At 39.4% G+C, this 72,089-nt stretch overlaps 3 protein-coding genes across 3 annotated transcripts in view; 1 reads left to right on the top strand and 2 right to left on the bottom strand.

Annotated features, from left to right (window-relative positions):
* LOC110915901 (single-stranded DNA-binding protein WHY2, mitochondrial) overlaps nt 1-590 on the bottom strand; it is a 6,734-nt gene extending 6,144 nt beyond the window's left edge. Inside the window, exon 1 of the mRNA XM_022160652.2 lies at nt 438-590. Within this exon, the coding sequence (XP_022016344.1) occupies nt 438-484 (47 nt within the window). The 5' untranslated portion in view covers nt 485-590. The remainder of the gene's footprint in view (nt 1-437) is intronic.
* A 39,130-nt stretch (nt 591-39,720) lies between these two features.
* LOC110915007 (phytochrome-associated serine/threonine-protein phosphatase) lies at nt 39,721-44,379 on the top strand. The gene is made up of 10 exons (XM_022159628.2): nt 39,721-40,025; nt 41,145-41,291; nt 41,401-41,468; nt 42,098-42,155; nt 42,281-42,391; nt 42,516-42,566; nt 42,696-42,839; nt 43,505-43,600; nt 43,863-43,934; nt 44,020-44,379. The coding sequence occupies exons 1-10, from the start codon at nt 39,945-39,947 to the stop codon at nt 44,101-44,103; spliced, it is 912 nt and encodes a 303-aa protein (XP_022015320.1). The 5' UTR covers nt 39,721-39,944; the 3' UTR covers nt 44,104-44,379.
* A 2,555-nt stretch (nt 44,380-46,934) lies between these two features.
* Nucleotides 46,935-51,545, bottom strand: LOC118488367 (glutamine synthetase nodule isozyme-like). Its single transcript, XM_035985830.1, has 11 exons — nt 51,142-51,545; nt 50,760-50,802; nt 50,390-50,493; nt 50,179-50,227; nt 49,978-50,084; nt 49,795-49,882; nt 49,575-49,703; nt 49,421-49,495; nt 48,324-48,415; nt 48,081-48,240; nt 46,935-47,878 (listed from the first exon to the last, which is right to left on the bottom strand). Exons 1-11 carry the CDS (start codon nt 51,207-51,209, stop codon nt 47,726-47,728), a joined length of 1,068 nt encoding a protein of 355 aa, XP_035841723.1. The 5' UTR covers nt 51,210-51,545; the 3' UTR covers nt 46,935-47,725.
* Between the last annotated feature and the right edge of the window lie 20,544 nt (nt 51,546-72,089).

Here is a 72,089-nt window from a genome sequence, read left to right as displayed (position 1 = left end):
CTACATGTTACCCTCCTCCTCAGACCCTACATTAGCTTTGCTATTGGTGGGATATACTGAGTATGATGATGATCAGGATCTCAAAATTCGATTTTTCCTCTCAAGATTTGTAATTTTATACTCAAACTTTAATTACTAAAACCTTAATTCTACTTATGGTCACTAACTCTTTACTATATCATTTAGGTTTAACAATTGAAAACCAACATAAACAATGATATTATATTCAAGAACTGAATACACACAACACAACTGCAAGTAAATCTATAGGTATAACAAGTTGGTGTAAGCACACAGTATATGGACAATGAATCGTCGATTAGACACAAGATTATAATTGTAGGGATAAAGATAAAGGGAAAAGGGGGTACCGATAATCGTTTTTCTAGCATTTCAAACAAGCAAGAAAGTAAAGAAAGAAAGGTTAGTGGTGGTACCCGGAATTGAGGAAGTGAGAAAGCTTGAGCATAGGTCTAGGGTTCATGGTGGAGTGTGTGATTTTAGTGAGAAAATGCCAACTATAAAGGGTTTAAGGCGCCATTGTTTTTTGCAATTTCGGAGGTGTGTGAAATATTGAAAAGAAAAAAGATAAGAAGGTAAAGAAAATATTTACAAGAGTAAACTGCATTTTTACCCTTGAGCTTTTCTTTAGAGGCAAAATCAGGATTACTCTCTAAAAATGAAAAATTTTCAGTTTCACACCAAGCAATCTTGGACCTTGCTCCTAAATGATATCACATTTCTATTAGTTGGGATGCGAAATGACATTTATACCCTTTCTTTTTACACTATGTACTTTGTAACAACTGAACGTTTTAGTCCTTGACGTGAGATAACATTTATACTCTTTCTTTTCACAGCATGTACTTTGTAACAACTATTCGTTTTCGCCCTTGCATAACTGTTAAACATTCTCGCCTAAATTGTTTGACCTTGCAAAGTCAAATTACCCTTTAAGGCTGACCCTGCAAAGTCAAGTGGGTAATCCATCTTTTCAAAAAAAAAAAGTGGGTAATCCATGCCTTGTTGATCGGAGTGTCGCGCTCCGGTCAAAGATAATATTTATAAGCCCGATATACATTTAACTTTGAGTTAGCGGTAGTACGGAGTCGATCCACGAAGATTTTGTGGTTTGTATACGGACGTGATTGATTATTATTGGTTGTCACAAATAATGAAGTTTGTTATATGGTTATTTGTATATTTGTTTATTTGAAAAAAGGAGGTCGGAATTAACAGGCAAGTTTGTTACTAAATTACTTAACTAATAAAAATTTGTTTGCTTGGAATTTCACAAAACACAATTTCGATTGTAAACAATAATTGTAGAACAAGGTTCACACCCGGTTCGACAATTGCAAGGCCTAGGGTTTCTGCACGTTTTTAACTTGATTTAGTTGAATTCGGTTATTAACGGTTTTAGTGTCGCAAGGCTTAGGTGCCAATTGCTATCAACGCTTCAAGAACAGACCACAATGCATATCTTTACCTAGGACATGTAAATCCTATCGATTGATAAGGCATAAGTGCACAAACTTGTTTTGCAAAGTCAAATTTTATAATCACTCGACAATTCACAAATATAATTCAAATGCAAGACAATTACCAATCAATTCAAATATTAAATTCAACTTTCACATAATCAAATACTAAAACATATGTCAAAACCCTAGAAATCCTTACAAAAGTCTACACTAGGTGAAACCGAGAGGATTAGCTTCTCATGGCCAACGAAACGCAATCAACGGATGATTGAAGCTTGCATAGGAACATCTTGAGCCTTGATGGTGGTATTGGATGATGGTTAGGGTTTAGGGTTGATGGTGATAGTGGATTAAATTGTGAAATGCTGGTGATGATGGTGATTAGGATTAGGATTGTGATAGTGGATGATGATTGCGGATGATTAAATGGATTGGAGATTTTGTGGTGAGGTATCTTGGCTCCAAGAATGGTGTATTCAAGTTCAAGATACGTAACTCCTTGATAATGATCAAAAATTGGGTTTTTAATTCGTCCAAAACAACAATCAACAACTTTTGCTTTTCTATTTTGTCCGTTTCGTGTACCCGGTTGATCCCATCGCTCCCCAATGCTCCGTAAAGCTCCCAAATAGCTCCTTAAACTCTATTAGACCTGCAAAACACAATTATAATCAAAGTAGGCCATTTGAAACCAAAATTTACTTAAAAACATAAACTTAATACGATAAAGCAACGGGTTTTCAACCACGCATCACATCCCCACACAAGTCAAAAGGTCTTTTAGGGTTGTAATGGGGCTAGGCTAAGGGTATGGAATAGGATATTTTAAAACTGGCTAAGGTGATGAAAACTCGATTTTTTACATCAACTACCAAAACAAACTAATCTACAAAACATCAAATTACAAGGCAACAGTTTGCCTTTTATTCATTAAACTACTAACACTTGTTTTTGTGTTTTTTCACAACAATTTCCAACTATTTTCATGGTATTTTCTGATTTTTTTATTGCAACACTGAAATAAATTACAAACTTACAAAACAAAATAATCCTAAAATCGAATTTTCATCACCCGGGTTAAATTTAAAAAGGCTTAACGGGTCATTGGCTAAATGGGTTGGTCAAACGAAAGGTTTAGGCTCAAAGTTGATGACTAAGGGATTAATTTCAGGTAAGTGAAGAAACACGGAACTAACTAGGCAACTAATCAGTTTGGTTTATGCTTCTACCATAGTGGTTAATCTTCTATTGAAATATCTGAGCTCCGACTTGATGTTTAATCCTGCAAAACAAAACACCGTTACTCGTCAAGAGGGGAATGTGGGGGTTTCCCTCTTAACCGGGCTCCGGCGTGAGAATAAGCGACTGCTTTGAGAGGATAATTAAGTGTTAAGAGTGAGAGTAGATGGAATAGAATGTTTAACTTGTGTAGTGAGGTCTCTATTTATAGCCGGAGGATTGTAAGAGGGTATGGGCTGATGGGCCTTGGGCCGGTAATTGACAACATAATGGATATGCTCTTTGTCTCACTGGTGTCGACCGTTAATGGCTTCTAGAAGCTCTCCGGCGCTGGCGCGCCTTGATTGGAGCCACGTGTCATTGTTGTCGGCCCTGTCGCCCTTCTGCCATCAGCAGACAAGTGGAGATCGTGGGACAGATGTCTCCGTCCTCTGAGTGGTGCCACGTAGGCGTCCTTAAGTACTTCTCGTCAGACGATCGTGGCGCACGATTGAACAGAGCTTGCTGGATGTTCATTGGCTCTTTTTCTCTGCCACGTGTACCTTGTGTACTACCTGGAGCAGCTTTGCGCTGCTTCCTTGTGTGATTCTTGCTGAGCACGTAACTGACCCGCGCGGGGTTTGGGTGACTGGGTGCTCCTTCAGTATGCTAAGTGCTGCTATCGGAGCTCCTTGTCGGCTAACCCTCGCGCGACTAGAGCAGGAAAATAGTGTAACCCGCGCAAGGCTCGTGGTAGGAAGTTTATTGAATAAGGAGTATGGTTCCTCGCGCAACCTTGACGGAGGTTTGCGCGTCGTTTTTGGGACCATACCCCTCCAAGTCCCCCCAGTCCAGTGCTGCACCATGCGCGAGGCAAGTGGTTGGAGCTCTGGACTTAGAAAATAAAAGTTGAAGAAAATGCTTCCTTGATTCTGGTGGACGTGGCGCATGTAGGCTTTATTGGTTACAACGGCGCGACTACCAGGCTTGGTTCCAAGTGGGTTATTGCTTTTCTGAGTAGGCGCGAAGGGTTGTTAAGGCATTGCTACATTGCACGGCCTTAGTAGCTTTTTCATGAAGCTAGCTTTAATTTATGGCGGGAAAAACTTCGAAATTTGAACTCTGACAAGTTGGTGAGAAACGTCGTTGATAACGTTTGAGTTGACCTGTTACACGGCTGTCGTCAGTCTGTCTCTGACGGTTGGTCATTCCGTCAGGAGAGTGAGTCCCACGCGCGCGTGATAACTGTCATTCCGGGATTCCCGCCTTACGTGTCATCTTCTGATTGGTCACGTGCGCGGCGATTTCGGCACGTTTACCCATCGCATTAAATGCGATGGGTATATATATCCGAAGAGATGTGAGGGGTCATCACTTTTCTCTTCTACTATTGATATCTTTCTCTCGTTTCGTATCTTTTATCTCTTCGAATCTTCAAACTTTGTAGCAGATCTTCAAGATCTTTCTTCGTATCTTCAAGTTCTTCAAGAAAAACTTGAATCTTTATTTACTATGGCTGAAGAACATCAAGAGGGTGTTCCTGGGGAGGAAGGCCCTGTTCCCGTTCTCCGGTGGGATCTAGGTCTTTTTGAGCAGATCACGAGGAGTTTCCAGTTTCCACCGGAATGGGACGCTAAGTACCCCGGCCAAAACCAGACGGCTGCTGATGCACCACCGGGGTATATCACGTTATTCGAAGACTTCTTTCATCAAGGTAATTTCCGGCTACCGGCGACGAATTTTATGGCCCATATTCTGCAGTTCTATGGGTTTCATATATCGCAGATGAGCCCTCCCGGGATGGTCCGGGTTCGTCACTTTGAGTTCTTGTGTTGGTCACATGGTATTGAGCCGACGGTTGAGAAATTTAGGGTATTCTATTAGTTAATAAAAAACATGGGCTTCTACTCATTCGCCAGTCGAGGTGCTGCAAAAAAGATACTTCTGAACCCCCCCAAGAGTTTTCATGATTGGAAACCGAAGTTCTTTTATATTCATGAGGAGGTGATACCGATAGCCATGACTTTCCGCGCGTGGTTAGAACCAATTTTGAAGGAGGATTTGGCGATCCCTAAGAATGACGCTTGGTACAAGAAGCTTACTTCTACTCCAAACCGGGTGTTCGGAGAAAATGTCTTGGTGGCGGCGCGCATGAGTGACCAATGGCCGGCTGATAGTAAAGACGTTCCGGTTCTGATGTTCAACGATAGAGGTTATTAATTTACTTAGCCTTTTTGACTTCTTGTTTCTTAACTTTTGTTTATTTACGTACTTTGTTGTGTAGAGGTGCAACTGTTTCAAGCTACATTCCCCACCTTTGATGGTTCTATGAGTGTGCGCCCCCTCCAGGCTGGGGAGGAGTATTGGTACCACCAGATTAGGGGTAATTTCATGTACCCGGTTGCTGATGCATTTGCCTCGCCGCCTACTGCAACCGAAGGTGCGCAAATACCTAAACCTCGTCCTTTGCGCTCTGTGACTTCTGCTGGGAAAGAGGTTGTCTATCTTTCCAGCAAGGAGTCTGTAGGGTCTTCGAACGGAGAGCTAAGTCCATGGTCTAACATCTTTGCAGGTGTGTTGCGCGACTTGGGGATTGTCCCTGAAGATAAGAAGAAAAAACCTTTGAGGAAGAAGAAGGTAGTCAACTTGAATCCTGAGGTGACCAGTAAGGGGGCTGGGAGTAGTCGCGCAACCACTGGTGCTGCTGGTAAAGGTACTCTTCGCCTTCGACAGAGTGACTTAAAAGATTATGTGATAATTAGTGATTCACTTGAAGGCTTGTCGCGCGCAGCCGAGAAGAAGACTGGAGCAGGTGGTTCGAAAAGCTCTGGTAGCGCGGGTTCTCGTAACCCTGATGCTGGTGCTACTCCTTCTACTGCTGCGCATGAGGAAGAGGAAGAAGAGGAAGAGGAAGAAGAAGAGGAGGTTACTGAAAAGCTGATCAGCAGAAAGAGAACTAGAAGCGAGACCACAACTGGTGTGGCTTCTGCGTCGGTAGCTGGTGCGATTCCCTTGATTGGGAAAACGAGCAACTTGTGTTCTCTCTATAAATTCTCTCCTGGTAAGTTCTTAACTTCTCTTCCTTTTATTACTTTCTTTTCTTAATCACTTGGTTTCTGCAGAGACCAAGAAGACCACCCCTGAGAAGGGTGTTAAGTTTACCGAGCCAGAGCCAAAGAGGCCAAAGATTACCATTAAATCTTCCAAGACTGTTGGGGCAGAGTCTGCCAAGGAGAAAAATGTTGCTGAGGGGGATGAGGTGAAGGCTGCTGAAGAGAAGAGAAAGGTTGAGGAGCGTCGGAAGAAGGTTGAGGAAGAGAAAAAGAGGAAAGCTGAGGAAGATAAAAAGGCTGAAGAGGCGAAGAGGAAGAAAACCTCTGATATGGAGAAGGAGGAGGAGAGGAAGAAGGCTGTGGAAAAGCCTAACGATGATCTGGAGTTTGTGATCACCACGAGGCCTGAGAAGCCTCATCAAGAGAGGAGAAAAGAGCCCGAGTTTGAGAAACCTATCCACCCCGCGCATACTGAGGTCCCTGATCACACTAAGGTAACTTCTACCAGGGGATCGGGCCGGTATGTTTCTAGCGGCGCGAGCTCTGGTGGCGCTGGGGGTTATAACCCACAAGTTATCGGGGCAAAGGATACCCTTGGTGATATTTATTATAAAAGTTATACTGAAGAGGAACGTGGTAATGCCCCTCACCAAGCTCCCTGGGGTTTGAAGCAAAGGGACACCTTTCAAGAGTTCGGGCCTTGCCGTGATTGGTTCCTAAATTCCTTCACTCCTGGTGAGGTTAATCGGCAGAGGGCGAAGACTCATGAAGGGCTGTATCGCACTTATGTGATCGGGGAGGCCAACACGCTCGCTGCTAATCATCAAATAGTTCGTGAGTGGCGAACAATGGTTAGGGAGCGGTCGGATTGGGAGAGCTACCGCGAGCGAATGTTGAAGCGTATTAGCGAGTTCGAGAAGTCAAAAGTCGCTTTTGATGAAGAGAAGACAAAGTTCGATGCTGACAAGAAAGCGGAGGAATGGGGGCGTGAGGGCCTGAAAAACAAACTTCAAGCTGCTGAACAACAACTAGCTAAGGAGAATGCCGAGTTTCAGCGCATATGTGAGAAAGACAATGAATGCGCGTTCGCGGCTCGTAACAAGATTGTCGATCTTGAAGCCAAGATTGTTGAGCTGACTGCGAAGGTCGAGGATGCGCAAGCTGCACAGGCTGCTAAGGAGCAGATTGAGGTTTGTAAAACTTATACCCTTTCCTTCTATGCTCTGTTTGCAAAATAGCCTAAGTCCTTTGTCGCTTTTTAGGTTGAGTTGGCGGATGTGAAGTTGCAGCTGTCGAGCAAAGACAAGGATCTGCAGGCCAAGGATGTCGAGATCGCTGAACTGAAACGCCGCCTGAATGATCAGGTTGATAAATGCGAATCCTTGGAAATCGATCTTGCAGCGGAGAAAGTTAAGGTTGCCACTGCTGAGGAAGCGCGTGATGTTAGTACTGCCGCCCTCAATGTAGCGCAGATTAACTATTCTGAAGCCCAAGGCATCGTTGATACGCTTGTCTCTGAGGCCGAGTGGATGCGAAACCGCGGAGTAGTGCTGGTATGCTATTCTTTTGTCCTTTAGAAGTTTTGTGTTAGGAGTTGTTTTTAATGCGCATTTTTCGTTGTAGGTTACCAATCTGTCCTTAATGCTGGAGAGCTAGATCACGCTGTTGCTGCTTTGACAGATGCCGCGCGCGCAGTTGCTCATCGAGGAGGGTATCTGGAATGTGCGCAACATGTTGAAGAGGTGTTTGGACAGGAGTTTGACGTGACTCATTGCTCGGTGACTAACCAGGCTAGTGCCGAGTTGACACGTGCTGAAAATGCTTATAATAACCTATCACTGCCTGTGATGGACTTAGTCGCGAAGGCTCTAGAGCATGACGACTGGTGTCAGCGCCTCAAGGTCATTCTCGACCCACCGATAACTGTTGAACTGTCAGATGAAGAGGAGCCAGCTGGTGATGATGGTGGAGACGATGGTGATGACGGTGGGAATGATGGTGATGACCGTGATGAAGGCGATCAGCGTGATGATAGTGGGAATGATGAATTTGAATAGGCTTTGTCGACAGGCTTTCTGCCTTGTAATTTTTTGTTTGTTTTGAATGTAAACTTATGCGCAGTCGCGCTTGTTTTAGACTGAATGAATGTTATTTGTTCTTTCCCGTTACAATTATTGCACTGTTGTTAGAAACTTTGGTTAAGTTAGCTCGAATAAATGGAAGTGTCTCTCATGTGAGTGCAATTGCCCGGTCTCGCGCTCTGTTTGCGGAGGACCTTGGAGGCATTCCTATTTGAGAGTTTGTAAGTTACTGGAGTGTTTTCGTGCTAATCAGAAGTTTAACATGCATTTGTAACAAAAGAAGTAATGGAAAACATGTCGTATGCTTTCATTGACTTGGAAACAGGCGCTTAGGCCAACATACAGTAATTGTAAAGGGCGTGTAGCCAACATAGGAAAGTAAAGGCGCAAGGCCGAGATTAATTACATATAGCATTTGCGTAGTTGTTGCGCATTCCACGTTCGCGGTATGATGTGACCATCTAGGGTGCGTAACTTGTAAGCCCCTTTGCCTAGCACTTCGTGAACCAAGTATGGGCCTTCCCATTTGGGTGCTAGTTTCCCTGGGCGTTCAGCATTTGACGCTTCGTTGTCTCGGAAGACGTATTCTCCTGGAGTGAAGGTATAGATGCGGACTCTTGCGTTGTAGTACCTTTCCAGTTGTGTTTTGTACTTGGCTTCTCTGATTCGCGCGATTTCGCGCCTTTCTTCTAGCAAATCCAAGTCAAGACGTCGCTCTGCCTCGTTGTCGATTGCGTTGACTGCTGTCAAGCGCGGGGAGGGCAGGCCAACTTCCGCCGGGATAACCGCCTCTGAGCCATAGACTAGGCTAAAAGGGGTTTCCCCGGTACTTGTCTTTGGCATGGTTCGGTGAGCCCACAAGATACTCGGGAGCTCATCCACCCAGCCTCTTCGCTTTGTGCCCAGTCGAGCCTTTATCCCATCGACGATACACTTGTTCACGCTTTCCACCTGCCCATTGCCTTGAGGATGTGCAACGGAGGAGAAAGTGTGTTCGATTTTCATTTCTTTCATCCACTTCTGGAGGTCTTCAGACGCAAAGTTGGTGTCGTTGTCGGTTACAATCTTGAGTGGTAGGCCAAATCTGCAGATGATGTGTTCCCAAATGAACTTGCGCACCATCATAGCTGTAGTTGAAGCGAGAGCTTTGGCCTCCACCCACTTCGTGAAGTAATCGACGGCCACTATTATAAATTTGACGACGCCAGGAGCCTCTGGGAAGGGTCCCACCATGTCAATTCCCCACTGCTGAAAAGGCCAAGCAGTGGATACAGGGATAAGATCGTTTTTAGGGCGCAGGGTTTTTGGAGAGTGTCGCTGACAGGAATCGCACTTGCGCAGCTCCTTCAGGGCATCGACATGCATCCCTGGCCAGTAATATCCGGCGTTCATAATCTTCGCGACAACCATGCGTGGACCTGCATGGATGCCGCAGATCCCTTCGTGGATCTCCCTGATCAGGTAATTCGCATCTTGGGGGTCCACACAGCGCAGCAATGGTCCCAAGAAGGATTTTCGGTATAGAATACCACCATTCATCTCGTAATGCAGGGCCTTGTTTTGAATTTTTCTCGCCTCTGCTTTGTTCTCAGGGAGTATCCCCTCTTGCAAATATTGAATTATAGGGGTCATCCAGGACGGTTGCCCTACCTCGATCACGTTGACTTGTCGTAGCAGGACTGATGGATTCTTGAGTATTTCGATTCTTACATCTTTAGCAAGATGTTGAAAGGAAGTTGAAGCAAGCTTGCTCAACGCGTCAGCTGGTTTGTTTTCAGAGCGGTTGATGTGGACTACCTTGTGAGACTGGAACTGTTGAAGCAACTCTTTCGCCTGCTCTAGATATAGGGCCATAACCTCACCCTTTGCATCGTATATACCGTTAACTTGGTTGGCTATCAGTAGTGAATCAACGTGTGCTCGTAAATTTTTAGCTCCCATTTTGATGGCGAGGCGTAAGCCTGCCAGAAATGCTTCGTATTCCGCCTCGTTGTTGGTGTTTTTAAAATCCAACTTGATGGCGTAAGTGAATTCATGGTTTTCAGGGCTCACGAGGCGCAATCTGGCTCCCGCGCCATCCTCATTTGAGGCCCCATCAGTATAAAGCATCCAAGTCTCATTTGTCACGTCTTTTTCGGGAGTCTCCACCAGCTCACATTCTTTGATTTTATCAATTGGGACTTCTGTGATGAAGTCAGCTAGGACTTGGCCCTTGATGGCTGGGCGCGGCCTGTACAAAATGTTGTGGCCCCCAACTCGATGGCCCATTTTGCTAACCGCCCGGATGTTTCTGGTTTTTGCAATATCGTGCCGATGTGGAAGTTTGTAAGCACGGTGATCACATGCCCTGTAAAATATCTGCGCAGCCTTCGGGAGGCGTGTAGCAGCGCAAGCACCAATTTTTCCATCGTGGAATATCTTGTTTCCGGGTCAGTGAGTACCCTGCTGACGTAATAAATTGGAGTTTGGACTCCATTTCTCTCCACCAGTAATACCGACCCTACTGCCTTATCCAAAGAAAATAAGTACAGTATGAGTGGCTCTTTTTCAAACGGTGCAATCAGGGTGGGGAGCTCAATCAAACATTCTTTCATTTGCTGAAAAGCTTTCTCTGCCTCGGGGGTCCATTTGAACTCTTGTTTCTTCACACAGTTGCGCAGAGTACTGATAAAAGGGTACGACTTTGCGGCGTGATTTGATAGAAAGCGGTTAAGCACGGCCAGGCGGCCGGCCAACCGTTGCATCTCTTTGATTGTTCGCGGCGATAGCATTCGCTCTATTGCCTGGATTTTTTCTGGATTCACTTTAAAGCCGCCGTTTGTGACTATGAAGCCTAAAAACTTCCCTTCTTCCATGCCAAAAGAACACTTGGCTGGATTCAACTTCATATTTACACTGCGCAAAGAATTGAACGTCTTTTCGATGTCCTTCAACATTTGGTCCTCTTCGGGACTTTTGACCACTAGATCATCGATGTAAACTTCGATATGCTTTCCGATATCTCCCGCAAAGGTCTTATCCATCAAGCGCTGGTATGTGGCACCAGCGTTTTTGAGGCCGAATGGCATCTTTGTGTAGCAAAAAATCCCGAGATCAGTACGGAAAGCTGTCTTGTCTTCATCTTCAAGCTTCATTTGAACTTGATGATATCCCTTGTAGCAATCCAAGAAACATTTCCATCTGTATGGCGCGAGGGAGTCTATCTTTTTGTCGATCTCAGGCAAAGAATAGCAATCTTTAGGGCATGCCTTGTTGAGATCAGTATAGTCCACGCACATTCGCCATCCACCATTTGATTTTTCCACCATTACCGGGTTCGCGACCCAACTCTGATAACGTACCTCTCGCAAAATTCCAGCTTTGAGCAGCTCGCATACTTGTTCATTCATTGCCTTTGTTTTGTCTGCCCCTAAGCTGCGCCTTCTTTGCACCTTTGGTTCAACAGAGGGGTAGGTGTTTAAGCAATGTTCGGTTATGTTGCGCGGGACACCGGTCATGTCTGCCGAGGTCCAGGCAAAGATATCCATATTTCTGAACAGTAGTTGCTTTAAATGCATTATGATATCTGATGAAATGGCGTGGCCAATTGTCACTGTTTACTCTGGGTATTTACGGTTTAATACCCACTTTTCTGGCTCAGTTGTTGAGACCTTCGCTGCTTTTGTTGGGCGCAGTTCTTCGGTTGACATCACTTCCTTCTTGGCATAGATGATTGCCACTCCCGTCTTGGTTGGGAACCCTATCGCTGAATGGGGGGTGGAAGTCACCATGTTCAGCTCGCCTTGGGTTTCCCTCCCAATCAACACATCATGCCTCGATTTGACAGGCATCACCATGAAATTTACGCTTGTTGTTCTTGAATGCTTCCCGTCAGAGAGCGTGATGGGGAAGCTGATCTGGCCAAGTGGGAAAACTATCTCGTTGCAAAATCCGGACAAAGGATAATCAACTGGCTCGAGTCTCGCTTTGTCCTATTCATCAAACTGATTAAAGCACTGTTCATAGATGATGTCAGCCGTACTTCCTGGATCAATGAATACGTACTCCGTTTCATAGTGGCCGATAATGCCGGTAATGACGACGGGTCGTGTGGCGCGAGGACCGCCACGCACTACCGGGAAAATGACCTGCTGCTCTTGCCATGAAGGCTCGTAGGGCGCTTGCCTTTCTCTTTTGCACTGTATCTTGGTCCGTTGACCATGTGGGTCTCTAAGCGTCGGACTTTCTTGTGATTTCCCTCATCGTGGCGATGGAGCTGACGAGTTTCTTTGCGCACGTTCTTCACCAAGTGACTTAACTTTCCGCTTTTTAGTGCTTTCTCAATTTCTTGGCGCAGACTATAGCAGTCATCGGTCAGGTGCCCTGAGTCTTTATGGAAGTCACAGTACAAGTTGGGGTCTTGCCCCTTCTTGTTTGTCATAGGCCTGGGAGCCTTGAAATCGTGGTTCTCCGTCATTAACACCTCTTTCGGCGTTTTTATGAGCGGGGTCCAGTGCTTGTCACGATTATCATCCTTGTCTGCTTTCCGGTAATCGATTCTGTCGATTGTTTCACGCGCGTCCTCTCTATAGCGCGGCCTTTCATCATGACCCCTTGATCTTCCAGACTTACAATCATTACCCTTGTATTTGTTGCGCTTGTTGCTGTCGCGCGTGTTCCCTCTGGAGAATCGATCTTCAGAGTAATGGCTCTTGTTTCCAGCGAGTGATTCTTCGGTTTGCGCAACAATTTTGCGGCTTCCATGAGTTTATCCCATTCTTTTGGCATTCCGTCTTTGCCCGTGATAGTTCTGATGAGACTATCACAGCGAATGGCTTTCTTGAAGTGACAACGCATGAGTTGTTCGCTTACGCCGCCTATCTCCAGACATTCTTTGTTAAAACGGGTGATGAAATCTTCCAGACCTTCGCCATCTCTTCGCCAAATGTCTTCTACTTCAGCTGTGTCGCGCTGGTAGCGTCGTTGTTGGCTGAAGTAGCTCAAAAACTGTGTCTTGAAATCTACCCATGATTTAATCTTCCCTGGTGGAAGGCTGTCGAACCAGGCGCGAGCAGCCCCGGTAAGGGTTTGAATAAACAAGTGACACCACATAGGCATGTTCCAACCTCCCATGCAACCTACGCTAGTGAAAGTTCTGACGTGATCATCAGGATCAGTCAATCCGTTGAACTTCCCGACACTCGGAGGTAACTTTTCTCTTGAAAGCGGCGCGAGTGCGATTTTTGGGATGAACTTTGAATGCTCCGCAGCTTCCGCTGGCCGGTAGGCCAGGCGGAAATCTCTTTCAGCTTCTTCTGTGTACCCGACATGCTGTCGTGGTTTGAAGTATTCATGGTTCCTTTGCAAGCGGTTGAAGACTGACGAGCCCTCGTCATCTTCCCAAGTTGGATCATTCGGGTCTGTCTCCTCCCATTCGTTGTTCATGTTGCGCGGCGTGAGCCGGCTATGAACAGGACCTCTTTGAAGGTTTGACGGATAGTCGTAGTAACTTTCCGTTTCTCCCCTTGTGTCGCGCGTGTCATGTATGCTTAGACGTCTGGTAGGGGGTGGCCTGTTGATTCTGCCTTGGAGATTTGATGGTGGGGGCATCTGGCGTGCCCCCTGACTTTGAGGAGTGACCAAGGACGGTTCTGCCGTCAAGACTGCTTGCTGCGCAATTAGAGATTGGTACGCTGCGTTGATTGTGGCGATATTCTTGGCGTACCATGAGGCTGGAGTCTCGCCTTCTGGTAGCCCTAGCAATGCCGAAACATTCTGAGGTGGTGCTGGGTTTGAAGGTCCCTCGCCGTTGTTTCCTGGGGTGACCGTCTGAGTGATGCGGGTGATGCTCCCGCGTGGGCCCCCAGTATTGGTTACTTCGACTTCACCAATTTCTTCGATTTGTTGGGCTTGGATATTTTGGATTCCTTCGCCCAGCGCCACATTAGAGTTGGCTCCAAAGCCAAACTCATGAATGATTCCTTGACAAGTCATGATCGAAGGACGAAAGATGTCAAAAACTCAGAAAAAAGAAGATGAAGATGGTTGTAGAAAAACCGATGGGCACCAATGAAGAAACACGGAACTAACTAGGCAACTAATCAGTTTGGTTTATGCTTCTACCATAGTGGTTAATCTTCTATTGAAATATCTGAGCTCCGACTTGATGTTTAATCCTGCAAAACAAAACACCGTTACTCGTCAAGAGGGGAATGTGGGGGTTTCCCTCTTAACCGGGCTCCGGCGTGAGAATAAGCGACTGCTTTGAGAGGATAATTAAGTGTTAAGAGTGAGAGTAGAGGGAATAGAATGTTTAACCTGTGTAGTGAGGTCTCTATTTATAGCCGGAGGATTCTAAGAGGGTATGGGCTGATGGGCCTTGGGCCGGTAATCGACAACATAATGGATATGCTCTTTGTCTCACTGGTGTCGACCGTTAATGGCTTCTAGAAGCTCTCCGGCACTGGCGCGCCTTGATTGGAGCCACGTGTCATTGTTGTCGGCCCTGTCGCCCTTCTGCCATCAGCAGACAAGTGGAGATCGTGGGACAGATGTCTCCGTCCTCTGAGTGGTGCCACGTAGGCGTCCTTAAGTACTTCTCATCAGACGATCGTGGCGCACGATTGAACAGAGCCTGCTGGATGTTCATTGGCTCTTTTTCTCTGCCACTTGTACCTTGTGTACTACCTGGAGCAGCTTTGCGCTGCTTCCTTGTGTGATTCTTGCTGAGCACGTAACTGACCCGCCCGGGGTTTGGGTGACTGGGTGCTCCTTCAGTATGCTAAGTGCTGCTATCGGGGCTCCTTGTCGGCTAACCCTCGCGCGACTAGAGCAGGAAAATAGTGTAACCTGCGCAAGGCTCGTGGTAGGAAGTTTATTGAATAAGGAGTATGGTTCCTCGCGCAACCTTGACGGAGGTTTGCGCGTCGTTTCTGGGACCATACCCCTTCAGTAAGGATGATATAAAATGGTGTTAAAAAAAGGTTTACCTAATGCCTTAATCATTCTTGTGCTCGTAATAGGTCTATGGTCTAAAACGCATCAAAAGTTGCAAGTTCAAGAATACGTGAACTAATGGCACACTCAAACAAAGAAATATATATATCTATGATATGTGTAAGTGGCTCAATGTCTCACGTGAAAAGGGTATGATATGTGATATGCGGAACACATTAGTTTCCTAAGTGGACTATTCTCAAATAGTCACCCACAATTTTCTATAAAACACCCATTAAATACCCATCATGTTGATATTCGGAACTTGACCATGATAAAAGACCAAATGGGTTTTTTATAATGTTTTTTTAAAGGACATTTTTGAAAAATTTTGAAAATTTTCCCCCATCCCCACATTTGAGGTCAACATTGTCCCCAATGTGTAGAATTGTAAACAGAGGGTCAAAATCGAAACTTTTTCTCCTCATCCCCACATTTGAGGCTAACCTTGTCCTCACTGTGTAGGAATGAAATCTTTTAAAACGCACAAGGTATATGACACAACTAACTTCCCAAATTTCGCCCCGGTCAAAAATATACACTATACAATCCGCTTATTGAACTAACTAATAATCAAAGTTAAGAAAAAGAAATGTATGCACCTGCTTTTCTCATTTTTCATGCGCTCCTCGATCCTTAATGCAAATGGCCGTCCTCAATGAACATGAAAATACCTACAAGTCTCAATAATCGTGTAGAAGCAAGCTTCTAACAAAAATCAACACCCGTTAGCTAATCCATTTTTTATAAATAATTACCAAATCATTTTCGTTATTTAACTTTGATTTTGTGGAAAATAATTTACAACAATAACAATCCCGTTCGGTAAGTACTAACCACACTTATGAAACAACATTCTCAAGTTAGGGGTGAAACCCGCATCTTGATAACTAGTCCCACTCTTCGATTTTCAATCTCGCCAAAGTCTCAAACTTTCGTTTGACTTGGGACATGTAGTAACCGGAAGGGTGAATATCGTTAACCAAAATTTCGATGAGAGTATTCTACCTATTAGGCCAAAGCATGCTTCCCAAACTCATAGGAATTTTCGATCACTTTGGAGTAGTGTTAGTTTCGTTCCGAGGATCTATTGTTGAAAATCATAGTCTCGAGTGTGTATGGGTAGGCTAGTTGTATTTGCTGGTTAGGTTGGCTACGGATCGGTTGTGTCTATCAATTGAGTGAGGTTAACGAAGCGACTTCTATAAGGTTTGTACGTATGCGAGTGAAAATTTCCTTGGTTCCCTATTGGGAACAAGGCATTTTTAGGATAATAGTATAATGTGAGTATGTTTTAGTATTTGGACGAAATATGAAAATTGTGGGCAAGAGGTTCACTGGACCGTCTAGATTGATAGGTAGCATTTCATAAGATTTTGAAAATTGGGTACGAAAACGCTTATAGCATCACTAAGGGTCTCGTGTAGGTGATTTACGTAAATAGATTGTAGAGTAAGAAAGACATTTGATTAAATCGATTATGCATTAGTGAGGAAATTGACATAATGATAAAAGGTTTTAAGCGTAAGTTTCAAATCGACTGGTCATCATGAAAGTGGTCGAGTTGCGATTTAAATTTTTCCATTGAGAAGTGGGCATCACTCCTAACTCAAGGATAAAGTGTATTTGAGAAAGGGCAATTGGTAATGATCATCGAGGTAAGGAAATCACCCCTAACTCGTTGGTGAAGTCGTTGTAAGGAGGTGAGGAGCGGAGCTAATCGCCTAGGTAAGGGAATCACTCATATCTTAATGATAATGCTTCCACTTTTCTAGGAATATGTGTAGTGTCTACCTTGCGGGTGTCGTTTTGAAATCGTATATATATAGTTGCAAGATATATAAAAAGGGTAAGTATGATATGCATGTATAATCGTTGTGAAATAAATTCCGAATAAAGGAGAAGTTTGAATCGTGTTGTGAATAAAATCGATTATATTATAACGTTGGTTTGACTAAAACTTGGATTGTTCCGAAACGGAACTTTGACTAACCAAAGTGATCTAAAGTTCTTTTGAGTTTGGGAAGCATGCTTTGGCCTAATAGATAGAATACTCTCGCCGAAATTGTCGTTAACGGTATTCACCCTTTCGGTTACTACATGTCCCTAGTCAATCGAAAGTTCAAGACTTTGGTAGGATTGAAAATTAAGGAGTGGGATTAGTTATCAAGATGCGGGTTTCACCCCTAACTTGATAGCATCGTTCTCTAAGTGTGGTTGGTACTTACCAAACGAGATAAGGAACTAAATCCGACTCGTTGGTAAGGGTCCACTGGAATGAGTATGGTGAAATTTCCATCAAGGTAAGGATGTCACTCCTAACTTGATGCATAATTTTGTGTAAATCGAAAGTACGAAATGAGAGTCTTCCACCAAAGTGTGGGTTTCACGCCTATTTTGGCGAAATCGTCTCGTTTGCATGATACAAGTGTTTTCGTGTTTTCACATGGTCATGTAAAGTTGCCTTAGGGAAGGCATATATTTTGAAATAAGAAGGTGAATATGAGCACATAAAAAGACATTTTAGGAATTTAGTGTAATACCCCGAACCTTAATGTGCTGGTTATAAACGTGTGAAATATGTAATTTATATTTCATATATTGTTAAACGAGTAAGATGATTGTGTGAAAGGTGAAATATCTTGACAAACCTTGGCTAATATAGGAGACCGTTAATATTAATAATTAAATATATTATTTTATTTACCTTACTCCGTTTTTAATGGAACTTAGGTTAAAACGTAGATAAAAATATGCTCGTTCGAATGACATATTCGTCGTTTTATAAAACGTCATATTTTAAAAGTTATACAAGAAAAACGAGTTAAGCAGCTGAATTAATATATATAAGCAAGCAAGCTAGCAGGTCAAGCAGGTAGGTAGGCACGTCAATTGAATCCCACATCGACCAAAAAAGATTTGAGGTGCCTGCTTGCTTGCTTTAAATAAGAGTCTCAGTAGTTTGTTTAGGTACCAGTTTCTTTAACGGGAATGCTCTAGTATAGAGAATCCCGAGTATACTGTGACAACTCGAAATTTAGAACCCTTCATTGTATCTCGATGTAACATGCTTGAACACTATGTGACTAGTTAACTTGTCAATTTAGTAAATGATATAAGTGAACCTTTTATGTGATTATGTGTGTGCTTGCATGAATAGTATGTACATATATATGTGTAAGTGGGCCGAGAACCAAGAACCCGACTCGAGACATGCGGTCTCGAGTGAACAGTAACAGTTGGGCCTGTTGGGCCGTTTAATCACACCCGAAACCCATTAGGGTGCACAATGTAGAACTAGTATATATATTACACTCCTAGCCATCCTTGCCATCTTCTTGGGCAAACCACACACACTCTCCTACTTTCTCTCTCACTAAAACCCTAGAAGCACAAACCTCCACTCCCTCATTCTCGGATCCAATCGGTTAACACTAGAGTCTTCGGTTCAAGCTTGGAATCGGTATTTGGAGTTCACCCTTCCTATCCCCTAACCGGTTAGTGATTCATGTTGTGTTTTGTGTTTGGGTTGATGATTATGATAATATGTTTGCTTGCTAAGTTTATACATGATTAAAGGTGTGGATGTGTAATGATGTAGGTTAGTGATGCATGCTAGGTATTTATTTTGTATGATGATGTTATGTATATGATGTATTCGGCTAATATGCTTTGATTCGGATATATTGAACAATGAGCTCATGATATCTTGTGTCTAAATGTGATTCAAACCATTAAATGTGGGTGTTCATGAAACCGGCTTGCATATGTGTATTAGATAGTATGATATGAATGTGTTGTGACTATGATTAATGCTAGTATAAACTTGATTGATGAAGCATGTTGTAAAACAAAAACCCTAAAATGATGAACTATTTGAATATATGAAGAACAACATGAATGTGCTATGAGTGTGTTATGAATATTTGAAATTTGATTGTTTGATCCATTTTAGTAAATTGTTAGACAAGAAAACATGTTTAAATGGATAGTACATAATGTTGCATGAAATCAAATTTCCATTGTAAGCTACACTCGAGACCGCACAGTCTCGACTAGAGACCGCACAGTCTCGACTCGAGGCCATATGCATGTACACACTATTTGGACTTCCACACTGCTACGGGCTTGGGTAATTGGGCCGGACTTATGGGCTTCTTGTGTTACTGTTGAATGCGTGTTTTGGGCTTGCGTGCTATTACGAGGCCAACTGTTTGGGCCGCACACTTGGACTTTGGTTATTACATGAATGATACTGTGGAACTTGTTGCGAATTGTTGTTGAACTGCCATACTAGATATGTATGCCATGATTGTTACTTGTGTACAATACGTGTAGAACATACGTGCACTACTTGGATACAAACCTGACTTGAATGGTATCTATGTTAGGACGTAGTTGACCACTTACAACTTGATTGACTTTTCTGTGTATCTGCCGAGCAAACCAAGGTGAGTTCACACCCTCTACAAAGCATGGGATTCCCTGGGTTGGGAATGGGGTTAAGGAACGTAGATTCCTCGTCCTCCTTGGGTAGGACAGCAATGGTTCAGGAATGTAATTCCTCGTCCTCACGGACAGATAACTCGTACTAGACCAAAACTCTATCACGAAGTCCCTCCTTTTATATCGACTTAATCGCCGGGCCAATGGCGAGCGGGTCATTAGTTAGATAGCGCTATTTAGGTCTGACAAACCTCACACCGTGCCGCAGAGGACGGGCGTGAACTAATGGATATGGGGCACGTCAATGATGATAGACATTGACAGTTTCAGGGCACATAAACATGACTACAGTCAGCAGTCGATATCGTAACGAGTCTAGTGTATACATGGGGTAGCCCCCACGGCCGGAATGCCAGATAACTATACATGGGGTAGCCCCCACGGCTGGAATGCCAGAGTAACCGGGAATAAACAAGTCACGTTTTCAACTATGGGGTAACCCCCACGGCAGGATGCCAGATAAAGGAAACTGTTTTCGAAACAAACTAAAACGAACACCCAACTGTGAACTCACTCAACATTGTTGTTGACTCGTTACTACATGCTTTGCAGGACCATAGGTACTTAGCTGGAGCTTGCACGGAGGAGAGTCGTTGTGGGACATGGATAGCTGCGTGCCATGTTAAACTTGGAAACAATTGAACTTATGTTTTGGTTTTTAAAACTTATGCTTCCGCTTGCAACTTAAACTATGTTTTGTTTGAACACCAATTGTATTGGTTAGAATTTTATAACTACTTATATGCTTGTTCAATATGATTGGTGGCTGGATCCTGATCAGTCACTCCTCCAAGCGGTAGTACTCCGCAGGTGGATTTTGGGGGTGTGACAGATTGGTATCAGAGCCATTGGTTATAGTGAACTTGGTTTTAATAAAGGAGAAACGTTTTTGTTAAAACCAGACTATAACCTGTGCAGTGCTCAACGGTCCGCAACGACGCTTCACTCCACATGCAAGGCTCGACGTTCTAGGTGATATGATATATATATTGCCTACTTGTTAGTTACATAGTACAATGCTTATGGTATGCTTGGTTAGTATAACTACTATTGCTTGAACACATGCGTGCTCACTCCCTTCTGCCATCGCACTTTCTCGAACCTCTCTCACTCATGTTTTCGTCTTGTATGAAGATCATGAGTGGACGCGTTAACATGACACAAGCCCAGTTGACGGCTCTAATCAACGAACGAGTTGCCGCGGCACTTGCAGCTGCATACGCAGGAGGTATATCCTGCAGTCCGAACTCATTCTAGGATCTTTAGGATCCTACTCTCGTGAACCAACCTTTGTGTTAAACTCTGTCTTTTCTTTCGCCCACGATAGGTCAACATGCTCAGACACCGGTGTGCACCTTTAAGACCTTTATGGACTGCCGACCCACTACTTTTAGCGGAACTGAAGGAGCAGTAGGTCTCCTCCACTGGTTTGAGAAACTAGAATCTGTGTTCGAAATGTGTGAATGCCCTGAAGCGCGCAGGGTGAAGTATGCTACCGGTACTCTCGAGGGTTTAGCCCTCACATGGTGGAACGCTCAGGTTCAAATGCTAGGGTTGGTTGCAGCCAACGCCACCCCATGGGAAACTTTCAAGGAAATGATCAGGGAGGAATACTGCAGTCGTGATGACATCCATAAGCTGGAAGACGAGTTCTACAACCTCAAGATGACGGGGTTAGAAATTGAGGCATATACTAAGAGATCGCATGAACTTGCCTTATTGTGTCCTACTATGGTGGACCCTCCATTTAAGCGAATTGAACTCTTTCTCAAGGGCTTGGTGCCAGAAATCCAAAGTCATGTGACTTCAGCAAACCTGGCCACTATCCAGCAGGTTGTTCAGTTGGCTCACCGTCTTACTGATCAGGCGGTGGAGCAGAACAAGTTACCAAAGCGTATAAGTGCTACAACTACTTCTGGTACCCCTAGTGACAACAAACAGAAATGGGATAGAACTTCAAGCAAGGGTTCAACTTCTGTGCAATCTCAGTCTCAGCAGAGAAAGACTGAAGACTACAAGAGCCCCAGTCAGCAATCGTCTGGTGGTCAAAGCCATGGTGGGTACAAAGGGAATCACCCCAAATGCAATCGCTGCAACCTACACCACAGTGGGCCATGCACCAGGGGCAACTGTCATCGATGCAACAAGCCTGGTCACGCTGCAAAGGATTGGAGGAGCTTATACCCCGCCAATCAGAATCGTCAGTAAGCTCAACAGAATCAGCGGCAGCAACAGGGTAACAACAAAGGGTTCTTCCAGTGTGGAGCTGAAGGCCACTTCAAGAAAGATTGTCCGCAACTGAACCAGAACTAGAACAACAACAACAACAATAATCAGGGGAATGGTAACAATGGGAACCACAACAACAACAATGGTGCCAGGGGGCGGGTGTTCGTGATTGGCCAAGGCGAAGCAAGGAATGACCCCAACGTGGTGACGGGTAAGTTCCTCCTCGACGACTTTTATGTTACAGTTTTATTTGATTTGGGTGCCGATACTAGCTATGTGTCACTAGAAGTTAGTCAAATGCTTAAGCGTATTCCAACACCCTTGAACAACAAGCACACTGTAGAGCTGGCAAATGGTAAGAGTTTGGAGGCCTCACACGTAGTCAAAGGTTGTAAACTGGTTCTCGCTAACCAGACCTTCTCTATTGACCTTATTCCTATCGTCTTGGGTAGCTTCGACGTTGTCATTGGGATGGATTGGCTATCTCAACACCGAGCAGAGATCCTTTGCAACGAGAAGGTTGTTCGTATTCCTGGTTCCGGTAGTGAATCTCTCATAATTCGTGGCGACAAGAGGAGTGCTGTTGAGAACATCATCTCTCTCCTTAAGGCCCAAAAGTGCTTGCGAAAGGGCCACACTGCCGTTTTGGCTCTCGTTACTGACACCTCGGAGAAAGAAAAGAAAATAGAAGATTTTCCAGTTGTATGTGACTATCCTGAGGTATTCCCTGAGGAATTACCTGGTCTTCCACCCCATCGCCAAGTCGAGTTTCAGATTGAACTAGCTCCTGGAGCTGCGCCTATAGCTCGTGCGCCTTATCGTCTAGCTCCATCAGAGTTGGAAGAACTCTCTACGCAACTACAAGAACTCTTGGATAAGGGTTTTATTCGTCCTAGCTCATCGCCCTGGGGAGCTCCAGTACTATTTGTGAAGAAGAAGGACGGTACCTTCAGAATGTGTATCGACTATCGTGAACTCAACAAGGTAACTGTGAAGAACCGTTATCCTCTACCACGAATTGACGACTTGTTCGACCAGTTGCAGGGGTCGAGCTACTATTCAAAGATCGATCTGAGATCGGGATATCACCAGCTGAGGGTTCGAGAAGAGGATGTCTCTAAGACAGCCTTTAGAACTCGTTATGGGCACTATGAGTTTTTGGTCATGCCGTTTGGGCTGACAAACGCACCTGCGGTTTTCATGGACTTGATGAACCGAGTATGCAAGCCATACCTGGACAAATTCGTTATAGTCTTCATCGACGACATCCTGATCTATTCTAAGAGTCAGGAGGAACACGAGCAGCATCTACGACTTATTCTGGAACTCCTTCGAACCGAACAACTTTACGCAAAGTTCTCGAAATGCGACTTCTGGCTTCGTGAGGTCCATTTCCTAGGCCACGTAGTAAACAAGGATGGGATTCATGTTGATCCATCCAAGGTAGACTCTATTAAGAACTGGCCTGCACCTCGCACACCAAAGGAAATTCGCCAATTCTTGGGATTGGCAGGTTACTACAAAAGGTTCATTAAGGATTTTTCTAAGATCGCACAGCCTCTCACCTCGCTAACGCAGAAAGGCGTTGTATATCGCTGGGGAAATGCACAGGAGTTAGCCTTTCAGCACCTAAAGGATAGGCTTTGAAGTGCACGTATCCTTTCACTGCCAGAGGGCACAGACGATTTTATGGTTTACTGTGATGCATCAATTCAAGGTCTTGGCTGTGTATTGATGCAACGAGATAAAGTCATAGCCTACGCCTCACGACAACTCAAAGTTCACGAGAAGAACTACACTACACACGATTTAGAGCTGGGAGCTGTTGTTTTCGCACTTAAGTTATGGCGACATTACCTGTACGGTACCAAGTGCGCCATCTACACCGACCACAGGAGCCTAGAGCACATATTCAAGCAGAAGGAACTGAATATGCGGCAACGACGATGGGTCGAACTACTGAATGACTACGAGTGCTCCATCAGGTATCACCCGGGCAAGGCCAATGTCGTGGCAGACGCCCTTAGTCGAAAGGACACCGCACCTAAGCGCGTGAGAGCTTTACAACTCACGATCCATTCTAGTCTTCCTTCCCAAATACGAGCTGCTCAGATGGAAGCACTGAAACCAGAAAACGTCAGGGCTGAAGCCCTACGCGGGTCAAAACAACGCTTAGAACAGAAGGAAGGCGGTGCTTACTACGTAACGGACGCATTTGGGTTCCACTCTATGGCAACCTACGAGAGCTTGTGATGGATGAGGCACACAAGTCCCGCTACTCGGTACACCCTGGTTCGGATAAGATGTACCACGATATTAAAACTACGTATTGGTGGCCTAGCATGGAGGCCCACATAGTAACTTACGTCAGCAAATGTTTGACTTGTGCGCGAGTCAAGACAGAATATCAGAAACCCTCAGGCCTACTCCAGCAACCAGAGATACCACAATGGAAATGAGAACAAATTTCCATGGATTTCGTTACTGGCCTACCTAGATCTCAGCGCGGAAACGATACTATTTGGGTGATCGTGGATCGACTCACAAAATCCGCACACTTCTTGGCGATTAAGGAAACGGATAAATTCTCCACTCTAGCGGAAATATACCTCAAGGAAGTTGTTTCGAGGCACGGGGTGCCCACCTCTATCATCTCCGATCGAGATGCACGTTTTACTTCAGAGCTGTGGCAAGCAATGCACAAGTCCTTTGGCTCACGTTTAGATATGAGCACAGCGTATCACCCTTAGACGGACGGGCAGTCCGAGCGCACTATTCAGACCTTAGAAGACATGCTTCGTGCATGCGTAATCGACTTTGGCAACAGCTGGGAAAAGCATCTACCACTTGTGGAATTCTCGTACAATAACAGCTATCACACCAGCATTAAAGCTGCTCCGTTTGAGGCATTGTACGGGCGTAAATGCCGGTCACCTCTTTGTTGGGCAGAGGTGGGGGATAGTCAAATCACTGGTCCGGAACATGTGGTGGACACTACTGAACGGATTGCTCAAATACGACAATGCATGGCGGCCGCTCGTGACCGTCAGAAAGCCTACGCCGATAAGGGCAGGAAACCACTTGAGCTCCAGGTTGGGGAGCGGGTACTACTCAAAGTTTCACCCTGGAAGGGTGTGGTTCGTTTTGGTAAACGAGGCAAACTTAACCCACGATACGTTGGACCATTTGAAATCATCGAGAAAATAGGCAAGGTGGCCTACAGACTGAACTTAGCAGCAGAACTCAGTGCAGTTCACAACGTTTTCCATGTGTCGAATCTGAAGAAGTGTCTGTCAGATGAGACCCACATAGTTCCTCTGAAGGAACTCACTATCGACGATCAGTTACGATTCGTCGAGGAACCAGTTGAAATCACGGACCAGGATGTTAAGGTCCTCAAGAGCACTAGAATACCTCTCGTTCGAGTTCGTTGGAACTCACGTCGCGGCCCAGAGTTCACCTAGGAGCGCGAAGATCAGATGAAACAAAAGTATCCCCAACTGTTCGCAAAGAGTACGACCACTACTGAGGCTGAAGCTACGGAATTTCGGGACGAAATTCCAGATCAACGGGGGGAGGATGTGACACCCCAGGAAAACCGGGAAAACCATACAACTTAACTAGCTTCCTCAGTGAGTGCTTACCAAATTTCGGGACGAAATTTCTTTCAACTTGGGGATGATGTGACAACTCGAAATTTAGAACCCTTCATTGTATCTCGATGTAACATGCTTGAACACTATGTGACTAGTTAACTTGTCAATTTAGTAAATGATATAAGTGAACCTTTTATGTGATTATGTATGTGCTTGCATGAATAGTATGTATATATATATGTGTAAGTGGGCCGAGAACCAAGAACCCGACTCGAGACCATGCGGTCTCGAGTGAACAGTAACAGTTGGGCCGGTTGGGCCGTTTAATCACACCCGAAACCCATTAGGGTGCACCATGTAGAACTAGTATATATATTACACTCCTAGCCATCCTTGCCATCTTCTTGGGCAAACCACACACACTCTCCTACTTTCTCTCTCACTAAAACCCTAGAAGCACAAACCTCCACTCCCTCATTCTCGGATCCAATCGGTTAACACTAGAGTCTTCGGTTCAAGCTTGGAATCGGTATTTGGAGTTCACCCTTCCTATCCCCTAACCGGTTAGTGATTCATGTTGTGTTTTGTGTTTGGGTTGATGATTATGATAATATGTTTGCTTGCTAAGTTTATACATGATTAAAGGTGTGGATGTGTAATGATGTAGGTTAGTGATGCATGCTAGGTATTTATTTTGTATGATGATGTTATGTATATGATGTATTCGGCTAATATGCTTTGATTCAGATATATTGCACAATGAGCTCATGATATCTTGTGTCTAAATGTGATTCAAACCATTAAATGTGGGTGTTCATGAAACCGGCTTGCATATGTGTATTAGATAGTATGATATGAATGTGTTGTGACTATGATTAATGCTAGTATAAACTTGATTGATGAAGCATGTTGTAAAACAAAAACCCTAAAATGATGAACTATTTGAATATATGAAGAACAACATGAATGTGCTATGAGTGTGTTATGAATATTTGAAATTTGATTGTTTGATCCATTTTAGTAAATTGTTAGACAAGAAAACATGTTTAAATGGATAGTACATAATGTTGCATGAAATCAAATTTCCATTGGATAGTACAACTGTGCAGAATCAGCAGTTGCTGGGGGGTCGAGACCCCTGATTCCGACTCGAGACCATGAACATGATAACTCGAGAACATAGATCACGACACAGGTTGCGATTCGAGAACCCCTAGTCTCGACTCGAGACCACACATGATCATCACACAAACATCATGACCCGAGACCATGCTTGCGAGTCCGGTTGCGACTCGAGACCAATACATGCATGACCCGAAACCACCTCGGTTGCGACTCGAGATCTTGTAAGCTACACTCGAGACCGCACAGTCTCGACTAGAGACCGCACAGTCTCGACTCGAGACCATATGCATGTACACACTATTTGGACTTCCACACTGCTACGGGCTTGGGTAATTGGGCCGGACTTATGGGCTTCTTGTGTTACTGTTGAATGCGTGTTTTGGGCTTGCGTGCTATTACGAGGCCAACTGTTTGGGCCGCACACTTGGACTTTGGTTATTACATGAATGATACTGTGGAACTTGTTGCGAATTGTTGTTGAACTGCCATACTAGATATGTATGCCATGATTGTTACTTGTGTACAATACGTGTAGAACATACGTGCACTACTTGGATACAAACCTGACTTGAATGGTATCTATGTTAGGACGTAGTTGACCACTTACAACTTGATTGACTTTTCTGTGTATCTGCCGAGCAAACCAAGGTGAGTTCACACCCTCTACAAAGCATGGGATTCCCTGGGTTGGGAATGGGGTTAAGGAACGTAGATTCCTCGTCCTCCTTGGGTAGGACAGCAATGGTTCAGGAATGTAATTCCTCGTCCTCACGGACAGATAACTCGTACTAGACCAAAACTCTATCACGAAGTCCCTCCTTTTATATCGACTTAATCGCCGGGCCAATGGCGAGCGGGTCATTAGTTAGATAGCGCTATTTAGGTCTGACAAACCTCACACCGTGCCGCAGAGGACGGGCGTGAACTAATGGATCTGGGGCACGTCAATGATGATAGACATTGACAGTTTCAGGGCACATAAACATGACTACAGTCAGCAGTCGATATGGTAACGAGTCTAGTGTATACATGGGGTAGCCCCCACGGCCGGAATGCCAGATAACTATACATGGGGTAGCCCCCACGGCTGGAATGCCAGAGTAACCGGGAATAAACAAGTCACGTTTTCAACTATGGGGTAACCCCCACGGCAGGATGCCAGATAAAGGAAACTGTTTTCGAAACAAACTAAAACGAACACCCAACTGTGAACGCACTCAACATTGTTGTTGACTCGTTACTACATGCTTTGCAGGACCATAGGTACTTAGCTGGAGCTTGCACGGAGGAGAGTCGTTGTGGGACATGGATAGCTGCGTGCCATGTTAAACTTGGAAACAATTGAACTTATGTTTTGGTTTTTAAAACTTATGCTTCCGCTTGCAACTTAAACTATGTTTTGTTTGAACACCAATTGTATTGGTTAGAATTTTATAACTACTTATATGCTTGTTCAATATGATTGGTGGCTGGATCCTGGTCAGTCACTCCTCCAAGCGGTAGTACTCCGCAGGTGGATTTTGGGGGTGTGACATATACGATACCCCGTTGGGTGTTGTTAGTAGTCGTTTTTGGAGCGCGAGTAGGAGCAGGAATAGGGAAACTCTACATCAACGTGCCGTAGATAGTTTTGAGGACCTTGAGACATAACCCAGTATTACTAGCGGCTGTTAAGCAATTGCTAATCAGGTGAGTCATCATACTTGTCTTTTAAACTGTGATAGTATACTCGTCCATAACTGGTAATAATGAGAATGCTGCAGTATGCATGTGTCAGTAGGGGTATATGGGATCCTATTATGCTTAATGAGGTGTGTCACTCTGGGAAGGGTAATAAGGTGTTGTACCCACAGGCACTTCGTGCTTATAAGGTCCAGCGACACACACTCATACCTATGTGACGGCCGTAGGGGGACACAGCTGGAGGACCAGTATGTCTCTTGTACGGTGGTTTGTGACAAGTCAAATGTGACCTATAAGGTTCAATGAGGCCCAACCTGACTATAATGTGGTCACATGCCCATATTGTGTATGCATATAATGTAAACTGTGGTCTGTCTTTATAAAAGTTATATAGTATGAGCTCACCAGTATATATCTGACGTCGTTTTGAGTATACTTATCTCAGGTGAGTTGTGAGGAAAGCTATAGGAACTACTTGATAGTTGTGGAGTTTTAGAAGATCAAGGAGTTCTTAGTTGCCAAAAGTTTGTAAATAAATAAAGTGGTGTACTCAGACTATTATAAGTTTTAATGAAATTTTAGTTTGTTTCCGCTGTAAGTGTATCAATTGTGCACAATCACCCGGGTTACGGGGTGAGGGTGTTACATTTAGCATATAAATCAAGAATGGTCGAGTAAGATGCTTAACTATAAACTAGGTCAACAGCATGACAATTTTACCTAATTCCCTATAGGCATGACTCTGATACCAATCTGTCACCCCAACCAATGGCCGAAACATCGGAGTGAGACAAAAACGAGATTGCTCAAGATTTCATAACACTATTTACGACAATATTTAATTGAATCAGAATTCCATTTCATTAATAAACTTTCAAGTACAATGATTGAAACAAAATTACAACATAGTTCGTGAAACAAATACAACAAGTACATAAAATGATTACAACAACAATACTAATTTCTAGAGTGAGTTTCTAGTCCATCCTACTAGATTTCATTATCACCATCATCGTCAAATTCTTGCAACACGTATTAAAGTATAGTTCAATACAAAAGTATTGGCGAGCATACAAGTTTGAATAGTAGCATATGTATAAAAGTTTGAATAATCCACATGACAAATTAACGTAAAACTGGCATGCAACTATAAATGTCAACTCAAAGATTACCGCTAGCGTAATCTTATCGTAGCAACGATAAGACCGTTATGTGTCTAACTTAACATGACTTTAAGAATACGGGCGGTGTGTAACGCCTCGCATTTCGCAGCTTTCCGCTTTTAGAAAGTTCATATTGTAATTCTATTTTTGGAAACTCATTTCCTTTGTAATCATATTTCGTTTCAAGCTATTGTAAATCCGAGACTTTGATCATAATGAAGCGAATCTTTTATATGAAATATACATCGTTTATGTGACAACCCCCACAATTACAGGTATCCGTACAACTAATTAATTTAATTACGTGCTTAATGACTGTGCTTGATTGCAACTGATGACGTAAACCGCTTTCTGATTTCTGTTACATACATACATATGCATCATATCTCATATTGTCACTCCATTTACTACACACAAACTTTAGTGACAAATTTGATGCACAAAGCACAATTAGCACACTGAACGGATAATTCAGAAACATGCTGACAATGCCAGCACATAGGCAGACAATGTTTTGAGGCCCGTATGAGCCAAAGACAGGGTACTACACTAGTATGGAGTGTAGGGAAGTGAGGATCATAAAACTGCGTCACTAAGTGATAGTTAAAGTGTCGGGAAGTGCCTAAGACCCACTAATAATGCAGATTCTGCATTAATTATTAGAAATTCAACATTTAACATGCTAGTAATGTGCAAAATTTTGGCAGAATGGTCCCGTATGCTTTCCTAAGTGTCGGGAATTAAATGTGACACAAAAAGATATATAAAAGACACTTTACGGTATAACTTAACACTTTAACGGAACAGTATCCAACCGAACAACCGGACATTACCCGGAACACTAAAATTTTGCCAAACACATTGTTTTAGCATTTCTTGGCTAGTCATGATCCCCGTACACCATAACACCCCCTATATATCAACTAACTAACATATGTAAGTATAGACTTGAAAATTAACTAGTATTTACCATCTACCATCAAACTTTTACATCTAACCCCCCCCCATACCCGATTTCAGTCACAAGAGGACCCACCAAACATCACCACCTTACTCCATATCTTACCTCCTAGATTTAATTCTAATTTTATATTAGATCATTACTTGTTGAGATGGACAAAATATGAGAAGAAGGATTATAAGTATGGTGCATCCTTACAACATCACTTCACAAATCTTCACACCATCACCCCTCACTCTCTCCCTCTTCCTCTCGGCTCACCATAACCGCCACCATCACCACCATATCACAACCATCTTCTTCCATTTTCAAGCTTGTTCAAGCACTAGAAGGTGATACATGGAGTTTGGAGCTTGAAGGTCCTGGAGAATCCCTTTCATTTGCTTTCTTTCACCACTTTTCATCATCATTTTCATCATCTTTGCTCTAGAGATCTTCCCTAGCCTTTGTGCTAGTAGTAAGTTCTTATTTAACTCTTGTTCATCTTATTTTTATGGATTAAAAGTTGTAGTATGATAAGTATATCTAAGACACTAAAGAACAAGAACTAAAAACATGAGCATAAAGCTTTACATGAAGATTACATGATGAAACGTTGTAGTAGGATGTTGTTATGAATATATTGTTGGTTTCTTATTGATTCTTGGTTATGTGGTGTTAATCACCATATGGATCTTGTTAAATGATGTTTAGAAATATGATTTAACAAGACTAGAAGGTGATTATATGATACATAGAATAATCATCTTCTAAGTCTAAGCATGAACTTGATAGAAAACGATTTTCTTGAAATATAAGTGAACAAAGTAAGTGATGATCATGTAGATCCAAGTTTTACAAAAGACTTTTCTAAATAAACCAAGTTAGAGAATCGATTTTTGGAAAATCATGACTTTACATACAGTTGCACCATTTTTAGAACTAAAACAAGTGTGAAAACATTTTATTTACAAAAAGAGTTCAAAAGATTAATTTTTGTAAAAATTGTTTACAAGTTGTAAACACTAAACACTTTCAAGAAAATGATTTTTAAAGGGATAAATGCACCTTGAAAGGTAACTAAGTCCACTAAAAGCTTTACCAAGTTACTACGCGTTTTCGGGATGTATCAAGTTCATGATTAATATGTAATGCATATAGGTTTTGCTCTTGGAAATGTAAAATTGTTTAAGGATTGATTGTTGATTGATTTTGAAAAGAAAATGATATGCTTAATAGCATGGACACCTTCGTTTTTAGGGGAAACTCTGGCGAAAATTTCTAAAAATCCCAAGACTTAGAAATTATTTTAACAAGTGTTTACAAATGTGTTTAACTTTGTTTTTCGGAAGTAAACTTCGCCATAAGTTTTGTTACTAAATTTCAAAGTGTCGGAGGTGGGTTTTCGTAAATAAAAGCGGATAAATATATATTTAGAATATATATTTTATACTAAAACGCTTGTGTGAATATGTGTTTGATTTGTGAACAAGTTATATTATTTTAGGGCAAAATAATGTAACTTAGCAAAATACCACCACATTTATAACTCCAGAATAATACCAAAAAAATTTCGAGGAATAAATATTTAAGTTACATACTTGGTATTGTGAAATCGAACGCTAAAACGTAACCTACGAAAAATCCCGGAAAATACTTTTACGAATATATTTTCGGGTAAATATTATTTTGGATACAAATAGTGGAAATATATTATTTTGGGAAAATATATATATTTTGAGAACACATTATTTTCGACAAATATGTTAAATATATTTTCTAAGTGGGACTTAAAGATGTATTATTTTCGGAACTACCAAAATACATGTATAAATACCCCCATCCTTGGGAAGGAAATATGCATATAAAATACTTGAGAAGTATGAATACGGAATAGTTGTCTAACTATTATTCCAAAACCCTAAAAACAAAACTTAAGTTAAAATAATTATTAATATTTTAACAAGAAGTTATAACTTGTAATAATATCGAAGTAACGAAACTCAAACCCGTAAATACGAAAGCAAGGCACGACCCGTTCGTCTAATAGACATTAGTACGGTGTAGGTTATCGTGTAGCTGACAAGGTTTGAGTACGAGCACATGAGACGCAATACTATGAGTTCATGTCCCCCTTTTCTTTAAACTGTTTTGTTTACTTACTTCAGGGGTGAAATACATGTTACAAAGGGATACTTACAATACTATTGGTATGATTAGCCTAGGAAAGAACCATAGATCATGTGATAGGGTAGGCGGATACTTGGGACCATTAATCCTCGTACCAGGACCGAGGGGCATGAGTGATAGATCTATTTGGGTGTAGCGAGCTCACACCCATGAGGCCGGGGCGGCCCATAGTGGTGAACTATGTCTTCCAGCCGGGAGCCCGGTACAACTTTGCTAGGTTTGAGTCTTCCTATACCGTCACACATATCAGTGGCCTTGCAAACCATTGGCGATCTTTTCCTTGTTTGCAATCATACCGGAGCATACATACATACATCGTTTACAAGGTTTATACATACTCACATACACATGAACTCGCTCAACTTTTTGTTGATTTTTCAAACTACATGTATTTCAGGAAACTGATCGGATCTGGCAAGTGTCTACAGATGTGTCAAGCTGCGTACTAAATAAAGATGTCATCCAGGGTAGTAGGTTTAGGAGGTGTAACCCTTACCTGGACGGGTCACATGTCTTTAAACCACGTCTTATTTAAAGCCTTTTGCTGAGTCTTATGAACTCTTTTCAAACAAGTATGTTATGGTCTGTAACCCTATTTGGTATCGATGTTTTAGAACAATGATGTTGTAGCATTTTTAAACTTAATGAATGGATGAACATCTTGTGTTTTTATCATGTAGCATTGTTATGATTGTTGCTATGGTATTAAGAAGTCACACCAAATAAACCCACGCTTTCGCAAAAGCCAGGGTGTGACAGTTTATACATTGTTTATACATTGATACGTGCATTCGTTTGATACATAATTCATGATTTCCTTAAACATACGTTAAACTCGTAAACAACTATCGTGTATTCATGATACCTAAATGCAAACGTTTGGTTAAGCGAATACGAGACTTATACACATTCAATGCTTCATTACTTGCTACATATACTTGTTACATCATTTCAACACTTCATTCATTCTTACAACACTGAATCCATGTTTAATTACTTGATTAAACCTCGTTCCATGTTTGTTATGTATGTTAGGACATGTTATATGACACATAAACAATTGGTACACCTTAAATACATAAAATACCCAACGATTAATCATCTAATATGTTACATATACTTGTCACTTGCAATCATGTTACATACTTATACATCACATTTTTTGTCTAGTTAAATCATGTTTTATTTCATGTTACACCTTGTTATAAGTTAGGTGAACATTGGTACATATTATTTACATAACTTAATCAGCAAATTACACATAGGAATGTTAAAAAATAAAAATAAAAAAGAATAGGGCTGCCCAAATCAGTGAACAGGACTGCCTTTGGGCTGGGTTTTGTGGACTTGTTTCAATGCGTAACCCCTCCTAATCGCTTCCAAAGCCCAACCCATTGAAACCCTAATCCCTTCCCTATATAATAAGCACTTCCCCATCCTTTATCCCACTTTTACCACTCTCAAACACACTCAAAAACCCTCTCAAACACAGCTGAGTTTCAGCAACATTTTAGAAAGTTCCAGCAGCAAAAAGTGAGTTTTAACTCACTTCCACTTCAATTTTCTTCTTGTTCTTTCTTTTACAACACTTGGATAACCTCTAGGAAGGTTTTCACAAGTTTGCTTGGGCAAACTAAGGTGAAACCTCACCGTTTTTGAGGTCCAAAGTGCACCTATAATTCTGCTTATTTTTATCTGTTTAATTCTTTATGTTTTGGAAGAAAACTCATGTTTTACTCATACAAACATATGTCCTTATGTCACTAATCAAGTCTATGATTAGTGTGCTTAAAAACAAGGTTGTTATATACAACTAGGAGGTGTTTTACTTCTCTAAACTTTCTGTTTTGTAAGGGTTTTCAACCCACAAGTGTTGAACAAGACTTGAGCTTGTGTAGTGTGATTATTAGAAAGCTTTGGCTATCCTACTTTCAATCCACCCTCACTTGATGTTTTCCTCTTAGTTAATATGTATGTTTCATTTCCATATTGTTCATTCATGACTATTCCTGTTGTTTTTAACAACTTGTGCAATGGTGAATCTAAGAAAGAGGTTTTAAAAGGAAGGTTACCCTCCTACCTCCATGCATGACTTATATGATAATCCTTGATATTCTTGTTGGACTTAAACTATATAAAATATATAAAATACATAAAATACATAAAATACATATAATACATATAAAAACTGAACCTTTGATGATAATCAAATGGTTATTTATCAAGGTACTAAGTTACATCATCTAGGTACTTAGTTTCTCGTTATGATTCTAATGGGTACTTTAACCCATGAAACCATTCTAACCCCTATGGGTTTCATAGTGTAAAAAACGAGTATTAAGTGCTAGATGATTATTTTTCTTGTATACTTACTTTCTATATACTTTAAATTCCAAATTCCTAATCCTCCGTTATCATCCAAATACTCATACACCTACATTTCCTCGTGTAGAAGGACCTGGTGTTCCATTAGTGGCGGAACTAAGCCATTAAATCAGGGGTATCCCCAAAAAAAATTTTTACCGTGCAATCACCAATATTAAAAAACGATAATAAATAAATTATTAAAAAAAGACAATAAATAAATAATGTAAAATAAGTGCCTAATAAATTTGTCCTTTTTTTCCGTAGCTTGAAATCGTTTAATCACATCGTCGTCTTGTACTTTAAAAAACAAATACCTAAGCAGGGGCGGAACGACCGAAACCAGTGTTATCGCAGCAGCAAACAACAGATTGTGGATTCTTTTATCGAACCGGTGTTATTGGCAGCAGCAAAACAGGAGACCAGTGCGTAAAGGATGACCAGCGACGTTTGGTTTTCTTCCAGAACCTAAGCGACGATAAGAAAGAATGCCGCCATACGGATTTTTGTGTTTTTTTGGGCTAATCTAATTAGTTGGGCTTATCTAATCAATTGAGCCATTGTTTCAATTGGGCTCCCTTATTTTATAAGTTTGGGTTAGTTAGGGGTATCCTTGTATTATTTTAGGGGTATCTTTTGTATAAAACCAAAAAAACATATAAAAAATACACTATGCATACGGACTTCAGCCGTAGCCCGTGCTACGGCTCACATACCTTTATTTCCATCCCTGTGTTCCATCCTCAAACAACCAACAACTCGTCACGAAATAACAAGTGGAAGCTTGCAAAACCATGAGTACACTTAACCCATTTTCATTTTAACACTTTTTGGGTGCAATGTGTTAACCTTATCAAAATCACAATACTTCATTCTTTATGAAAATGCACAAAACAACCCTTATACATGAAAACTACTTGTTATACTTGATACATAATCTTGGGTGATTCTTATGTGATACTATAGTCATTAGCTTTGTACGAGCCTCCATTTAACATGTATAGCGCTATAGGATTAACGCACCACCCGTGAATGAGAGGTCATGTTAAATTTCATTCTTTATTGCGTAAACAAATGGCTGACTAGAAATATTGCATGCCATGATATGTTGATCTTGAATAACTTAGGTTGCCATGTGGATTCGTTTTAAACTTTTTATACTTATACTTATTTACTTAAACTTGTGTACTCACCAATGCATTTTTTGTGTTGAACTATACTTTGTTAACATGTTACAGGTTGATGAGGTTGATTGTGACGAAATCTAATAAGGACGACACTAGAAACACATCTCAAATTACTAGACTAGTCATTTTATTTGTTAAACTTGTTGTATTGTTTTCATGTTGTACTTGAATTTCATGTTGTAATTTGACAATTTTGTTCTGATATGAAATCGATTTTGAATTAACTATTGTCACCAGTAGCGTTATGTGCGATGAGCAATCTTTTTTGTCTCACTTCGATGATTCCGCCATCGGTTGGGGTGTGGCAGGCGCGTTACTCCTATAGTGCTATACATGTTAAGGGGAGGCTCGTACGAAGTTAAAGACAAGTTTATCACATTAGAATGTTCCAGTAACACGAATCAAGTATAACGTATTAAGCATGCATGATTGGATTGTTTGTTTGTGATTGTATAAAGTATGTATGATTGTGTAAGTTGAATAAGTAAACTTGTTGCACCCAAAAAGTGTAAAACGTAAAAAGGGTGTTCGAGTATATTCACAGTCTTTACAAAGCTTTCCGATTATCCACGAGTTGACGAGTGTTTGAGAATGGGGAATCAAAGATGTGTGAGTTGCTTGGAATTGAATGGAGGATTCGGATTTGGATTAACGTATAAATAAACAATCACGAAAATATATCATGTTTAGGCACTTGTTGTGACACTAAATTACTGTGATTTCATGGGTCCTAGTTTGCCCATTAGAATCAGTAACGAGGAACGCAAAACTGAGATTAACAGATAACCGAAACATCACAACACTGTTCGTGCGAATGGAAGTTCCATTCGTGCGAACAGACAGTTCCTTCGCGCGAGTGGAGCCTGTTCATGCGAATAGAAGTTCGTTCGAACGTTTTAACCACGGTTACGTTATGAATTCAATTTAGTTTTATATAGTATATTACGTAGTATTAATAGTCCAGTAAGTCAGAGAGTTCATAGAAGTCATGACTCATGTATGGAGGTATAACACCTCATTATATGTTTCACCAAAGCACAAAGTTTATTAACATTGTTAATAAAACCGGTTGGTCATGAATAACAGAAATAAATAGATAAATACCAAACAGCCGAACAAGGACAACCCGGGCGTGCCATTCCCAACATGGCAAGTGTTGGAGGCGAGGCGGGGTTAACTTATTCTGAGTCTAGGAGACTGTTTTGGTGTTCATTTGCAAATCCAAGTGAGGCAGTGGAACTAGATTGAAAGCCAAGGCTTCCACAGTTCACACTTCTGTTAAACACAGATTCACCCATATTGAAGACGGGGATTCGGGATAACATTCAACACTTAGGATTTTGCCGGATGGAAGTAACAAAGTCCCTTCACGCGAATGGGATGTCTAGTCGCACGAATGGGATGTCCACTCGTGCGAGTGGGATGCCTATTCGTGTGATTGGCTTCTGTTTTGGGACGAGTTGGTTCGGTTTTGCTTGAGCATACTCATTTCTTGGCTGGAATCCACCTCAACACTAACTCACATCTATAAACTTAGCTTGTGAGCTTGGTGGGTTCTTGATTCTGCCAAGTTTCAATATCATAATGGAAAAATGTAAGTTATAAAAGTTTGAATAAAAGTAAAACATCTTACTTTATCTTGGTCCTCAAAGTGGTGAGTTTCATCACTAGACTGCCAAAGCTAATATGTGGGAACATCCAAGTTAAGAAAATTTGAAGAAGATGAAGAAAAAAGTAGAAAATAGCATGGAAGGTTGAAGTTAGTGAGCTAAGACTCACTTATAAACTTCTGGAAATGCCTTGTCCAAAACTTAAAGTGCAGAGATTCAGTGAGTTGAGAGAATTTCGGGGTGAGTGGAAGGTGTGAAGTGAGGGAATGCGTTGGTATTTATAGGATGAGGGGACTGTATGTGCGAGTGAGGTTGGAACGATTGAGGGTCTGGGACAAATGAACCATTCGCGTGAAGGGACCTGCCCAGTCGCACGAGATGAGTCCAATCGCTCGAAAGGTTGAGCTTTGGCCGGTTCCGCGTACTTAAGTCCGTTTTAAGTGTTTCAAGCATAAAAGGGTGATGTGTATGTGTAAGTATAAATATGGTGCATGTATAAACTGATATTGCAAGTATTTCAAGTATGAGTTTGCGTATATAAGCATGTATCGGTGTTTGAAACGTATAACGAGAATGTAACGGGTATGTATCAAGTATGTAACAAGTATGTATAAAGTGATGTAAAACAATCGAGTTTTATTATGATCAAAGCCTTGGATTAAAACATTGGGAAAAGTAATACGGATAATAGTTTCTAAAAGTAGTGTTTCGAATATACTTTCTAAATAAGGAAGGTTCAGAAAAGTGAGGCGTTACACCTATAAGCTCGCATTTAGGCACTGTTTAGTCTCTGCAAGCAACGCAATATCATCCGCAAAAAGCATGCACCATAGAACAGTCTCATAAATTAACTTAGACAACTCATCCATGACAACCGCTAAAAGACGGGCTCGACACAGACCCTTGGTGGAGGCCAACCTCCACAGACAAGGAATTTGTATCCCTTACTAGCTAACGCACACTAGTTTCAGTTCTATCATACATATCCATTATTAAGTCTACATACTTCCCATGAACCCCTCTACCCTTCAAACTATCTTAAATCAGTCTATGAGACACACTGGTGTATGTCTTTTACAGGCAATGAACACCGTATAAAGACCCCGTTTCTTCTTAAATTACCTAAAACCAAATTAACATGCTGAGGCATGCCTCTTATACAACCAAATAAAAAATGTTACATATAAGCATAAATCATACTTATTGGTGGATAACTTGTTTAATTAGCATTTTAGTTCTGTAACTTTAGCATAAATCATATTTATTGTTGGATAACTTGTTTAATTAGCATTTTAGTTCTGTGACTTTTTTTTTATTATGCTTTAATCTTTTTTCTCAATCAATCTTAAAACCATAACATTTTTAGTATCACTACACATTACATATTTACATACCTTTAGATCTCGTATAACACAAAACAAGACAGGTCTCAACTAAAAAACATTATGAATCATTACAAATCAATCATCTATGAATTTGGAAATGATTCTTTAGTAGACATGGTTTATGTGTATATTCGTTTAATGACTTTACGAGTTTCGTAGCAAGTAACAACCATCACATTTCTCTAGATGCTTTTATGGAACACGTAGCGCTACATCAAATGTGAAAAAAATAAGAGTTTACCCATCCACTACGGGGAAGCATCAACACGAATCAAATATATTACCCGCCAACTGCTATCTATACTCGACATAGTCGGAAGCAACAATCTTAACAACTTCATATGAAATCGAGTCAATTGATGCAGTAGATTTCGTTACCGTCAAACGAAAGACAACTATAATGAAAAAATTTATCACAACCCATTCTTTCTATTTAGAGTAACCTGCCAAAATAGTCCCTGAGATTTGATCACTTTTGCCACATTAGTCAAAAACTTAAACCTTTTGAATCTGGGTCCCTATGATTTCAATTTTGTTGACATTTTCATCCAAAATAAAAATCTGATCAGATTTTTCAGTTAACATCTAACTTTTTTTTGTCTTTTTCCTCCCTTGTAATGAAGAGCAAAATTGTAAGTTTTTTTACTTGTTATAATAAAACGTTAAAAGACAATTTTGTCCTTCATTAAAAGGGAGGAAAAAGACAAAAAAAAAACTAGATATTAACTGAAAAACCCGATTAGATTTTGATTTTGGATGAAAATGACAAAAAAATTGAAACTACATGGACCCAAATTCAAAAGATTTGAGTTTTAGACTAAGTGACAAAAGTGACGAAACGTCATGTAATGTTTAAGCAGTTTACTCTTCTATTTTATATTATAAAATAAATATCTTTCTATTTATATTATAAAATAAATAAATAAATAATAATAAATGGAGTTATGAAAAATGTTGAATCAAAGAGCATAGAAGAACTAGGGATATCATATATCAGGGGAAACTGCACCTACCCAACCCATACCCAACAAAAAAACTACTTCCGTCGGCCGTCTCTGTTTCTCCGTCGTCAGACTCACCGATCGGCGATTCACAAACCCCAAATTACACACACCCAACGTGTAATCTCACACACAAACATTCCCAATTCCACCAATGGATTTGGATCTGTGGATATCTAAGGTCAAAGAGGGCCAGCACTTGTCCGAAGACGAATTGCAGCTCTTATGCGAATACGTACGCCTTTTTTCACCTTCTCTATCTCAATTTGCTTCTGTATCGTGTTTGGATTTATTAGGGCTCGGTTTAGGGTTGTGATTTGACTGATTTTTTATTCTATTTGTTTGGTTTGAGATTTTTTTGTATGAGTTGAGTGAAATGGAAACCCTAATTTTGGTTGCTGTTTGTGACAAGATGCTTTATTAAGATCTATGTTGATTTTGTGTAAATGTTGTTATTGAGTTCAAGATGTGTAACAGGAAATGACTATTTACTTTCATTTTTTAGTTTTTGTTACTTCAGTTGGAAGATTTATAGGTTGGTGAGTATTATATGGTAAAGTAACATGATAAGATTGGTTATGGAATGCTTTGATGTAGAGCCATAGTTGCCAATAGCGGTTAGCGACAAAATAGTGCCCGCTATTTCGTGTTTGGCGATTGCGATAAAATAAACAAAAAAGTACCTTTTATCGAGCAGTGGAGGAGATGAAGAAAATACAGAAAGACACATGTTATAAGACCAATTTATCGAGCAGTGGAGATGAGAAAAAAAATGTTCCAATTTATCGCTATATACTATATAGCCACATATGACCTATACGTAGCGTGCTATAGCCGCTATTGACAACTATGTGTAAAGCTTATGTATGACTTCAGGTAAATAAGAACCTGTTGGGTTGGGGTGTAGGCTACGTTATCACTCAATAAATTAAACCCTAGCTGCCCCTGTGGACGTAAGTCACACCTACTGAACCATTTAAATTCTTGTTCTTTACTGCTTTGTTTGTTTCGTGTGTGTTTTATTTTATCAGAACCCTAGTTTTTGTTATGGTAGTACCGTAGTACTAGTGATTTAGTGTTAAGATTTTGTGAGCTGGACGTCTGTGTTCATATGCATTTCAATGCTAGAAACTGTTTGGTACATGGGATGTTGCTTAATGCTTCATAACTAATAATTCGTTTTTAACTTTTTATTGTGCATTACTTAAAACCTTCCATTAAATTCAAGATTTGCGATGGTTTACATGTAGACATTAATTAAACGCCATAAATAGCAAAAGTAAAATCGAAGAAACCCGTAAAATACTGAGATTTTTGTTTTCTAAAAGTTTAACATTAATTATTTTGCTTCCAGGTAAAAGATATCTTGATCGAGGAGTCAAATGTTCAGCCAGTCAATAGCCCAGTTACTGTTTGTGGTGATATTCATGGTCAGTTTCATGATCTAATGAAGCTTTTTCAGACTGGAGGTCATGTACCAGAGACAAATTACATTTTTATGGTAATTTTTAATATATTACTATAAACAATTCTGCACATTTATTGTTTATGCTCTAGTTTAAATTGTTCAGCTTTATATTCATTCTAGATGTTTCTTGTGCTTCTTGCAGGGGGATTTTGTTGATCGTGGTTACAACAGTTTGGAAGTTTTCACAATACTTTTGCTTCTAAAAGCAAGGTAGTTATATTGTATAAAAAGGGTATCGACCCTCTTTTTACAATCATGCATACATTCACACACATTTGCATATACCTGTTACAGTTTATGCAGTTTCCTATATTCAATAGACTGTGATTAAAAATAATAACCATTATTAAGAGGCGTAAACTTTTTGATGTAATGCAACTTATGTGCATATTAGACTGCATTCAGTGGTGGAAATTACATTAAAAAAGAAACAAAATTTTAAAAACCACTGTTACATGGATAGTTAGCAAATTTTCATTATGCGGCTGAAAGAAAATTAGGTTCATATTAAGGGTTAAAGATCATGGATCCATTTGCTAATATAAAACTTGACATTTATAGTTTCAAGTTGTAATTATTAAATTTTAGCCGTGTCTCAAAATAGACTTCGAGTTTCAGATAACATTATTATTTTTTTATTTGAGATGAGTGCTTCAACTTATTCTAGAAAGTTTAGGTAAGGGCTGAATTGGAATATTCTTAAAATTAATCAAGTAACAAGTTGGTGATTCACTATGTCTTGTTCATGTTTATATGTGCGGTCGGTTACAAGATTTTTAAGTAACTTTTTTGTTATCTATAATTTATATAATAATTAATTGGCTTACATGTGCTGGCAGATACCCTGCAAACATTACTCTTCTCCGTGGCAACCATGAAAGCAGGCAATTAACGCAGGTATATAACTATGAAATTCCTTATGTTACCTATGTTTTGAAAATAGAATAATAATATTATATTATTATTCTCAGGCCAACATGTTTTGCACACTTCTAGAATGACAGTTTTGTTTACTTTTGTAGGTCTATGGGTTCTATGATGAATGCCAAAGAAAGTATGGGAATGCTAATGCATGGAGATATTGCACAGACGTTTTTGATTATCTAACGTTGTCAGCTATAATAGATGGAACCGTATGCTCCACTTTCTCTGTAATTTCATACACAAGACACATACACTGATACACACCTATGTATGTATGTATGTAAGTATTGATGTATATATGTATCATTTTAATATGCTGGTATTGTTTGATAGGTATTATGTGTCCATGGTGGCCTCTCACCCGACGTTAGGACTGTTGATCAGGTTTGACTATATAACTCTTGTATGTTTCGTCTTCATGTGGTGGCTACAAGTCTACAGCTTACTTTCCATCCCAGTTTCTTGTCGTTGGGTTATTTTTGGTTGCTCGTTTTTTATAATACCGTTTTCCAGATTAGAGTTATTGAACGGAACTGTGAGATCCCGCATGAAGGACCGTTTTGTGATCTGATGTGGAGTGACCCTGAAGACATTGAAACGTGGGCCGTGAGTCCTCGTGGAGCCGGATGGCTTTTTGGATCCAGAGTTACATCTGAGGTAAAAATAAGGAAAAAAAATGCTTGCAACCATAACCAGTTTTTTTTTCTTTCACAGAAATGCCCTTACGTTTTTGGCCCCTGTGGTTATATCACTTCACTATATTAGCCCAAAATAAGAATTTTTAACATATCTGCCCCCATGGTCTCTATAACTAACCATTTTGGCCCCTAAGTCTAGAGATCATGGGGGGCAAAATGGTTAATTATAGAGACCATGGGGGCCAAAATGGTTAGACTTAGGGGCCAAAATGGTTAGTTATAGAGACCATGGAGGCAGATATGTTAAAAATTCTTATTTTGGGCTAATATAGTAAAAGTGATATAATCACAGGGGCCAAAAACGTAATTTACTCTATTCAGTATCACTTAATTAACTTCAAAACTCACACCAAACACCCCTAACACTTTACAAGAATAATGATTGTGTTTTGACCGAAAGTCAACAAGTTACTATCATTGTTTTTAATGAAGTGAAATTTGGTGGTAACAAACAAAAGTCATTACAATGTTTGCATTTTACAATCGCAATGGGCTTTTTTTTTTTTTTTTTTTTTTTGCAAAGTTGTGACATGTGTGATAAGTTATAATGAAAATGTAAAATTTTATCCTTATCTTTTCAAGGTAGTTACTAGTTAGTGACCTTTTACATGCTTTATGTTTCAGTTCAACCACATCAACAAGCTTGATTTGGTATGCCGGGCCCACCAACTTGTCCAAGAAGGTTTAAAGTATATGTTTCAAGATAAAGGACTTGTAACTGTAAGTTTCCTTTTTTTTATCACAACCCCATAAAACACCTTTTTGTCATTTTTTTTGTAAATATGTACAAAGTATAATTACAAAAACAATATTATTGCAATGCAATAAAATAGACTTTGGAGCATTCTTAACATGTTCAATCGATTCTGCTTTTAGCTATTTTTTGATTTGACCCATCTGAGATCAAACACAACCCATTTCGGCCCATTAGTTGATTGGATATTTTATTGCTACCCACTTTTTTATGTTCTTTATCATGCAGGTTTGGTCTGCACCAAACTACTGTTATCGTTGTGGCAATGTGGCTTCAATATTGAGCTTCAGCGAGACTATGGTATTATGAAACTGAACATTTGTTTCATCAAAAAATTATATTGTCTTTTTTGTTTGTTTGGCTAATTAACTTTGGATTCTAACAGGAGAGAGAGGTAAAGTTCTTCACGGAAACCGAGGAAAACAATCAGATGAGAGGTCCAAGAACAGGGGTACCTTATTTTTTGTGAAGTATTTTGTGCTGGAGAGAAAACAGAGACAGGTTATGGTGCTGAATATGCGCAATGATGATGATGATGGAGAAAACAAAATGCATTTTTAGCACTTGGTTTTTGTTTACAAGTTCAATATCTCTTGTTTATTGTGTCACATAATTAAATCATATTCATGTGTTGTTGATATTCTGGTAGTAGACAGTAATGCGCAACTTTTCGATGGTTTGAATTTCGATTTATTTGACAAACTTTCATTGAAGCACCATAGTAACAAAAGACTTGCTTCGAGAAGTACATGTCTTATCGATTGTTTCTGAATTATTGTCGACCAGAAAACTTGCAGGGGCATGTTTTGCTTTATTTTGCATGACCCATTACAGTTTTTGCTCTTGAACTGGCCTAGCTGATTCATCTAGTATCTGTGCATAGAATTGGGTATGCATTTTATTTGCTTTATAACTAAGAGTGTAAACGAGAAGAGCTCAATATATAATTTATGCGAGGTTGAGTTTGGCTTGTTTATAAGCTTATTTTTACCTTTTTAGAGATTTGGGTTGGCTCGTTTAGAGCTCAATTTTTAAAAACATTTGAAAATCACAAAATATATTATGCAACTATTTATACACATGTCTATACAGATTAAGGATCTTGCAAAAAGGGTTAATCGTGTGAAAAGTATAGGAAATAATATGGTGTTGATATGTGTCATTCAATTTAATTAATTAAACAGGGCAATAATCTTTGTAACCTCCAGTGAGTTATTTTTAATTAATTAAACAGGGCAATAATCTTTGTAACCTCCAGTGAGTTATTTTAGGTTAGTGATATAATTTTATTTTTTACAAGGATTTAAGAATTCAATTTTATATACCAACTCAGAGATTTTATAAATCATTATCGTCTGATTCATAGAGATCGAAGGAAATTGCGGTTCGTATTTTTTGAATCATCAGTTCTTATTTTTTTTGAATCATCAGTTCGTATAAAATACCATACGAATTCCAGAAAACACCACAGCTTGAATCGTAATACAGCCATAGTGTTCTAACATCTGGAATGATTTTTGTTATTTTTGCAGGTATAAAACACCATGCAAATTCCAAAAACACAATGAATTGAATCATAATACAGTCGTGGTGTTTTAACATCTAGAATGATATTCCAGATATTAAAACACCAAAACTGTAATCACAATACAATTTTATAAACTCTAGATGTTAAAACACCATGCCTTGAATCATAATTCATTATTTGCAATGTTATGACGTCTTATATACGTTCATGGTGTTTTTCTGTAAAACACAACGTCTTGAATCACAATACAATTAAAACACCATTATATGAACATAGACAAAACACCATGGACTAAAACATCCGATCGAAAGGTAATTTTTTTTCTCTATATAAGTATAACAATATGATACTCATATTAAAGATAAAACACACTCGTTATTATGATGTATTTTCTTTTAAAAAAAGAGTTACGTATAAAAAGTTTTTGACGTTAAAAAAAGGGGGAACTGGCATGTGAGTTTCTAAATTTAAAAATGTTAAATTTACCTTTATACCTTTAATCTAGAAAATTAATTATTTTAGTTGTAAACACTATTTACAATTTTGCCATTATAATCTCAACCATTAGATTATAGATCAAATGGTGTAGATTCCTTCCTATACTTCTCACAAAACATATCATTTTTTACAATAACCCTACCATATACATACATACATATATATAATTTTAATAATTATGTAAATTAATATTTGATAGGTTAAATAAAAATTGTATAAATATTAGACTCGAATATACTCACAAGCTAGAGCTCAATTTCTAATAAAATATGAAAATCACAAAATATATTATGCAACTATTTTTGTATACATTTATATATAAAATTAATAATTATTATGTAAATATTTAATATGTTAAATAAAAGCTGTACAAATATTAAACTCGAATAAACTCACAAGCTAGTAAAGCTTGGTATATACAAGCCGAGCTCATTAATTAATTAAAGAAATGCATTATAAGCTTATTCAAGAAGCGTTAGGGGCTGTTAGAACTTTCTGAATAATGCTACAAAGTTTTGGTTCATTAAACCTACTTGCAAGGGTGTGGAAGACTCTAGAATAGGTTGAAAATTCTAGTCCAAATGCTCTAGCTAAGAAGGCTCTAGAACAACCTTAAAACATCATGAAAAGATCAAGATACTTTGTATGAAATAGCCTAGAAAGATCACCAAAAGGGCTTATTAAAAAAAGAATCTAGATCAGCAAATAATCAACACAAATGCCAGATATTTTGATGGAATTCTCCAAAACCCACCTAATAGATTTTTGTATGGAATCTTCTAGGCCAAGAACTATCTAGATCTTAGATGAGTAGTATAAATAGACATCATTTGTAACCAACCTTTGTAGCAAAAGAGGTGGACCAAACCTCTGCAGTCTGTAAGAAGAAGACTATTTGTTTTTTCAGAGGTGTTTCATAACAAACATCAAAAATTCGTATCACAAACATAAAAAATTCACAATATCTCACCAAACAATGGATTGAAATCAGGAACCATTTTTATCCAAGCCCTAATTTCATCCAACATGTATACATAACAACCTCTAAAACTCACAGTTCAGATAAAAATTAAGAACATACCTGTGTAGGTTTTGGCTGGGAGGCAGAGAAGCAGCGACGGTGGAGGCAGATGGGGGAGGTCGACGGCGAAGGCAGAAGGTGAAGGTCGACAGCGGAGGCGGTAGAGCGACGATGGAGGCAGAGAAGGTGGAGGTCGACGACGGAGGCAGATAGTGGAGGTAGTAGAGCGACGATGGAGGCAGAGAAGGTGGAGGGGTCGACGGAGATGTGGGGGTGGCGGAGGAGGTGGAGGTGTCGGCTGGAGAAGGATGCTAGGGTTTTGAGATTGTGTTTTGAAAGCGCAAAGAGGAGAAGAGCCTTGAAGATGTGAGTCCAAGTCTGCGCGAGGAAGAGGTATAGAACAACTTTTTTAATTAGATCACTTTCAAAAAACAAACACGCTGCAGACTCAAAGTCTGCGCGTGGTCTGTGTGGGGCAGACATAAGAGGTTATGAAGTGCTTTTCACAAAAAAACATACACCCCTTAAGTGTTGCACGTGAGTCAAAAGAATTACTCCGTGACATTGAGCGTGGTCTGCGTGGGGCAGACATAAGAGGTTATGAAGTGCTTTTCACAAAAAAATATACACCCCCTAAGTGTTGCACGTGAGTCAAAAGAATTACTCCGTGACATTAAGCTGGTTTAAGTTTGACTTAATTTAAACTTTTAATAATCCTATCTTGAATAACTGAGCAAGACCTTGGGTTCAACTTAGGGATGGAAACAAAAAGCCATATTTAGTCCACATAGTAACAAGTTTAATTAAAAAAGCATTAAACTAAATTGTCTCAGTTTTCTTCACCGTCTGTTTTCCAAAAAAAAAAAAAAAAAAACAATAGTTTCAAATAATAAAAAGCATAAGATACAAAACCCAGATAAAAAAACATGGTTTTAGTTGTATGTACCCCATTCATGTCTAAAGATGAGTCAAATAAAGTCAAACTAAACAACTAATAAAACTACTAAGGCTTCCAAATGATTCACCGGCCAAACAAACATCAGTTTAAGGTTTCCAAATGATGGTTGTCTCAGCAATCATTGAAGTCACGACATAAGGATCCATATTCGATGATGGCCTCCTGTCCTCGAAATAACCTTTTTTCGCTTTCTCCGTCTCTCTTCCAACCCTAACGGATGCCCCACGATTTGCGACACCCTATCAACACGAAACCACTCTAATTACATCACGATAATTGTGGCTACCAGTGAAAAATACCGGATAGATTGGTTCAACATAATATTTAACATGTATTTTTTCACCTTAATTTATGTTGATTATTAGACATGCAAGCTAGTTACTTGACATCTTTTGTCCTATAGTGAATGAGATCATATCAAATCAAGATTAAACACATTACCCATGAGAAGTTACTCATATCAGCGGTTTCATGTTTCCCGGTTAGTCGACGTTCATTGCCTTCGCCATACGCAACAATATGTTCCTTATGCCTTTTCCCAAGCTTTTCAATTGCCTTTTTTATATCCTGATAACCTTCATCGGCTCTCATTGTCTTTGTACTACATAAAAATTTACAGTTAGTTGCATTCTAACATTTTATCGTACAAAAATATAAAGATGTTGATATGATACACGTATGTACCTATAGTTCACGTGAGCACCCGCTCCATTCCAATCACCAGGAACAGGTTTCGGGTCGAAAGAAAGAACCACTCCGGCCATCTCTGTTATCCTCTACGAATATGATAAATATATATATGTTTATGACTTAATATAGGCACTATAGAAGATAATTTGTAATTGTTCATATATATTTTGGTACAAAAAATAAAAAGATGAGTTTGATGTATGTTTAAGAACATATTTTAAAATGTAATATTGTTGAAAATCTGTTCAAGGAACAATACTCTAAAAATCATTTAAGAATATAGTTAAAGCTAACATGGTGTATTTAGGGTATGTTTTGCATGAAGCTTTTAGTAGCTTTCAGAAACTTCTAGCTTTAAATTTTTTAAACAAAACTCATACTCAATAAAAAGTCTTGTTTGGTAAAAATAACTTGAAGCTTTTAGGTTAGGAGCTTGAAGCTTTTGGTAGAACGCTACTACTAGTAGCATTTAGAAGGAACTACAAGCTTTTAGTGAAAAACTGATTGTTTTAACCTCTAAAGATAATGAACTTTTTAATGCACAGACTTTTTTAAATTTTTAGTTATGTCCATTTTGGTCATTTTGTACATTTTATTAAAAGGTTCAGCTACTCTACCAAACTCCAAATATATCTAAAAAGCTACAGCTTGCTTATAGCCACAAGTCAGTTTTGCCAAACATACCCTTAGACTAATCACTTTTTAGGGTATGTATATTTTTCATAAATAAGGGGACATGTTGGTAAAATTCAAGGCAATTTATGTAATACGCGTACATAAAATGGACATGTAAAACAAAGTGAAATCAACACAGTGTTTATGTATAAAACAATATATTTTTATTTTTATAAATTTTTTCATAAAAAAAGCTTTTTGAATGATTTTTTTCTAAACCTTTGGTTCTAGATTCCACATTAGATTCAATGATAATTAAAACTAAATTTTATTTTGTACCGGTAAACTTAATTAAATTAAATATGTGTTTTAACTTTTAATATACTAGATCCCAGTAGATGTTATCCATAAAGCAAACGTTGACCTAAAATAAGTTTCATTTAGTTTGTAAAGAAAATGTGTAACAACATCAATACCTCTAAAATGTAACGAGCCACCCAAACTTGATCACCAGCAGAAATGCCAACACACGGGCCAACTTGAAATTCCCACTAGTCACAAGTGAAAATATACATAATATAAGATCATTAAAATATGTATTAACATGTGTACAAATAAAAATAATAATACCTGGCCGGGCATAACTTCGCCATTGACGCCACTGATATTAATACCGGCATATAGACAAGCCTTGTAATGTGCATCAACAATGTCCCGACCAAATGCCTTATCGGCACCAGTACCACAATAGTATGGCCCCTTATTTAGATGACAAAAGGATGTTGTTAGACTTATCATTAAGATAATGTTAAGTTACGATTGTTTTTAAGTAAATAGTTCAAGATTGTACTTGTGGTCGAGGGTACCCTCCAATAGGCCATCCTAGCGGCCAGTTCACATCTTTTTGTAGCAAAGTGTACTCCTGCTCTATACCAAACCTGTTTTGTTTCGTTGTATAAACAAACGATGTTCGGTTAAGACATGTATTTTGTATTATGAAATATTTTTGTTGTGCAACAATATAATTACATACCATGGTTCTTCTGCAACGACATCAGAATGGGTAAATATTTTTGCGGCATTGTGACGCGTATTGCTAGGGATAGGTTCTCCTTTTGGTGTGCGCGAATCACACATCACCTACATATATATTTTTATTATTCAATCTTTAAATTATTTTATAGAAATTCCAAAGACTTAAACAATCATCTATATATCATGACTATGAACTTACAAGAATGTTGTTGCCTCTCCTAAATGGATCTTTATATATTGCTTGAGGACTAGGGGCAACATATAAATGTATTAGTTGAAACAAGTTGCATACATTCAAATACACATGCAAATGCAAGCACACATACTCATACTCATATATGCGTGCACATGCAAATCAATATTCATGATCAAATAAGAAACTAAATATTCAAGAGATAGAGGAAACACACTATAGAATGACTTCACTGTCCTCTCCAAGAGCTTGATTGGTACTTGATCCATCATAATTCCATGTTGGTAGCTTTGAAGGATCATCAACAGGTCCAGGAAGGGTCTAATAATAAAATCATTAATATAATTAGTCAAAAATATACATTTCCTTAATTGTATTATTTATGACGACATCATGGATCATCAACGACTGTACCGGTCCTCGCATCGACCAGTTTAGAAAACCCCTTTGTCGTCATAAATAATACAAAATATAAATATTATTTGAGCTCTAGAATCGGGGTCAACGGAAACAGTTATAACAAAAATCGATCGGTTATGAAAATCGAAAAACCTATAAATGAAATAAAAAAGTAAAAATCTTTTTACCCTGGCTTTGCTTCTTAGGTCCATACCAGATGATCCACCAATCCTGTTCATTGATCACAAGTTAACACTCAAACATATTTTTGATGAATCATTCTATCAAAATCTTGAAAAAAAAATATTTGCAAAATTTAGAAAACACTAATAACCAAACCAATTGAGTAAATAATTGCTGCTTTCATATGATAAAAAAAATCAAACCAAAATAACTGAACCACTAACAAATATAGATATTACTTATTATCATAACTGAATAATATCTACTAATATTTTTTTTGCCAGAATTCGTAATTTTTTATTAAGAACACATTAACAAACAAACTCTAAAATCTTGAAAATATTTGGAAAAAAAGAATTAACAGGGAGTGTAAAAAATCTAATTAACCATATGTATTCAGCAATGATCTTCTCTGTAGGGACATTGAGGTTGATGAGATGTGAAAGAAGAGACATTTTGATGAGTAAACTAAATTCTGCCCTAAATTTTTTTATTAGGCTTTGTGTTATTGATATAGTGGTGTTTCTTATTTAAAAGAAAAAGATGGAGAATTGAGTGGAATTTGTTGCTAAAACCCCGAAATTTTGACGATTTCAGTGGATTATACTGAGATTTAGTCACCCCCATATCTTGCATCAAATCAGAATCTTTTAAGGTTTATAAATATAAATGGGTTTTATACAACGTGTTATATATATAACTAATTTTAAATTACAAAACATGAGATCATTTAAATGCATTTCTAGGTAGTGTTTGTAGATTGTCACATAACCATTATAACCATTATATGTATCACAACTAAAGAAAAAAGGCACAACTAGATTATGTGTAGTCCTATGCTTAAAATTAGTTCACTTTTTCATTGTGGCTTTAGTGATTTTTAAAAACAAAGGTAACTAAACTCAGTGGCGGATCTAGAAACGGATCGTAGCCGTAACGTTTTATAAATAAGCCGTAACAAAATCGAAAAAACATCAAATTTTTCCGAAATTTACATTAATTTTTCCAAATTTTTCCGTGCCAAGCCGTAGCGGGCGTTGCCCCCTTGTATAAGCTACATCCGCCACTGACTAAACCAATTGAGAAATTCAATCATTCATTTTGTTATCGAATACACACACTTACTATAATAATTGAATAATGTCTATCGACTAAAGGAGGGTCGTTCATTGCAGACATATAATACGGTGCGAGAATCGCAAAATAAACTTGTATTGTTTATTTGAAGTGTGATATAGAAGGCAATTAATTACATAATCCCTACCTTACTACCTCATTAAATCATCAATGCACTACTTACGAGTGCTTTATGCGGTTTTCATAACTCATCTTTTCATACCAACTTTATATCATCTATTACTAGGCGTTATATATATTGCCTATGACATTATAGCCTTGTGGCATCTTGAGGGTGAGATAAAACTTATTACCATTAGGTCATGGGTTCGATTCCCATAAGGGGTTTTTTTTCCCAGATTTATTGGGTTTCCTTCTGAATTGGTGTATAGGCATTATTGTCTAGTGTAGATTTTACAGGTTCGAGACAACTTATTGAAAGCCAGGAGCCGACAAAAGAGTTACGCTGACAAGCGTCGCAAGCCTTTGGAATTCGAGACAGGTGACTTCGTGACTTCGTACTTCTCAAGGTATCCCATTGGAAGGGCGTGGTTCGATTTGGCAAGAAAGGGAAACTCGCACCTCGCTACGTTGGTCATTTCAAGATTCTCGAAAGGATTGGCAAGTTTGCGTATAGACTGGACCTGCCTGAAGAACTCAACAATGTACACCCTGTCTTCCACGTATCCAACTTGAAGAAGTGTCTAGCTGACGAAGGACTACAAATTCCTCTCGAAGACTTGCAAGTCAACGAAACACTTCGCTTTGTGGAAAAACCAGTCGAAATCATGGATCGAAGAGACAAGCAACTGAGGCGCAGTTGAATTCCTATCGTCAAGGTTCAATGGGAAGGAAAACGTGGCGCTAAATTTACTTGGGAACTCGAGAGTGATATGAAGACCAAGTATCCATATCTGTTCGAGTTGCATCTACCTAAATTTCGGGACGAAATTCCCTAAAGGAGGGGAGACTGTAACGCCCTGCTTATTTGTACTTTCCATTTATAGCAAGTCTTGTTTGTATTTCAATTTTTGGAAGTCTTGTGTTCTTGTAATCGTTCGTTCCTTGTAATCGTTGTAAAACCCGAGACTTGGATCATAAATAAAACTCATATTTTGTTAAATTCATGTTGTACATACTTTATACATGCTTATACATTCAATTTCGTGAAACAAATGATGCTTATTCGTAATTCTTAGAAACAATGTGCTAAACTTGCAAATATGTGAAACTTATGCATAAAACGTCTTTGAACGTACAAGATACTTAGGTACGACATTCTTATGCTTAATTATACTTGGTTATGTTCTCCATACTCTATTTGACCTTAAACTATGCTTTTGTGGCGAATATAGTCCCTAAATGTCCTTAAAACCCTAAAACAACAAACTTTTGGGGCCAAATTGTAATAAATGGAACTTAAACCCGGATCAGACAAGTCCAGGCGGCCCGCGAAGCGCCCCCTGCCCACCTACGCGCCCCGCGTAGACGTTGAATCCGCAGAAAACCAAATCCAGCTACGGGATTAGGCACTTTGGTGTGTTAGTTGGATTGTTATTTGTGTTTCTTGCATTTATGACTCACAACCACTAACCACAACTCATCCCGTATAAATCCCACACTAATCCAAGCCCTAATCACTTTACAAACTCTTCTAAACCTCTCAAAATCCCAGCTGAAAGTTCAAGTTCGAGCAGAAGCATCAAGCTCCACTAAAGTGAGCATAACTTCTTCATTTCTTATCCTTTTTGGTTCATTCTTTTTCCAGAACACACCGGCAAATAGGCTCCAAAGTTCACTGTTAGAATCTGATTTCATTTAACTTTGTTTATACTTGTTCAAACTTGAGTCTAACTCACTCCAACCCACGTCCTTATGCTTATAACCACTTCTATGGTCAGTTAAGCTTAAAAACGGGGCTGAGACATTCGAGATCAGAGGTTAAACCTCATATCTATTCTGTTTTATTTAGGGTTTTTAACCCACAAGTGATGTTCAAGCTTCAAGCTTGATGAAGGTGTGATTATGGACTAACTTGGGTTGTCCAACATAGAATCCCCACATTACTTGATGATTTCTCATAGTGCAGTTGTTTGTATTCTTGTATATTTCATAGTTCATGACCCTCCTTGTATGTTTTTACATCAAGTGTAGTGGTGAACCATAAGAGGTACCTAAATGGAAGCTTGTTCTTCCTACCTCCTACATGATTTCCATGATACTTAGAGGTGCCTAAATGAAGATTTAATCTTCTACCTCATGCTTGACTATTGGACATAATAATACATATAATACCTATATTTATATACTATTTAACATTCGAACCTTTGATGGTGAACTTGTGTTCATTCATCATAATGCTAGAATAACATCACCTAAGACATAAGACTTGTTACGATTCTAGTGAGTATACTACTCATGAAAACATTAACCCTTGAGGTTTCATAGTGTCAAAAACAAGTACTTGTGTTAAAGGATGATTACTTTCGTATACATATGTTCTTGTGTTTTAACTTCCTAAATCCCTAAATCTTTCGAATTCCTATTACTCATACACTTTGTTTCTTCGTGTAGAAGGACTTTGTGTTCCTACCTCTAACAACAAATAACTCACTCGCGGATTCTCAAGTTCAAGACTTGCAAAACCGTGAGTACACTTGACCTATTTCCTTTTAAACACTTTGGGTTGTAACATGTTAATACACAAAATACACTTTCACACACTTAAACATTGTTTTATGCTCAATCCTATATGCATGCTACTTATTTACTTAGGTTCATGCTATATTATACATGCTTTATGTCATTAACTTTGCTAAGCCCTCGACTTAACATATATAGTGCTATAGAAGTAGCACACCACCCGTCGGGGTCTTGTTAAGCCTTTATACTAAACGGTCTTGTCACTTTTGTGGCGAGGGATGCTAAATACTAGTGGACACTTGGGTTTGACGTATTGTTATGCATGCTAGTTACCTTGTTTACAAATTGCCATGTGGATTCGAGTAAAATGCTTTTATACTTATGCTATTCTTATTCAAACCTTGTGTACTCGCCTTTGCTTTTGCATTGAACTTTATTTTAAACATGTTACAGGTTGAGGATGATGATGCTATGAAACGAAGTAGCAATGATGCCTAGATACACAGTTAGACGTCTTAGGTTTAAATTATTGTATCAAATTTTGTCTTGTTATGTTATGTTTTGAACATGTTGTTCTTTGAGATTTCTATGTAATATTGACAATTTGACTTATGAAATGAAAATGGTTGATTTAAATATTGTCACAAATAGTGTTATGAAGTCTCTTGCAATCTATTCCGTCTCATCCCGATGATTCCACCATCAGTTGGGGTGTGACAGATTGGTATCAGAGCCATAACTATAGGGAATTAGGTAGAATTGCCATGTTCGACCTAGTCTATAGTAGGAACCATATTTTTGACCATTCTTGATTCTTGCTTGAAATGGTCTTAATATATACATAATGTCTTTCCTAAGACATTTTACACAATACACTTGAAGACTTGAAGACACTCTTTATACAACAGAGACGAGTTTACCAAAATAGGCATGAAACCCACAATTTGGTGAACGACTGTCATCCCGCTTATTCTTATTTTTGCACGAAATCTCGCCATTAAGCTAGGAGTGAAATCCACATCTTAATGGTAAATTTCCAATTCAAACTCTAGTGGAACCTCGTCATAGTGTCGAAATTATATTTTGACCCGACGAGTACCAACCACATTAGGGTACGAAATCGTCAAGTTAGGGGTGAAACCCGCACCTTGTCGATTGAGTCCCATTCCTCGATTTTCGTTCTCGCCAAAGTTTCGATTGTTTCAATCGATTAGAGACGTGTAGTAACTGGAAGGGTAAGATACCGTTAATCGCTTCTCGAAGAGAGTATCTTACCTATAGGCCAAAGCACGTTTCTCTAACTAGAAAGGGCTTTCGATTCACTTTGGAATAGTCGACGTTTCTCTACCCGAAACAATCCTATGTTTTATGAGCCTCTCTTTTATGTGATTCAATTTACATGTGATTTTATACTTGTTACCTCGTTCATTTCAAAACCCTTACAGAATTCGCACGTCTCGCGCAATCAAAAACAATAATAATTCTCATGAACAAACTAAATTTATACTCTTTTTACGCAATCATACGTGTTTATACTTGTCACATACATGTTGAATTCATGATAATAATGTGAACCATACGTGATACATCATACTTGCATACTTAAACTTGCAAACTTATTTTAAAAATTTATGATCAAGTCTCATCCTTTCCTTTTCTCTCGAACTTCTAGATGGCATCTCCAAGCTCATCAAAGAAGACCAAGTCAAAGAAAGGTTCCAACAGCGAATCCATCTCCAAACAAGAGCTAGTTGGGCTCATTACTGAACAAATGGCCGACCAAATGGCTCGAGTTATACCCGACATTGTTAGCCACCTTCAAGCCAACACCGATTCGCCTCATGGCTCGGTGGACTCCAAGGTGGATAGCCGAAAGACACCTTTTCTCTTCAAATAATTCATGGCTTGCAAACCATTGGAATTTACTGGAAAAGATGGTGCTACCGCACTACTCTCTTGGTTTGATGCCATGGAAATCACCGTTCGTCAGGGTAGTTATCCTGATGACCTACGCACCCAAAATGCCACAGGGGTGTTCCGATCAAGAGCTCTTGATTGGTGGACCTCTGAACGAGGCACAGGAGGTGAGGACGCCGCCTACGCATTACCATGGGCGGAATTGAAAAAGATTATGAAGGAGGAATTTTGTCCACCGCACGAGATAAGAAAATTGGAAAGTGAATTTTGGCACCTTAAGCAAGTGGATAATGACAATGATGGTTTAACCCTCCGTTTCAAACAACTTAGCATCCTATGTCCTAGCCAGGTTGATACTCCTGAAAAAGCCATCAACAAATACATCCACTGCTGCCCTGGTTCATTCATGAACCTTATTGAAGCTGCTTGCCCAACCACTATTGAGGAAACCTTTCGTTTAGCTGCCCGTTTAAACAGTAACCATGTCATGCGTACAAATGCCACGAAAACCCCACTGAAAACCGCCCACTCAGCCACCGTTGAGCCCACTGTTGAACCCTCCTCATTCACCAAGAAAAACAAAGGCAAGAAGCGGAAGGCTTCAAGCCAAAACCGTGCGGTCGTCACTCCGCCAAACCCGCAACCTTTACAAACTGTACCCGCCGTTACCCCCGCAACCTTTGGACCTCAAGAGAGAAACTACGTTGGGTTGTGGCCCAAGTGTAATCAATGTTCTTACCACCACCCTACTGGAAACCCATGTCGCAAATGTGCCACCTGTAACAGATTGGGGCATTTCGCCAATCGTTGCCGTTACAACCCAAAGCTTGCCCAAGATCAGGCTATTGTTGCAAACCCTGTTACCAACCAAGCTCCAAACCAAGTCACTCCTGTGCGAGCGTGTTTTAAATGTGGTGATGTCAACCATATGGCTAATGTTTGTCCCCAACGAAACCAGCCTCAACAGCAACAACAACAACAACAACAACAACAACAGCCACCACAACAACAGCAACAACATCAGGCTCAATAACCCGCTCGAGGCAGAGCCTTTCTTCTTACTACTGCTCAGGCTCAGAACACGAATGATGTCATTACTGGTACGTTCCTTGTGAACCATGTTTATGCTTCTTGTCTGTTTGATACTGGCACCGATAAGAGTTTTGTATCGTTAGAATTCGAATCTTTGCTTAAGTGTAAATGCTCTAAGCTGCCAAGATCTTTCGCGGTCGAAGTCGCTGATGGTAAAACCGTCGCTGTCGATTCCGTTCTTTCCAATTGTTCTTTGATCCTTAACGATCATACTTTCTCAATCGACCTCATACCTATGCAAATGGGTAGTTTCGACGTCATAGTAGGTATGAACTGGCTTAGGCGAGTTCGTGCTAAAGTTGTTTGCTCTAAAAAGTTTATTCGTCTCCCGTTACCCAATGGTGATTCCTTGCATGTCTATGGCGAGAAACCTTCTCAAGGTCTCAAGCTCATGTCGTGTATTCAAGTGAACAAGTGCTTACGCAAGGGTACCTTCGCCTTTCTCGCCCACATTGTGGAAAAGAAGGACAAAAGCCCAAGCATAAGCGACGTCCTCATCGTACGTGATTTTCCCGACGTGTTCCCTGATGATCTTCCTGGTCCGCCTCCTGCTCGTTCTGTCGATTTTCGCATCGATTTAGTGCCTGGCGCTACGCATGTCGCTAAGTCTCCTTACCGCTTAGCACCCTCTCAGATGCAAGAGCTCTCGAGTCAACTTCAAGAGCTTCTTGATAAAGGCTTTATACGCCCTAGTACTTCTCCTTGGGGTGCTCCCATTTTGTTTGTCAAAAAGAAAGATGGTTCATTCCGTATGTGTATTGACTATCGTGAGCTCAACAAGCTTACTGTCAAGAATCGATACCCTCTTCCTCGCATCGATGACCTCTTTGATCAATTGCAAGGTGCGACCTGCTTTTCCAAAATCGATCTTTGTTCTGGGTACCATCAACTTCGAGTCCTCGAAGAAGACGTACCTAAAACCGCCTTTCGTACTGTTGGTGCATATGTCTGTCGACTTCTTCTTGTATCGAGTCTTGTAATAGGTTTGATAGATCAGGACACGTAGTACAAAAGAATAAGGAAATGCAGCTGAATCAGCAAGTTCATGCAAAGTGACCAGTTCGTACAAACTGGCCAGTTCGTACGAACTGGACTTGTGCTGTTTCATGCGAAGTGGATCCTCTATATATAGTAGTCTTGAGTCTTTCATTTGTGTGTGTGTGATTCCGGTAGCGAAGCTCTGCCGAAGTATCTCCAGCCTGTAAAACGTTGTGAAATCAATACAAGAGATAGTTAAAGTGATTCTAGTGTGTATCCAGCTGAAATAACTTCGATACGTCTGATTCCGCCTTTCGTATTGGACGAGATCTCTTCTGAACGACTCGTTTGGTCGTAACAACGATCCTACACGTACACGTTATGGTCATTACGAGTTCATGGTCATGCCCTTTGGTTTGACCAACGCACCTGCTGTTTTCATGGATTTGATGAACCGCGTGTGCAAAGCGTACTTGGACCGTTTCGTGATCGTCTTCATCAACGATATTCTTATCTATTCTAAGACACAAAGAGAGCATGAGCAACACTTGCGTCTTATCCTTGAACTTCTTCGTACCGAACGTCTATACGCCAAATTCTCTAAGTGTGAATTTTGGTTCGAAGAGGTTCAATTCCTTGGTCATACTGTCAACGAACTTGGTATTCATGTTGACCCCGCTAAAATCAAAGCTGTGAAGAACTGGATCGCACCTAAATCTCCGTCTGAAATTCGTTCGTTTCTTGGTCTTGCTGGTTATTATCGTCGTTTTATCTCTAACTTCTCGAGGATCGCTGTTCCTTTGACCTCTTTGACTCAAAAAGAGAAACCTTTTGTTTGGGGTCCCGAACAAGAGGAATCTTTTCAAACGCTAAAGGAAATGCTTTGTAATGCTCCTATTCTCGCGCTTCCTGATGGTAATGACGACTTCGTCGTATATTGCGATGCTTTGAACCTTGGGCTTGGTTGTCTGCTTATGCAACGAGACAAGGTCATCGCTTATGCGTCAAGACAACTTAAAATACATGAAAAGAGCTATACTACTCATGACCTTGAACTTGGCGCAGTTTTTTTTGCATTGAAGATTTGGCGACACTATCTTTATGGTACTAAGTGTGTGGTCTTCACCGACCATAAGAGCCTTCAACATATCTTCGACCAAAAGGAACTGAACATGCGTCAACGTCGTTGGGTGGAACTATTAAACGACTATGATTGCGAAATCAAATACCATCCAGGTAAAGCGAATGTAGTAGCCGACGCTCTTAGTCATAAAACTCATGTCAAGAGTATCCATTGTTTCCAACTCATCCATGATCTTCAGAACCGCATACGTAATGCTCAATATTCATATGTTAACGAGGGTAACCTCTACGACGAGATGTGATGTGGTGCTGAAGAAAGCCTCGTAACCAAATCCGATGGTATTCAATACTATCTCGATCGAGTCTGGATTCCCAATCGTGATAACTTTCGAGAGTTCCTGATGAAGGAGGCACCAAATCGCACGAAATATTCTATTCACCCTGGTGCCGACAAGATGTACCATGATATGCGTACATCCTATTGGTGGCCTGGAATGAAGAAGGATATAGCCACGTTCGTCTTGAAATGTCTTACTTGTTCGAAGGTGAAAGCTGAACATCAACGTCCCTCTGGCTTACTCGAACAACCAGAAATTCCTGTCTGGAATTGGGAGGGCATTGCCATGGATTTTATCACTAAGCTCCCTTGTACTTCTTCTGGTCATGACAATATTTGGGTGATCATTGATCGATTGACCAAATCAGCTCACTTTCTTCCTATTCGTGAAGATTTCAAAGTCGAGAAATTGGCTAGAATCTACACTAATGAGATTATCTGTCGTCATGGTATCCCCATTGACATCATTTCCAACCGTGATGCTCGTTTTACATCTCGCCTTTGGCAAACTTTTCAATCTGTTATGTGTATTGTTCTTAACCTTAGCACTGCTTTTCATCCTCAGTCAGACGGTCAAACCGAGCGTACTATCCAAACCTTAGAGGATATGCTTCGTTCATGCGTAATCGATTTTGTTGGCAACTGGGATTCACACTTGCCGTTGATCGAATTCTCGTATAACAACAGTTATCACGCGAGTATTCAAATGGCACCCTTCGAAGCATTGTATGGTCGCAAGTGCCGTTCGCCTATTTGTTGGCACGAGATTGGTGAAGTTCAAATCACTGGTCCCGAGCTCATTAAAAAGAGACGACGGACAAGATTTTATAGGTTCGAGACAACTTATTGAAAGCCAGGAGCCGACAAAAGAGTTACGCTGACAAGCATCGCAAGCCCTTGGAATTCGAGATAGGTGACTTTGTACTTCTCAAGGTATCCCTTTGGAAGAGCATGGTTCGATTTGGCAAGAAAGGGAAACTCGCACCTCGCTACTTTGGTCCTTTCAGGATTCTCAAAAGGATTGGCAAGGTTGCGTATAGACTGGACCTGCCTGAAGAACTCAACAATGTACACCCTGTCTTCCACGTATCCAACTTGAAGAAATGTCTAGCTGACGAAGGACTAGAAATTCCTCTCGAAGACTTGCAAGTCAACGAAACACTTCACTTTGTGGAAAAACCAGTCGAAGTCATGGATCGAGGAGACAAGCAACTGAGGCGTAGTTGAATTCCTATCGTCAAGGTTCAATGGGAAGGAAAACGTGGCGCTGAATTTACTTGGGAACTCGAGAGTGATATGAAGACCAAGTATCCATATATGTTCGAGTTGCATCTACCTAAATTTTGGGACGAAATTCCCTAAAGGAGGGGAGACTGTAACGCCCTGCTTATTTGTACTTTCCATTTATAGCAAGTCTTGTTTGTATTTCTATTTTTGGAAGTCTTGTGTTCTTGTAATCGTTCGTTCCTTGTAATCGTTGTAAAATCTGAGACTTGGATCATAAATAAAACTTGTATTTTGTTAAATTCATGTTGTACATACTTTATACATGCTTATACATTCAATTTCGTGAAACAAATGATGCTTATTCGTAATTCTTGGAAACTATGTGCTAAACTTGCAAATATGTGAAACTTATGCATAAAACGTCTTTGAACGTACATGATACTTAGGTATGACATTCATATGCTTAATTATACTTGGTTATGTTCTCCATACTCTATTTGACCTTAAACTATGCTTTTGTGGCGAATATAGTCCCCTAAATGTCCTTAAAACCCTAAAACAACAAACTTTGGGGGCCAAATTGTAATAAATGAAACTTAAACCCGGATCAGACAAGTCCAGGCGGCCCGCGAAGCGCCCCCTGCCCACCTACGCGCCCCGCGTAGACGTTGAATCCGTAGAAAACCAAATCCAGCTACGGGATTGGGCACTTTGGTGTCTTAGTTGGATTGTTATTTGTGTTTCTTGCATTTATGACTCACAACCACTAACCACAACTCATCCCCTATAAATCCCACACTAATCCAAGCCCTAATCACTTTACAAACTCTTCTAAACCTCTCAAAATCGCAGCTGAAAGTTCAAGTTCGAGCAGAAGCATAAAGCTCCACTAAAGTGAGCATAACTTCTTCATTTCTTATCCTTTTTGGTTCATTCTTTTTCCAGAACACTTGGATCGACCTTAGCTTCGATTCCATGAGTATTTCACAGACAATAAGTCCCTGGAACTCCGGCAAATAGGCTCCAAAGTTCACTGTTTGAATCTGATTTCATTTAACTTTGTTTATACTTGTTCAAACTTGAGTCTAACTCACTCCAACCCACGTCCTTATGCTTATAACCACTTCTATGGTTAGTTAAGCTTAAAAACGGGGCTGAGACATTCGAAATCAGAGGTTAAACCTCACATCTATTCTGTTTTGTTTAGGGGTTTTAACCCACAAGTGATGTTCAAGCTTCAAGCTTGATGAAGGTGTGATTATGGGCTAACTTGGGTTGTCCAACATAGAATCCCCACATTACTTGATGATTTCTCATAGTGTAGTTGTTTGTATTCTTGTATATTTCATAGTTCATGACCCTCCTTGTATGTTTTTACATCAAGTGTAGTGGTGAACCATAAGAGGTACCTAAATGGAAGCTTGTTCTTCCTACCTCCTACATGATTTCCATGATACTTAGAGGTGCCTAAATGAAGATTTAATCTTCTACCTCATGCTTGACTATTGGACATAATAATACATATAATACCTATATTTATATACTATTTAACATTCGAACCTTTGATGGTGAATTTGTGTTCACTCGTCATAGTGCTAGAATAACATCACCTAAGACATTAGACTTGTTACGATTCTAACGAGTATGCTACTCATGAAAACATTAACCCTTGAGGTTTCATAGTGTCAAAAACAAGTACTTGTCTTAAAGGATTCCCATTACTCATACACTTTGTTTGTTCGTGTAGAAGGACTTGGTGTTTCTACCTCCAAAACAAATAACTCACTCGCGGATTCTCAAGTTCAAGACTTGCAAAACCGTGAGTACACTTGACCCATTTCCTTTTAAAAACTTTGGGTTGTAACATGTTAATATACAAAATACACTTTCACACACTTTAATATTGTTTTATGCTCAATCCTATACACATGCTACTTGTTTACTTAGGTTCATGCTAGATTATACATGCTTTATGTCATTAACTTTGCTAAGCCCTCAACTTAACATATATAATGCTATAGGAGTAGCACACCACCCGCCGGGGTGTTGTTAAGCCTTTATACTAAACGGTCTTGTCATTTTGTGGTGAGGGATGCTAAATACTAGTGGACACTTGGGTTTGACGTATTGTTATGCATGCTAGTTACCTTGTTTACAAATTGCCATGTGGATTCGAGTAAAATGCTTTTATACTTATGCTATTCTTATTCAAACCTTGTGTACTTGCCTTTGCTTTTGCGTTGAACTTTATTTTAAACATGTTACAGGTTGAGGATGATGATGCTATGAAACGAAGTAGCAATGATGCCTAGATACACATTTAGACGTCTTAGGTTTAAATTGTTGTATCAAATTTTGTCTTGTCTTGTTATGTTATGTTATGTTATGAACATGTTATTTGAGATTTCTATGTAATGTTGACAATTTGACTTATGAAATGAAAATGGTTGATTTAAATATTGTCACAAATATTGTTATGAAGTTTCTTGCAATCTATTCCGTCTCATCCCGATGATTCCGCCATCGGTTGGGGTGTGACACATGGATACACCAAAATAACGTGCGAAAGACCTAAATATTTAGAAATTTAGGACCACTCCGGGGATTTCATATTGGATCTACTTCTCACCCATATAAATCCAACAATCCTACTTTCTTAAATCATGCATGAGATCGAGATCGACTTATCATTAGAAGCTACATCGTTTCGAGCTCTCCATATGCGCCAACATATAAGAGCAATGACCGACTGTATCATTTGATGGAGATCAATGGAATGGGAACTCTTGTGAACTTCACTTAGGTCGTAAATCGAGAAAGCGTAGATAGGCGGGACCTTGCACCAATTGCTAATCATGTGCCAAATAACAGATGCATTATAACATGAAGTTAGAAGATGTTCTACTGATTCATCCATGTTGTTGGGTTTTTTAAGCCCATGAGGAAAGCCTAACAATTTGTATAGCCCATTCCTATTTTTATAGATGGATAAAAGGATAATATGATAAGAATCAGCTAATACATTTTTAGGCACACAAAAAATTCGAAGAAAAGTGTTACACAAGACTTTGAGAAGATGATTTCCGTCATTCTTGAACCTACCTGCAGAGATCATTAATTTCCCGCAGACTGAATCGTTGGATCGTTCTGATTTCATGAACAGAGTCTTCACAACATCTGGGCGAGTGGGCGACCTTATCCAATGATGGGTTTGTGTTAATCACGTCCGGAAGTCGGGTCTCTCTGCCCCTGTTCGTAGCTGCAGTTTAATTTGTGATATATCTTTCTTTTGTCTTTGTTTTGATTCCATATGCTTGAAGTGGTTGATTCTAAGTATATATGATGTTTTGAAGAACAATACCTTTGAGTTGCAAGAAAGCTTTGAAGAACAAGTGAGTCTACAAAGTGAAGACCCCTCACGGCCTAGGTACAAAACTAGATTGGTAGTCAAAGGGTTCAGTCAAAGAAAGGATATTGATTTTGAAGAGATTTTTTCTCCAGTCGTGAAGATGAGTTCCATTCGGGTGATTCTTGGTTTGGCGGCTAGTCTTAATCTTGAGGTTGAGCCAATGGATGTCAAGACAGCTTTCCTTCATGAAGATTTGGATAAAGATATCTATATGGAGCAACCTGAAAGTTTTCATGTTAAGGGTAAAGAAAACTATGGTGCCATTTATTTTTTAAGAGGTAAAATGTCTGCAGTCTGCGGACCACCTCTGTAGACATCTATAGAAGAAGAGGTGGACCAAACCGTTGTAGTCTGCAAGAAGAATGTTGTTTTTTTAACATATGTAGACTTCTAAAATAAACTGCTGGTGGTGGTGGACAGTGGTGGTGTTTAACTCTCTACAGACCTTAGAAGATCTTAATAGTGGTTGGGCCAATTCTGCACCAAAAAGAGCTCGCGCAAACCTTTTTAATGAAACATTTCAGAAAAACAAAGAGTCTACAGATGACAATGTCTGCACGTGGTCTGCGTGGTGCAAACAGAAGAGGACGCACGGATCCTTTTTAGAAAAACAAACACCACCTATGTCTGTAAGCTACATAAAGGTCTTTATGGGTTGAAGCAAGCACCAAGACAGTGGTACAAGAAATTTGAGTCAATCATGGGGAAGCAAGGCTACCGAAAAACTACTTCAGATCACTATGTTTTCTTTCAGAGATTTGGTGATGATGATTTTATCATTTTCCTTCTTTATGTTGATGACATGTTGATTGTTGGTTAGAATGCAAATAGAATTGTCCAGCTGAAGAAGTCATTTTCTATGAAAGACTTGGGGCCAGCAAAAGAAATTCTTGGCATTCAGATTACTAGAGATAGGGCTTCAAAGAAACTGCACATGTCACAAGAGAAATACATTGAGAAGGTGCTTCGTAGATTCAACATGGATGAAGCTAAAGTGGTCAGTTCACATCTAACTGATAAATATTGCCCTTTTTCTAAAAAGGAAATTGAAGAATGAATGGTGTTCCATATGCCTCAGCAGTTTGAAGTTTGATGTATGTTGTCACACCCCCAAAATCCACCACGCGGATTATCACCGCTTGGAGGCGTGACATGACCAGGATTAAGCCACCAATCATATTGAACAATGTATTTAAGATAGATAAAATCCAACCACGCAATATAATTGGTGATCAAAAGCTAGTTAACCAAGTTCAATTTAAACAACGGAAGCATAAAACGTGAAACCAAAACATAAGCCTTATAAGTTCATAAAGTTCAAATATTAAGCACGGGACATGACAGTCCATATCCCACAACGACCTCCTCCTCGTGCAAGCTCCATAAGCATCTAGCGACCTGTAAGGCATGTAACAACGAGTCAACAGCAAAGTTGAGTGAGTTCACAGTAAGTTATTTAGTTTTAAGTTGTTTCCGAAAACATGGTTTGTCTTTTGGTGGCTTACTTGCCGTGGGGGTTACCCCGTAGTTGAAAATATGATTAACCAGTTCCTTCTTGATTACCCAAACCATATCTATAATCGGTGGGGGCTTCCCCATGTGAACCACTAGACCGTTACCATATCGACTACTAACGAAAGTAAGTTGTTCCCTACGTCAATGTCTATCATCATTGACAGTTTGCCATAGTCCATTAATACACGCCCGTCTGACTGGCATGGTGTGAGGTTTGTTAAACCTAATAGCGCTATTAACTAATGACCCGCTCGTCATTGGCCTCGGCGATTAAGTCGATATAAAATAAGGGACTTAATGATAGAGTTTTGTCTAGTAAGTTTTAAGGTTGTTGTCCTACCCAAGGAGGACGAACGTACGTATTCTACCCAAGGAGAATACGCAGGATTAATATTGGCATCCTACCCATGGAGGATGGCGGTACATATCCTACCCAAGGAGGATATGTAGGTTCCGTTTTAATTCTTTAACCCATTCCCAACCACCGTGAATCCCATGCCTTAGAAAGTGTGTGAACTCACCTTGGTTTGCTCGGTTAGATTAGTTACTCTAATAATCAGAAATCAAGCACGTCCTAATAAGGTACAGATAACAATTAGTTTCTCGTGCATGCATAACACGTATCCTACGTACGGTTTATCTACTCATTACTTCTATCACGTACCACATAATTCTAATGTTAAGTTATATTATTTTACCCTCAAATACTATATAACTATCTCACAAAATAATCAAGTATCCACACAAGTGTTCTAATATTAAATATATATTCTAAATATATATTTATCCATTTTACTTGTAAAAGTCAACCTCCGATACTTTGTATTTTGTAACAAAACTCATGGCGAAGTTTATTTTGAAAAACAAAGTTAAAACGTATTTGTGAACACTTGTTAGAAAAATAGTTTCTAAGTGTTGGGATTTTTAGAAAATTCCGCCAGAGTTTCCTTTGTAAATGGAGGTGTCCATGCTTATTATCATATCATTTTCTTTTCGGAAATCATTCAATCAATCAACAACAAGTTACTAAACAACATTGCACTAGTCAAGTGCCAAAACAATGCACTTTACATAACAACATGAACTTGGTTTTTCATAAAAACGCGTAGTAACTTAGTGGGGTGTTTAGTGGGTTTAGTTACCCTCCAAAGTGTGTTTACTTTTGTTATAATCTTACTCTCGGGGTTTTTAGATGTTCACAACTTGTGAACTTATTTTACAAAAATATCTATTTACACTATTTTCATGTTTCACTTGCATCCTTATACTCCTTTTAAATTCCAAAAATAATGTAAATGCAAGAAAAGTTATGATCCTTCAAAACCCGTCCTTTTAACTTGGTTTGTTTAGAAAAATCATCCTTAAGACTTGTATTTACAAGATTACTAGTTTACTTGGTTTATTATTTTTTTTCAAGAAAATCATCCTACTTTCAAGTTCATGTTTTCACTAGTGGATGATTATTTCATGTACACATAATCATCCCTAACTTGTTAAGCCATGTTTTTAATCATAACTTAACAAGTCTCATATGATGACTAACCATCATATTACTAGTAATCATCAAGAAATCATCTACACATTCAAACAACATCATACTACCATTATTTCATCTTGTTTCTTCATCTTTAAGCTTATGTTCAAGTTTTGTGTTTATGATCTTTTAGTGTTCATATATTTTCATCAAGATATAACTATTAACCACCATAAACATGAAGTGAATGAGGATCAAAGAAGCTTACTACTAGCTTTTAAGCTAGGGAAGAAACACTAGAGAAAATGAGTGGATAAAAGCTCGTGAAGAAGGTCCTTGATGATCCGTGAGTTCCACACCTCGTGATTCACCTTGATACGCCTTTGTATATATATGGAATGGATTAAACAAGATTGAACGAAGGTGATGATGGTGGTGGTGAGTTCGGCTGAAGCCAAGGGGAAGAAGAGAGAAAGTTTTGAGTGAAATGTGGATGGTGAAATGAGAATTCATGATCTAATGGTTAGTCTTATAATCCTCCAACAAGTCCTTAACCATTGTGTTTTATTTTTTAAAAGTACTTAACAAATCTAATAAATAACTAAGATAAAATCATGGTGGGTCCCACTTGTTCCATAACCGGTTGGGGGGGGGTGTTGTTTAGTTGAGATGTAATGGTAGTTAGTTTAAATGGTTAGATGTTAAGTGAACTAGTTAGGTGTTTAAGTGTTATGTCATAATATAGTGTGTTATGATGTTCGGGAACCATAACTAGTTCAGAAATATATAAACAATGCTTGAGGACTTTAACATCTCGATCAGTAATCTCTACTGGTTCCTCGACGAATCACAGCTGGTCGTCGATAGTGAGCTCCTTGAGAGGAACTATGAGGGTCTCATATGACAGACACTTCTTCAGATTTGACACATGGAAAACATTGTGAACTCCACTGAGTTCTGCCGGTAGATTCAGCTTGTAGGCGACCTTGCCAATTTTCTCAATGATTTCGAACGGTCCGACATAGCACGGATTGAGTTTGCCTTGTTTGCCAAAACGAACTACACCTTTCCAAGGTGAGACTTTGAGTAGCACTCGATCCCCAACCTGGAGCTCGAGTGGTTTCCTGCGCTTATCAGCATAGCTTTTCTGGCGGTCACGAGCTGTCGCCATTCGTTGTCGTATCTGGGCCACATTGCATCCTTAAACCGACGGTTAGTCAATACGTACCACTTTGATCAACAATGAGAAAGATGCTATCTCCCAAGAGAGGTTAAAGGAACCTCATAGTAGACATAGAAGTGGACCGACAACGTCAAAGGTTAGAGTTTTACATTGTTGCCAAGTTATTCTTTGTCGCTTTGGAATCAATGAGCAACTCAGCCTAGATTTGTCGGACCGTTGAGACCCTATTATAGTCCACGAAATTTCTTATCGTTTGGTTCTACTATCTCAGCTATAGCACGTGTATACAGCGCCGGCTCAACCATTTTGGTGGCCTAAAGCGAATTAAAAACTCGAGTCCTCTTTTTTTTTTTTTTTTTTTACAAAAAAAACACTATTTTAGAAAAACCCTCCTTTACCCGAGCTTGGGACCGGCAAAATAAACTTAAAGGTTTATTATTGGCAAAGTTAATTTATTTTATTTTTTGTATTTTTATATATTTTTATGTATAAAGTTAAGTTCGGCCCAATCCAAATATCATATATAATTTTTTTTTAAGTTAGAGGTCCTGTTGATTTGGAGGCCTAAAGCCCAAGCCTCAAAATACTTGAGCTTGGGCCGGCCTTGCGTGTATTTTACACATTTTTTTTATAACCATCACTTTTACGCGTGGACTATCCCATTCATCCGATTTTGGGAGACTTGCTTTTGGAAAAGAATATGAATCTACGTTGAACGTCATGAGCATATGCTATTCCTCCAGTTACTACTCTCCGGAAGAACCACTTTAAACCTGAAGCTACTTAGGAATTGCGAGACATTATCCAATCTCATTATCTAAATTTGTGTGCATCTTCATGTTCTTAATTTTGATTTGTTTTGATTTTTTTTATAGCATATGAATTTTAACTTGTTTCAGTCCCGAGTTAGTTATCTGCACTTTCAACAACTCTATATTATTATATTAGGTGATGTTGGTTCATGCAATTATGATATCTAAAGTCTATTCCGTATTGTTATTTCTAGAATTTGTTTTTCATCCGAACTTAGCAATTTCGAGGACGAAATTTTTTTAGGGGGGAAGAATTGTAACACTCAAAATTTCGTAAATGGTTATAACAACTAGAAATTGTATTTAGGTTTAATACTATTTAAGTTTTACAGTTAAAACAAGTTAAGATGAATTGCTCTATATATATATTTAGGAAAATCTACGTTAACGTGTGTGCATATTTGTGTATATATATATTCCTCCTAAATATGTATATGATGTGTATTCTAAAAAATTTATAAGTTATATATATACTTTAAATGGGAGTGCTTCATATAACAATATATATATATATATATAAAATCTTGTATATAAGTTATATAAGCGATATGTATGTATATGTGTAGGAAACTCAAAAATTTATCTAGTTACAAAGAAACTAGCTAAGTTAAAAATGATGATGATGTTTGAAAGTTAAATACAAGATTTATATAATATTTTAAACACCCATACTTTTCTTACACCTCCATGCAAGAAATTATGGCATGAAGCCATACCTCTGTTTCGTGTTTGACCAACATATCTTAGATATTTTCATAGTCTTAAATTATGACATACATATCCAAGAAATTTATATACAAATACACCTACATACGCCATCTCCTTGTGTTCTTTCCCCATACGATTTTCTAAAGAAAAAAATCAAACCCTTATTTCTTACCACCACCGAAAACCAGTGCCACCACCTTAAGGTGCCACCAAGGACCATCGCATGTCCACCCTCTTCAGACCCTCAACCTCGCCTTTTTCCATCGCTCCGCCACCATCATCACTGCCTTCTACCACCACGAACCAACAAAGATTACCGAATTACAATTATCCTTTATCGCCAACCACAATATTTTCTTATAGCCTTCAATCAAACTATCTAATCACCTCCAAAATTAGATTCCACTCTTTGTCTTCGCCAGATTTTGTCTTTGCACAAGGCCGCTTCCACTTGTACCTGTCACTGCTTGCCGGCGTCACTAATAGGCGACTGCCAATGCTCATCTCAATCACTGAAGCCGCTGCTGTGACTACGCTTGAACTAGCCAGCACCTCATTTGGATCGGCTTCTTCCGATTAAAAGAGGTAGGTGACCAATCTCGTTATTATTCCGTTTTATGCACCGGCTAAGCATGAGAAGGGGTTGGGTATGTTGAATTTTCCGGCGGCATATTACTTTGAGAGAAACTTGGTTTTGTTTGCGTGTGCGCGTTGTGTATGTAGGTGTTGTGTGTCGAGTGTGTAAGAGTGTGTGTTTGTGCAATACATATTTGTGTGCATGATTGGCTTATGTGCCTGTGTTTTAAAGCTTGTGTGTGTGGAATGTTTCAGATCACAATATGTATGATTGCGTGAGTTTTGTGTATTGGTACATATATATTTTTCTTGTCATCCTATGATAGGATATTTGAGTGTGCTGTGTGTATTTTCATGTCATCCCATTATTTACAAGTTTTACAAATTTATAACTTACCAACAATATAATCTTACGTCATGTTTTAAATGTAGTTCATATCTTACTTTAGCCATTTATATCTTAACTAAGAAATCCAAATTGCTATTTTGCATTTTACAGTTATATCAGAATTAAGTCTAGGAAACTTAAACACATTTATATTATTTAATAATGAATAATATATTAATTAGTCAAACCATATTTTATTTTTCCAAAGTTATAATATATATATCCGCATCTGAACATATACGTTTGTAAAGTGTGTATACGTAATATATATATATATATATATATATATATATATATATATATATATATATATATGGTCCTTATTATGAACATAATAGACAATATTTATAAAAATGAGACGATTGAATTATTTACCGTAAGTGCTTAACTCGAGAGTGTACTTCAATAATTTATTTTGGGTGAGTTTTAGTATATGAAAGCCGGGAAATTTCACGAACCATCGTTTAGCTTAAATGAATTACAACAAGACTAATCTCGAAAGTACCGGATTTAGGTTCGTATAAGCTTTGAGGGCGACTTGATTTGTGGATCTTTGCTTTGCTCGCTAAACTAAGGTCGGATTCTTTTTTCTTTTCATCATAGTATAATTTGCGGGTACGAATTATTTGGTCTTTCACTCATAGTATAAATCTATATCCGTTACTTTGTAGTACGGATCTGTGTCTCCGTTTTAAAGTCCGATTGTCATGGTTTGATACTTACAGTTATTTGATATGTGATACGTTATTCGAGTCCATCTTGTATTGGTCTCTTTGTTTATTACTAATGCTATAGCATGCTAGACCTCAGACTTGTATTCATGGTCACATGTTCCTGTTAGTATTATTTTCAGTTGTCTGGAAATTATTTACATGAC

Source organism: Helianthus annuus, chromosome 16 (assembly GCF_002127325.2).
Source record: "Helianthus annuus cultivar XRQ/B chromosome 16, HanXRQr2.0-SUNRISE, whole genome shotgun sequence".
Classification (NCBI taxonomy): Eukaryota; Viridiplantae; Streptophyta; class Magnoliopsida; order Asterales; family Asteraceae; genus Helianthus; species Helianthus annuus.
Note: the sequence above shows the minus strand (reverse complement) of the source record. Positions and strands in the feature narration are given on the sequence as shown.

Bases quoted from the DNA above. Each gene is read 5' to 3' on its own strand.
- LOC118488367 (XM_035985830.1), bottom strand. From the start codon at position 51,209: ATGTCTCTTCTTTCACATCTCATCAACCTCAATGTCCCTACAGAGAAG. The intron at 50,228-50,389 runs GTGTGTTTCCTC...TGTTGCCCCTAG, and splicing joins GACAGTGAAGTCATTCTATA to TCCTCAAGCAATATATAAAG. The intron at 47,879-48,080 runs GTAATGTGTTTA...TCGTGTTGATAG, and splicing joins ATATGAGTAACTTCTCATGG to GGTGTCGCAAATCGTGGGGC.
- LOC110915007 (XM_022159628.2), top strand. From the start codon at position 39,945: ATGGATTTGGATCTGTGGATATCTAAGGTCAAAGAGGGCCAGCACTTG. The intron at 40,026-41,144 runs GTACGCCTTTTT...TTTTGCTTCCAG, and splicing joins TGCAGCTCTTATGCGAATAC to GTAAAAGATATCTTGATCGA. The intron at 41,469-42,097 runs GTAGTTATATTG...ATGTGCTGGCAG, and splicing joins CTTTTGCTTCTAAAAGCAAG to ATACCCTGCAAACATTACTC.